General features: G+C 38.8%; 1 protein-coding gene across 3 annotated transcripts; it reads left to right on the top strand.

The window, feature by feature from the left end:
- Positions 1-5409: 5409 nt before the first annotated feature.
- CA5B (carbonic anhydrase 5B) lies at positions 5410-55384 on the top strand. Of its 3 annotated transcripts, none has more exons than XM_081278350.1 (8): positions 5410-5531; positions 19960-20154; positions 31850-32047; positions 40506-40624; positions 42219-42314; positions 43523-43585; positions 44569-44724; positions 50924-55384. In XM_081278350.1, exons 2-8 carry the CDS (start codon positions 20013-20015, stop codon positions 51101-51103), a joined length of 954 nt encoding a protein of 317 aa, XP_081134476.1. In that variant the 5' UTR covers positions 5410-5531; positions 19960-20012; the 3' UTR covers positions 51104-55384. The 3 variants fall into 3 exon arrangements, with proteins under 3 accessions (XP_081134476.1, XP_081134474.1, XP_081134475.1); XM_081278348.1 differs by lacking the exon at positions 5410-5531 and adding an exon at positions 5806-5864; XM_081278349.1 differs by lacking the exon at positions 5410-5531 and adding an exon at positions 5823-5889.
- The last annotated feature ends 1105 nt before the right edge of the window (positions 55385-56489 follow it).

Below are 56489 nucleotides of genomic sequence, written 5' to 3' on the forward strand. Positions count from 1 at the left end.
GAGTCAGGGAGAGGACGAGACGCCTCAATAATGGCCACTGCAAATACAGAAGTGAGGACAAGCTTGAGGAAACCTTCAGGAAGTGAATCCACAGAGGATTCTAGCCATTGACTATAGGGTGTGAAGAAGAGAAAGCGGTATTGGACCATTGAGCTTTGAAGTCCAGGGAAACAGAATAGATGGAAGCAACTCTGCTCAGTTTATGGAACACAGAAGAAGCAGCAGAAGGGAAGGGAATGCAGTAATGTCAACAGATGTAAAGGGTAGAAGACTCCAGAATAGGAAGGTGGGAGGGAGCAGCCCAGAGGCTCAACTCTGCTTTGTGGCCCTTGAGCCTGCTCATCTATTATTCCAACTCAAAATTTGTTCCAAAGATCCCTGTATTAAGATCTAATCTTCTGCTACTTCCACTGCCTCCTTTTCACCCCTATCATATCCTAAGTTTTCCTTCTTTGTGTGCTTTTCTGTCCGTGAGTCCTGAGGTTTTGTTTTGGTTTTTTTTCCTCCCAGTTCTGGCATCTGTTAGTTCAGGAACTCATTTTCAGATGACCTAGCACCCACCTCAAGCCCCTTGCATTCTTTTCTCACATTTGTTCATAATTTGAAACACCACAGAGAGGTGTAGAATTAGCAATCCTGAGAGAAATCTCACATATCCTTTAGTCCAGGGCGTCTGTTTACAATGGAAATGACCAGGGTCCAGAAAGGGTGGCACAAAGTTCATACCAGCTGACTATGATTTCTTAACTCCCCTTCTCTTGCTTTCCCCTTTCATTCATTCCTTTTGTAAATTATCTGTTTCCTTTCCCTTCCTGCTGCCATAGCCACAGTGACCCTCCCCTGGGTGTTTGAAGCAGTATGTCCCACCTGTCCAAGATCCCTTGATTAGAAGGGCTCACTGTCATTGAGTGCTCTCTAACTTCCATTGTCCTTCTCCTTGGCATTTATGCGAAAGCCATTCTCACATTGCTATCTTTCTCTTTTTTAAAAATATTTTTTTAGTTGTTGATAGGCCTTTATTTTATTCATTTACTTATATATGGTGCTGAGAATCAAACCCAGTGCCTCACACATGTGAAGCAAGCACTCTACCACAGAGCCACAACCCCAGCTATCTTTCTTTTCTTTTTTTTAATATCTGTTTTTTAGTTTTAGGTGGACACAATATCTTTATTTTATTTCTATGTGGTGCTGAGGATCAAACCCAGTGTTTCATGCATGCTAGGCGAGCACTCTACCACTGAGCCACAATCCCAGCCCCTACATTGCTATCTTTCTTAGCACCCTAGAGCCAATGTCAGTGAATCCCAAAACTTTGTCCCCTAAATATGGACCCAACTTGGCTTTTTTTTTTTTTTTTTTTTTTTTTTTGGTACTGGGGATTGTACCCAGGGGCACTTAACCACTGAGCCACATATATCCCCAGCCCTTTTTATTTTTCAGGTTTCGGAGAGGTTATCACTAAGTTACTGAAGGCCTTGCTAAATTGCTGAGGCTGGTTTATGAACTGGCGATACTCCTCCTTAGCCTCCCAAGTCACTGGGATTACAGGCTTGTGCCACTTCTGTCCTAACTTGGCTTTTCAGATGCATCTACACTAATGCTGCCTCCCCTATCCTCTTCTGAGCCATTGAATCTGCAAGTTGGTCCCATCTTACCTTTGTCCTTTGTATGTGTTTTTACAGGATTTCTTTAACTTACATCCTGCAAGCTTTTACTTTTTACCTTTAAACATCATGGCTGTTGTTTTAGATCTAACTTGACTATCACCTCCTTTCTTTTTATTTTGTTCAACAGTTTTTATAATTGATTTGTGAACCCACTTTTTATTCTCTCCTCATGTGTTCCCAGTTCCCGGAGGAGACTATATTTGGTTCATTTTTGGTTTTCTCATAGTTGAAGAATATTTGTTGAATATAATTGAATCAACTAATCCTAACCACAAACTGGAGTCCTTTTTTTTAATATTTATTTTTTAGTTCTTGGCGGACACAACATCTTTGTTTGTATGTGATGCTGAGGATCGAACCTGGGCTGCACGCATGCCAGGCGAGCGCGCTACCGCTTGAGCCACATCCCCAGCCCCACAAACTGGAGTCCTACGAAGCCCCAAACTATTGGGAATGAAGTGTCTTGATCTATATTACACTTTTTTTTTTCTCATTCATGGCCAGGCAAAAAAGGAGAACCAACTTCCAGAATTTATTAAACAAAGAAATTTGGATTTTGGAATCTTTTTGTCTCCATTCTTATATTTTATTCCTATTTTGAGGTGAGAGAATCTTATGAAATTAGCATATTCAAAAGGCTCATGAAAATTTAGTAGGTTAATTAATAGCATAGCTAATGTGAACTTTGATTTTTTTCCCCCTGCAGGCTAACATTATTTTTTACTTCATGGAAAGTTAATCACTACTGCTTGGAAATAAAAATTAACTCAGACAAACTGAGTGTGTGTAATTTTGCCACCTTTATATTCCTAATATGAGAACTGACAGGATAGTTTTCTAAACTTTGATGCTTAAGTGCTTGTATGTGTGTCTCTTTATGTGAATGAACACCAAAAAAGTGAGTTACATACAGTAAAAGCAAGACTGGACTGAATCTTCTGATATTTCTTCTTAGATCTTCAATTGTTTTTTTTTTCTTTAGATTCTTGTTTACATTGCTTTTTTTTTTTTTTTTTTTTTTTGTGATGCTAGGGATTGAACCCAGGACCTTGTGCATACGAGGCAAGCACTCTACCCACCAAGATATATCCCCAGCCCTGTTTACACTGCTTTTGTGTGTTATGTTAAAAATTTTCCATGGTCTTGGCACATAATGCCTGTTTTTCTAGGCTAAAATTCTTACAGCCATGCATGGAAATAGGAGTTAGGAGTTCTGATCTTTAATCACTTATTTGGCCACCTGTTAGAATTTGCTCAATATTGTTTAGCCTGCCCATACAAACTTTCTTTGGCCAGCTTTTATAAAGAGGTGTAAGTGGCATTGGGCCATATGCCACTTTTGTTAGATGCTCTCATTTTCATAACAGAAGTTTCTTTCATGGAACATGGGAGCTTGCTTGAAATGCAGAACTCAGGTTGTATGCCAGAACCACTGAGTCAGATCTACTTTAAAATGTGATCTCTAGGTGGTCCCTATGCACAGTACAGATTGAGGGGTTCTGAATAAATCTTCAGATATGGTTGTCAGGAAAGATGTCTCTAAAGAAATACAAGTTAGTTGAGAATAGAATGATGTAAACAATTGAAAATCTAAAGAAAAAAAAAAACAATTGAAGATCTAAGCCTTGTAAAGATCTGGACAAAGAGTGGTCCAAACAATGAGAGTAACTAAGGGAAATGTTCTGGGACCAGTGTGGGTGGCACAACTTGAGAAAGAGGTCTTAAGCCTTCTACTGTCTGATATTTATCCCAGGGAGACATCATCTAATTGCTATCCTGAATTCAGCAGACCACTGAGGGCCTATGTATTCAAGTGAACAGAAAAGTTTTGATGGTTTATAGAATCAATTTAATGCACTTTGCTTTGTCATTGTGCCAGCAGTTTCCATTGAGGGGATCTGGGTACAAGTCTTTATAACACTGAATTTCCAATTAGCTTACTGCATCAATTTTAAGAGGAAACAGGATTTCCCTCAGGACTAAAATTCAAGAAAAACTGTGCATCTATAAAAATAAAACAAAAACAAATAACCCAGTTGATTTTTATCTTATGAACACCGGAAACCCTTAAAATGATTGCTGTCTCTTCTTTTCTGTAGCTAAAAAGCTTAGGTTCAAATTTCTGTCCTGCCTTTGACAACCGTTCTGGATCTGATAGAATACAAGCTTAAATATTAATTTAAAATTTTTTTTAGTTGTAGTTGGACACAATACCTTTATTTTATTTATTTATTTATTTTTATGTGCTGCTGAGGATCAAACCTAGTGCCTCACACGTGCTAGGTGAGCACTCTATCGCTGAGCCACGACCCCAGCCCCTTAAATATTAGTCTTATTAGCCACATTGTTCTCCTTCCACTAAACTCTCCTCTCCCTGGTTCTGTCAAGTATTTCTTTCACCTAGTAATGTCTATATCTTAGTAATGTGCCTCAAGTAATTTATGGAAAAAGATGAGGTAGAATTATGTATATAAAAACCAACTCAGTAATGTATACAGGATTTATTTGTACCAATTTTTTGTGAGTTCATTTTTCAGACAAAAAAATGACTGACAGCTGAAACATTTTATAAATGAGGCAGAGTTCTTAAGGTCAGAGTGAGCTTAATAAAAGTGTTCTCTTGAAACTTGTTCTTTTCCTTGTGGTCCTTCTAGGGCAACACTTCAAATATTCTCATTGTCTTCAAGCCAGAAATGGAATGGAGGGTGAGAAAAGAAAAACGAACTAGTATGTGATCACAAAATCTTTATTGTTGGCATATGAAGAAACATAAGTAGCAAAGCTTACAAAGAGAAAATTCTGATTATGTAAAAAGTAAAGATATTCAATAAAAAATTATTGTATAAAACAGTGTACTAAGTATTATAGAAATTGCTTCCTATGGCCAAGTGGAGTATGCCTGTAATCCCAGCGACTCTGGAAGCTGAGGCAGGAAAATTACAAGTTCAAAACGAGCCTCAGCAACTTAGCGAAGCCCTAGCAACTTAGTGAAGCCCTAGCAACTTAGTGAAGTCCTAAGCAACTTAGTGAGGCCCTAAGCAACTTAGTGAGACCTTGCTCCAAAATAAAAATTTTAAATGGGGGGGCTAGGGATGTGGTTCAGTGGTTAAGTGGCCATCTTCAATCCCCAGTGCTCCCTCCCCCCAATTGCTTCTGTCAAAAATGTTCCTGACAATGGGATCAAGAAGACTTGTCATAACCAAGTCCTTTTTCACCTATCAACCCCTTGCCACAACTTCCCTCCCTTTCCCTTCCTTCCTTCCTTCCTTCCTTCCTTCCTTCCTTCCTTCCTTCCTTCCTTCCTTCCGTCCCATCCAAATTTAAGTTGGGGCAACTTCAGACTGAAAGGTCTTCAGACTGAAGCTTGTCTTGCTTGTCAGGAGAGATTATGCTTCATAAACATGGCTTGAGTGAATGAGTCAGAGATTTAAGAAAGCTGGTTATAACTTCTTCACGGTTTTCTCTTGGACCCAGAGTTGTAAATGGAGGCAGCAAGAAGGTACTGAATGCCTAGGAAAAGTCATCAGAAGGAGACACCGGAAAATACAGCATTTACTCTGCATTTTCCTAGCATTTAAGGTCGACAAAAGTCAAGGGGCTGGAAGGAACACGATTCCACAGTTCTGGTTTAGAGGATATGAAAATTGGTTGGAAGCAACACGGATCCACAGTTCAAGTTCAGAGGATATTAAGAAACTCGAGTAAATAGGACATGAAATCTAAAGGGAAAGTACACGTCCAGTGTTTGTTTCCCTATTGAGTCATCTGTTCCCAGCACATTAAGTCACGGTGTTTGGAGATGGGAGAAACCTGAGGAATGTCAGTTTTTAGATGAGACTCACTCTACAAATGCCGCTAGCGGTAGGCAGAGGGAAAGAGGTGGGGTTGGTCCTGTGGGAAAGGTAGAGGTGGGGTCAGAGCGGAGCTCAGAGGCAAGGCTCTAGGCTCTGAGCGAAGGGGCTTTGGCGAGGTGGGAGGGGTGTGGCCAGGGCGGAGGGCAGGGGCTGGCACAGTCTGGTGGGGCGTGGCCAGAGCGGTACGTAGGGAAGTAGCGGGACGCTAAAGTTTGGAGGGGGTGTGGCCTCGATGACGGGGCGTGGCCCGAGCGTCTGGGGCGTGGCAAGCTACAAGTGGGCGAGGCTATGACAGCCCAGTTTGTGGGTCCCGGGTCCTGAGAGGCAAGCGAGCTAAGAGGTTAGTGCTGTAAGGAACCGTTCAGGTAAGGATGGGCGGCCGAGTCGAGTAGGGGCCAGAGCGGGGACAGGCAGACCCAGAGAAGGCCGTGACGCTCCCCACGACCCTCCGCCCCGCTGCTAGATGTCTCCGGGCAGGGACAGCTGTTGGTCCTGCGAGTATTTTCTGCGATCCCCTGGGGTGCGCCGGACCAGGAGGGCCTAACTGGGCAGTCCTCTCCACCCCAGCCCTCTTCCTTCACCATGGGTCACTAGACGGCCAAACCTCCCTTAGGGTTTTTTTGCACTTGACGAGTGAACACCTATCCCAGAGCATTTGTTGGGGACGGAGGGCAATTCCTTAAGGAGGGCAAGTTGCCAGAGTTGGTTGAATCTGAATAACTTAAGAAAGTACAGCCTATTCTAAAATAGCCGGAGACGAGGATAAAGGCTACAAATCTGAGGTTGCAGTTCCAGAAACCGAGGCGCCGCCGTAAGCTAGAACTCATTTGGCTCTTCATTGTATTTCTTCCCCACCCCCACCCCCATTCTGCCAAGAGCTGTGAACAGAATTGCAGCCGCCCCCAGAGCAGGAGATCAGCATCATAGCTGTGTCAGTGGAGAAATCTGAGCCTTCTACACTCGCAATCCTTTCTTCTGAACTTTTGTGTGTGTGTGTGTGTGTGTGTGTGTGTGTGTGTGTGCGCGCGCGCGCCCTACCCTAGACCTGGAGGAGAGGAATCTCCAAAATGCAAACCTTGTTGGTGGCTGAGATATTGTTTTTTAAACTGCATTTGTTGTTAAATGCTTCTGCACTGAGGCTGGTGGCAACTTGTTAATATTAATGCCAATGCCCTCCCCTCTTGTGAATTTTCTCTGGGAAAGTTTGAGAAATATGGTGAGTTAGTGAATACACCTTAGTTTGGATAAAACTTATTCTTTCTGAGCAACTGAAAACCACATTGCTTTCTGCTTCTTCTTCCTTTCTGATAATCTGGCCATCTCTGCTCTGCTGTTTAAAAAGTTTGCTGGGAAATAGAGAGAAGCTGCCCTGTTTCTCCAGTGAGAGAGGAGGGGTCCAGCCCCCTGAGCTGTCCCAGAACATTCCTCAGAGTGGCCACTATTTGCAGATCTGTTGGAAATGGAAAAACCTTTCAGCTCTTTGTAGAACTTTCCTCCTTTACTCAGATAATTTTTAATAAGTACCTGGACTGGAAAGCACTGGAAGGCCAAAAGCAGCAAGGGTACAGTTCTCTGTGCCAGTACACTTCTGCCCTGTTCTCCCTGAAGCCAGGCAAGAGGCTGTGACCACTCTCAGTTGGAACACAATAAAGTTTGAGTGAATTGTGAGTAAATGAGTGAACATGAGGGTTTTGGAAATCTAACAGAAAAGGAAAACGTATTTCATCTCATTGGCCACAGTTAGTTGTAACATACAGAGCAATTATTAGACATGTATTTTGAAACCTTTGACTATCTCAGATTGGGATCATGCTCCAAGGAAAGAAGTGGGTGAGAGGAGGAAGCTAAGCTATCTCAGTCAAGACATGGCAAATTCATCTCAACTTTAGATTTCAGGGAATTGCAAAAGGCCTGCTTCCTTTTGATATTGGGAGGTGAGAAAACGAAGGGTCAATCTGATGAGGAACAAGTAATTTCTTTCAGTGTTATTGTAACCTTTAGGGAGAGTACATATCTCTTTTTTGCTGCCCATTTTGCATAGATATAAGTAGTTTAATCAGAAAGAGTTCAAAACACTTGTCATATAACAAACACACAATTTATGAATGATTCTTTAAGGACTTTCAGAATCTCTGATTTTTCCATATATTTCTAAGTCTGTAAAACATTATAGAAGGAACACATTGATCAAATCCAAAGATAGAAATAAATAATCAGTGATAGCAAAGGGTACAGAAAGCTTGGCTTCTCTGAGGCCTATTGAGCCCATGTATAAACTTAAGCACAGATTTTTCATGAACTATGGTAATGTATGATAGCAGTTCGTTGTTATGTGCTATGTCTAGTAAACATTATTTATGATTCCACAAGCTTGAACATTATGACTTCAGTGAGTAAGTTTTGAATAATTGACTCTCAATAAATCCTTACTTTTAATTTAACAGAAGGGATTGGTCTTGGACCTGAACATTAAAACACCTTGTGTATTGTCATAGGTGTTGGAACTGAACCTAGCATTAGCTAAACTGAGTTTCTGTTTATTTGGATTTTCCAAGAACCTTATTCACCTCTGACCTCCAATGCCCTGTTCCTTTCTTGGATATCTTTGTTCCTTCTTAGTCTATTGACATCCTTTTTTTATTATTATTTTATTTTTTTATTGGTTGTTCACAACATTACAAAGCTCTTGACATATCATATTTCATACATTAGATTGAAGTGGGTTATGAACCCCCAATTTTACCCCAAATGCAGATTGCAGAATCACGTCGGTTACACATCCACAATTTTACATAATGCCCTATTAGTAACTGTTGTATTCTGCTACCTTTCCTATCCCCTACTATCCCCCCTCCCCTCCCCTCCCATCTTCTCTCTCTACCCCATCTACTGTAATTCATTTCTCTCCTTGTTTATTTTCCCATTCCCCTCACAACCTCTTATATGTAATTTTGTATAGCAATGAGGGTCTCCCTTCATTTCCATGCAATTTCCCTTTTCTCTCCCTTTCCCTCCCATCTCATGTCTCTGTTTAATGTTAATCTTTTCTTCCTGCTCTTCCTCCCTGCTCTGTTCATAGTTGCTCTCATTATATCAAAGAAGACATTTGGTATTTATTTTTTAGGGATTGGCTAGCTTCACTAAGCATAATCTGCTCTAGTGCCATCCATTTCCCTGCAAATTCTATGATTTTGTCATTTTTTATTGCTGCATAGTACTCCATTGTGTATAGATGCCACATTTTTTTTATCCATTCATCTATTGAAGGGCATCTGGGTTGGTTCCACAGTCTAGCTATTGTGAATTGTGCTGCTATGAACATCGATGTGGCAGTATCCCTGTAGCATGCTCTTTTAAGGTCTTCAGGGAATAGTCTGAGAAGGGCAATAGCAGGGTCAAATGGTGGTTCCATTCCCAGCTTTCCCAGGAATCTCCAAACTGCTTTCCAAATTGGCCGCACCAATTTGCAGTCCCACCAGCAATGTACAAGTGTACCCTTTTCTCCACATCCTTGCCAGCACTTGTTGTTGTTTGACTTCGTAGTGGCTGCCAATCTTACTGGAGTGAGATGGTATCTTAGGGTGGTTTTGATTTGCATTTCTCTGATTGCTAGAGATGGTGAGCATTTTTTCATGTACTTGTTGATTGATTGTATATCCTCCTCTGAGAAGTGTCTGTTCAGGTCCTTGGCCCATTTGTTGATTGGGTTATTTGTTATCTTCTTGTCTAATTTTTTGAGTTCTTTGTATACTCTGGATATTAGGGCTCTATCTGAAGTGTGAGGAGTAAAAATTTGTTCCCAGGATGTAGGCTCCCTATTTACCTCTCTTATTGTTTCTCTTGCTGAGAAAAAACTTTTTAGTTTGAGTAAGTCCCATTTGTTGATTCTTGTTATTAACTCTTGTGCTATGGGTGTCCTATTAAGGAATTTGGAGCCCGACCCCACAATATGTAGATCAGAGCCAACTTTTTCTTCTATCAGACGCAGAGTCTCTGATTTGATATCAAGCTCCTTGATCCATTTTGAGTTAACTTTTGTGCATGGCGAGAGAAAGGGATTCAGTTTCATTTTGTTGCATATGGATTTCCAGTTTTCCCAGCACCATTTGTTGAAGATGCTATCCTTCCTCCATTGCATGCTTTTAGCCCCTTTATCAAATATAAGATAGTTGTAACTTTGTGGATTAGTCTCTGTGTCCTCTATTCTATACCATTGGTCCACCCGCCTGTTTTGGTACCAGTACCATGCTGTTTTTGTATTGACATCCTTAATTGCTTCTTTTTGTCTGTCTCTCTCAGAACATCTGTAACTCTGGGAGGAAGGAGTTATTCCTTTTGTTTCTTTCTAGCTATGTAATCATTCCTGAGCACCAGAGTTGCATTCATCAACTCCCAGACCTTTCCTCTTGCCTGGACCATTGGGCATCTCAAATCCAGTATGATAAGTGGTGCAACTACAGGCTTTTCCTTTCCTCTTTCTCATGCTAGGTTCTGTCTCTTTCTTCAGGAATTCATCCTCATTCTATCAGCATTGCTCCAGTCATAAAATCACAAGATTTTCTTCCACTTCTTTGTTGGGTGCCAAGCCCTACTTTTTTTTTAATCAAACTGACTTTTTTCTCTTTTTTTTTTGGTGGGGGGGCAGGGGGCGTACCAGGGATTGAACTCAAGGGCACTCTACCACTGAGCCGCATCCCCAGCCCTATTTTGTATTTTATTTAGAGACAGGGTCTCACTAAGTTGCTTAGTACTTCACTGTTGCTGAGGCTGGCTTTGAACTCAAGATCCTCCTGTCTCAGCTTCCTCAGCAGCTGGGATTACAGGCGTGCACCACTATACAAACTGGCTTTCTCTTGAGCACAATGTATCTTGCCCATCTCTACCATCGCTGCCCAGTTCAGTGCTTCATATTCTGTCACTTGGATTATTGGAATTTCACTTCAAACTCTGGATAACCAAACCTGGTCTCCTGGTTTCTCATTGAAAACCTGTTCCACTCACAGTCTTCCCTATCTCAGTTCATGGAAACTCTATCCTTCCAGTTGCTTAGGCCAAGAATCCCACCATAATCCTTAACTACTTTCTTTCATATCTTATAGACTATATCTATAAGATATATCCAAATTCTAACTACTTCTTACCACCTCCACTTAGTTAAAGTTTCTGAATTATCCTAAACACTCTTCCTGCTTTTTTCCTTTCTGTCGCCACCCCACTACCCAAGGTGATGTTTTTGTTTTGTTTTGTTTTGCATACTCAGGTCAAACCTAGGGCCTCGCACATGCTAGGCAAGTGCTCCACCCCAAGCCCCCCCAAGGCGATTTTTAATAGGTCATACTGAGTTGATCTTTTTAAAAATGTAAATCAGAGTGTTACTCTTCTGTTCAAAAATCTCTAAATTATCCCCATTTCACTTCAAGCAGTAGTTCTCAACCCAGGGCAACCTCTCTCACCAAATTCTCAGGAGACTTTTTTCCCTTCAGCAGTCCTTTTTATTTTTTACTTTGAGATAGGATCTTGCTAAATTGCCAAGGATGCCCTTGAATTTGCGATTCTCCTGCTTCAGCCTCCCTGGTAACTGAGATTACTGGCATGTACCACTGCACCTGGCTGGAGTCATTTTTTGTTGTCACACTCTAGTGTAGAGTGCATCTAGTGGCATCTAACGGATGCTAGTCAGTAGGGATGCTGCTAAATACCCTGTAATGCAGAACAGAACACCTGTCACAACCAAGAATCATCTAGTCAAAAATGTCAACAACATAGCCAGGTGTACCACCATGTCCAGCGCACTTCAGGGTCTTGGCATGAGCATTGTCCCCTGCCTGGAATGGTCCTTCTTCTAGATGGCCATGTAATTCTCTACCTCTTTCAGTCCTTCGATTAAATTTTACTTTTTTTAATATTTATTTTTTTTAGTTGTAGTTGGACACAATACCTTTATTCCATTCATTTATTTTTATGTGATGCTGAGGATCGAACCCAGGGCCCCATGCATGCTAGGTGAGCGCTCTACCCCTGAGCCACAATCCCAGCCCCAAATTTTACTTTTTTGATAGGGCCAAATACAATGCCTCACTCCCCAATGGTACTCCAGATTCTGCTACTTTTCTTTGAATATGTTCTAATTGTCTCTACAAGTGGCTTATTTATTACATTTGTTGTTAATTGTCTGTATCTCCTGACTAGAAGATAAGTTTCATAGAGTTAAGATTTTCTTTTTTTCCCCAAGGAGCCTAGACGAGTGTCCGACATTTAGTCGATGTTCAATTAATATCTTGAAGAAAGAAAGAATAAAAGAGTGATAGCCGGGCTTGGTAGTACACAACTGGCAGCTCAAGAAGCTGAGTCAGGAGGATCTTGAGTTCAAAGCCAGCTTCAGCAACTTAGCAAAGCCTTAAGCAACTTAGTGAGACCCTGTCTCTAGATAAAAAATAAAAAGGGTTGGAGATGTGGCTCACTGGTTGAATGCCCTTGTATATGTATAACAAAAAAAAAGTGATGGATTGATGGAGGATGATTCAAAGAATCCCCTGTTTCTTGACTTGTAGCTCTACTCTTTCCCTCTCCTATCTGTTCAGCGCTCTGCTGTCAGTCATCAGAAATGATCAGTTCTTCCTCCTACACACATGGAATAATATTTGAAAGCCTTCCAGCCTCTTGGAAACTCATATTCCCCAAATTTATCTCAAATCCTCACCCAGACTCACTTTCCAATGCATCCTTTGGGCATCTACTCAGCTAACGCATTGACAAATATTAACAGCAGACTTGGAATGGTGATAGCAGACAGGTTTGGGAATTTGTTTTTCTTTTGTTTGGTCAACAGGGTGTTAAAGCAAGTCGGCAGAAGTAGGGTCCCCTGCAGTGAGGTCAGCGGACAGAGGTCCAGACTTCCAGACCACTACATTCAGGCCACCACTTGGTGATGGGCTTTGTAGAGAATGACTGAGCGAGGGAAAGTGATGTCAAGCACTCAGGAGCCTTTTCCTCCTATCCGTAAAGAGCCAATACACTTCTAGGCTACATGTCATCAGCTACCAGCCTTGGCATTGTTTGCAGACAGCATGAGTGCTGAATGGAGGTCAGTCCCCAAGGCATGAGCACAACCCTAGTGTTCATCCCAGCTTGTGGGGCCAGCTCAGCCTTCCTCAATGCTTTTTTGATGACTGTCTGTCGGGCGGAGCCGAAGGTCATTTACTCACACTTCCTCTGAGAGTCAGGCTAACAGGCCTAAAACCTCCAAACAGCTTCTAGTGGAGCACCCTGTGCTCTGGCCACATGTGTGCCCACTCATCTGTTTGATCAGCTTTGATGGCCAGTTAGCATGCCCTTGGCCTTGCTTATCACAACCTTTCCTCTGAAGGCTGAGCCGGTACCTCCCTTCTGTTGAGTGTACATTGTACCTGCCATTAGCTTCCTGAAAATTACTAGATTATAAAAAAAGAAAAGAGTCTTTTTCACTTGTTTGCCCAGATCCCTCTGACTCTGGAATTGTTCCTTTAATAATCCTAAATTCTGCTTAGTTCGACCTCCATTGTCCTCTTCAGGCTTGATGTCTAATCACCCTACCATGTCCTCCTCATCATTCCTGAAGTATCTCGTCTGTCCCTCTGCCTTTGCCCCTTGAAAGTGTCTCAGATGCCACCCCTACTTCAAGCCTCTACTCTTTTTAAAAATTGTTCTAATAAGTTATACATTACAGTAGAATGCATTTTGACATGTCATACATAAACAAAGTGTAACTTCTCATTCTTCTGGTTGTACATGACATAGAGTTATACCAGTTGTATAATCATATGTGTACATAGGGTAATAACATATTATTCATTCTACTATCCTTCCTACCCACAAAGCCTCTACTCTTTATGTCCTCACTGCACTAAATTGAGACTGTCATCACATCCAGCTTTGATTAAGAAATATCTGTTTAATTTTGCTAACTAAAATAAGCCAGTCATAGACAATATTTATATCATTCCACTTATGTGAGATACCTAGAATCAGCAACACAAAGACATATAATAGAATAGAGAACCCAAGGAAGGAGAGGAGGCATTATTATTTAATGAGGACAGAGTTTATGTTGGGGGTAATGAAAACATTCTAAGTATAGATGGTGGCGACATTAATTAAATACATTGTGAATGTATTTAAGACTGATGAATATGTCTAATTACAATTGATTAAAATGATAAGTATTATGTACATTTTACCACAGTTTTAAAGAAAGTAAAAAAAAGAGCAGTTATTTGCTTAAATAGTTTTTGCATGTAGATTACAAGCTTTGGAGAGAGGGGAAGGGCATGGCTTATTTCATATTTATTTACACCAGTACAGTGCTGTACATAAGATAATCATTGATTATTGCTTTGATTCAGGATTGAACATCAATGGAAGAGAAGCACAAAGCTGAGGCACCTCTTCCCCATATCTCTTGTCAGGTTTTCAATTTTCATTTTAGTGTCAAATCAACTAAATTCTGATTAGTGGCAGTTGTTTGAAGTTATTGGCTTAAAATGATATTCAAAGTCATTCAAAACTGCTTTCTATTTTCTTAGTTTTGGCATTTATAGCATGGTGGCATTTTGGCATTGAGTAATAATAACTTGCATTTATCTAACCCTTCACTGCTTTTTCCAAGAACTTTCTGATAGCTTGCATTATTTGAAGTCACAGAGTCAACTTCTTACCATGTTACTAAATAAATATTTTTCTGTTCTTCTGGTTGTAGATTCTTGCATAAGTTCAAGGGTGTGTATTATGCTTTAATCTTAAACACTTCAGTTCATATGATCCTTTTATTCTGCCATACTGCAGTTATAAATTATGCACTTTCATCTAAACATAGACTTTCAAGTTAGAACCTAAAGTTCATCATTTGAACTCTCATCTGAGATGAAGATAGTAATCCCAAGAAAGAAGTGAAGACTTTACATTAAGGGTCAGGTTGAAGCCAAGAAAGTCTATAGTGTTACTGGGCTTTGACTATTTTTGAATTTTGAAAAAAATTGAAAGTTTTCATATTCTGTAATAAATTAATACCAGAGGCTGTTTTATAAGATAATTTTTATGGAGAAGAAACTGTGCATTAGGGGGATATTTTCCTATGAGAAATATAATCATGGATAAGTTAATACAGATATGCTGAGACTTGCTTCAAAATAACCCAGGGAGGGAAAGCAAAGAGGAAGTAAAATAAAACATGATTGTCTATGAACAGGTAATTGTTGAAAAGGAATAATGGGTGCATGGATGGTTTTAGTATAGTATTCTCACTCTACTGTTGTCTCTCAATGTCCATGGAAGATTGATTCTAGAACCCCTTCAGATACCAAAATCCTCAGAGGCTCAAGATATTCATATAAAATGGCATAGTCACAATGGAACCTCATAAATATGTCCAATTTTTATGTTTTTATGTATCAGTAAAAAATAAATTTAGATGGCCTGTAGATTACTTATAACACCTAATACAATATAAATGCTATGTCAACAGCTATTATACTATATTTTTAGGGAGAAATAATAAGGAAAAAGGTATGTATGTGTTCAATATAAATACAAATTTTTTCAAATATTTTCAATCTGCAGTTGACCAAATCCATAAATATGGAAGGCAAATAGTATTTGTATTAGTTTGAAATTTTCCATAAGAGAAAATTAAGAGAAAGAAAGCAGAATCATATTCTGAATTGAGGTAATCAATAAATTATTGTTCTGTAAGTCTGCTCAGTTAATTCAGTTAAGGGAGGTATTTGAAAACAAGGTGCCATTATTTGTCTCAAGATACTATCAAGACATGGTGGCCCATGCCTGTAATCCCAGCGACTCCGGAGGTGAGGCAGAAGGATCTTGAGTTCAAAGCCAGCCTCAGCAATTTAGTAAGGCCTTAAGCAACTTTGTGAGATCCCATCTCAAAATAAAAAATGGGTTAGGGATGCGGCTCAATGGTTAAGCACCTGTGGGTTCAATCCCTGGTACCAAAAAGCAAGAAGAAAAATGATACTGTCAAGATAATCTCATGAATGTTTATTATGAGATGTGTTTGAAGTCCCAAGTCAAACTTTTGCATATCTTGAATATGGTACATTTTGACATACATACTTCCTCCCAACGTGTATATCCACAAACACACAAATAAAACTATAGGCAAAACTGATCTTAATGGGTAGTGAAGTTCAAACACCTTTTAGGCAATGTACACACACTTTAGATGTCACTGGTCTGCAGACTCCAGGCAGAGTTAGTCCTGGAGGAGAGGAACCTCCAAGAGATTCGCAAATGTCCTTCCAATCTTGTGAAGGCTGCAAATCTCCACCTTGAGTCCAGCGTGTTCGTTGGCAAACTGATGCATACTCAAAGTGCGTAGGACCAGGCCAAAAGATTGGTCCAATTCTGGTCTGGAAAGATGGCTTGATGGGAGCCAGTCTGATTTCTGCCTGGAGCCCTCAATTGTTCCTTGGAGTGTAGAGATAGGAAGTAATTCTCCTTTCTGTTTTCATTGGATGTGGCTTATAGGGTAATTTTCTCCTTTCACTCAGGTGGAGTCTTTTCCTTTCTAGCTCAGAAGGAGCAGGGTCAAACAGCAATACAGAAAAGAGTCAGTCAGGTCACAGGCAATTAAAAATAGGGATGTGCATAAAGAGAGAGGAAGATGGAATCACACTGTTTGACTCCTTGCTCAGCATTGATGGGGATCGTGATGTGGGGTTTTGTTTTGTTTTTTAATTTTACACTCAGAAAGAAAAATTCAAGTCTGTATACCAACTGCATCTTTAGTGTCCCCTGAGTTTCTCTTGTGCCTTGGCTCCCCATCCCCCAAGTCCAGGCCAAACTTCTGGGAGTCCTCCTTTTGACAGGAGAAGGCAGAATCTATGAACTCATTTACTGTGTTTTCCTTATTCATCTTCTTTAAAAATAAGGACATTATTGATGTGAAATTTAATGTAAAATGAACCTCTCTTGCTGGGCGTGGTCGTGCACAACTATAATCCTAGCGGCTCGGGAAACTGAGACAAGAGAATCACGAGTTAAAAGCCAGCTTCAGCAACTTTGCAAGGCCCTAAGCAACTCGGCAATACCCTGTCTCTAAATAAAATTTAAAAAGGGCTGAGGATGTGCTCAGTGGTTAAGTGCCCCTGGGTTCAATCCCTGGTACCAAAAAAAAAAAAAAAAAAAAAAAAAAAAAAAAAAACCACCTCACTTAAGTGAAGAATTCAGTGGCATTTAGTAATCGTAAGTGTTGTGCAACCACCTCTTCTATCTAGTTCCAAAACATTTTCATCACCCCAAAAGAAACCTGGAGCCCGCTCAGCAGTCACTGCCCGTTTCCCCTTTCACTCTCCCCCTAGCAACCTCCAGTCTGTCTTCTGTCTCTGCAGATTTCCCCTAAGCATTTCATGTGCTTTTTTTTTTTTTTCCCAAGACAATGCATTTAACTTTACTACAGATAGGAAACTCCCTGATTGGTCTCAGTTGTGACACACAGATGGTTTTAGATTGTCTTTTGGTGGACACCCATGCTGAGCAAGATTTTTCAATCTTCAAAACACTCAAGACTCAACAGAGGTTCTGCATTTCATATTGGTTTATAGTTCCAAGTGTCTTCCATTTTGGCACAGATTCCCTTTGAGGTACAGGGACACAGACAAAGCCATCTCTTTTAAAAATAAGTTTGTTTGCCTTAATTTCTTTATGTGACAAAAGCAGATGATGATAGCATAGTCTTTAATTCTTATTTAGTCAGTAGCAGTAGTGGTGCCAGAAATTAATAACATCCCTTGTATTTGGCTTCTTTTACTTTGGCATCATGTTTTTTAGATTCATCACATTATAGTGTGTCCTTTTTATGACTTTCATCATCTTAGACTCACAGCATCCAACACAGTGCTAGAACAAATGAAATGATAATAAATGTTGAAGTGAAAATGTGCACTGAGAGAATTCCCATCCTTGAGAGACTAGGATAGGTTTATACACAGGTAGGTTCTTCTTTTAGATCAAACAGGACTTTGTGAGTCCTTCAGATCCTATAAGTAGAAATATGAGACTCTCCTCTTAAAGAAAAGTATTTAAAAGCATATAAAAAAATTCAAGCTGGGCCAGGTGTGGTGGTGCAAACCTATAATCCCAGCAGCTCGGGAGGCTGAAACAGGAGGTCTGGGTTCAAAGCCAGCCTCAGCAACTGTGAGACACTAAGCAACTCAGTGAGACCCTGTCTCTAAATAAAATACAAAACAGGGCTAGGGATGGGGCTCAGTGATTGAGTGTCCCTGAGTGTTCAATCCCAAGTAACTTCCTCAAAAAAAAAAAAAAAAAATACAAGCGGGATGTGGTGGCACACACCTATGATCCCAGAGACTCTGCGGGAGGATCACAAGTTTGAGGCCACCTTCAGCAACTTAGTGAGACTCTGTCTCAAAATAAAAAAATAAAATGTGCTGTGGGTGTCAGTCACTCAGTGGTAGAGTGTCCCTGGGTTCAGTCCCCAGTACCTAATAATAATAATGATGATGATCATAATAATGATGCAAGCAACTCATGTGGGCTGAGCGTATAACTCAGTGGTAGAGCATTTGCCATATTAGAGGCTCTGGGATCCCCAGTATTGCAATAAAGAAAAATACAAGGTAAAGCAAAACAAAATAAAAACAACCCTACAAATGGGTAATGGTACCAATTGAAAAAATGAAAGACCTTTAGTACTGTCCCCAAACATGTGGGTAGTCACATCACAGTTCTCTATTCTTGAAATTAGAATCAACATCTTCCCCATCACCAAAGGAGCCTGCTCAGGTCCCTCATCTTGCACTCCCCGAACACCCATTGTGTATCAGGAACTGTGTCCCTAAGAAATGAAGCTATGATGCTGTGTCTCTAAGAGACACCACCCCTCTCACTATGGAGCTTAGGTGCTGGGGAGGATGGGTCACAGTCTGCCTTCCCAATCAGGTACTTAATTGAACTGCAGTAAGCACTCTGCTGCAGAAGAGTGCCCGTGCCGGGTTAACCTGGGGAGCACATGGTTGGGGGAAAGTTTAAAGCAAGTGGCTCTAGAGTCGGTAATCTGAAGGAATCAACCAGACACAGAGGTAAGGAGAGTGTCCCAGGGAAAGAAGACCATCTTCACCTGCTGCAGAGGGCCTAAGGAGCTGGAGAAACTGAAGTCCACCTGGCTGGTGGGCAAGCAGGAGAACAAATGGACTCAAAGGGGCTAGGAGCTCAATGGGGCCAGGTCTATGCAGTCGTACCAGTCATGGTCACTCAACATCAGTCATGTCCCCAACAGCTGTCTGGAGGCATCTCAAGTAATCATACAAAACACTCGAAAAATCTATAGTGGAATGAATAGGGAACCAAGAGAAGTGTTTGTTTTCAATTTCAGAACTTGTTTATTCAGTTGGGACAGGATTTTGCAGGAAAAGTGGATGAAGCAATAATGGAGCAGGGGTACAGGGCTGGTAGGCGAAAAGTGTTCAAAGTTAATATTACCATAATTTCAGAACCCCATGTTGGATACCTTGCAAAGCATCATCTTCTGAGATTTTTACTGCGAGAGGTGCAGAGAGTGACAGTTCAAGAGTAACATTGTCGGTTTTTCTCATGTTCTGGAGCCATAACATTACAACAAGAATGGGCAAAGAGTCACAGATTATATTTAAGCTTAGATTTCAAAACCACCCATGACTATTTTGGCAGGATATATTATTTTTAAACTTTTTTCCTTCCTTCCTTCCTTCCTTCCTTCCTTCCTTCCTTCCTTCCTTCCTTCCTTCCTTCCTTTCTTTCTTTCTTTCTTTCTTTTCTTTTCTTTTCTTTCTTTCTTTTCTTTGTTGTTGCTGTTTTTAAGCAATCCAAAAGCAGATGATTGTTTTTATTCAGCCTGGAGGGAATTTTAACCATTGAATTCTTCCTCTATGGAAATACCATGCTGGGTAATGAATTGGGATTTCAGGGAGTAATTTTTTGTTTGTTTGTTTAAGAAACCAGCCAGGAACAGTGGTGCATGCCTGTAATCCCTGCATTTTGGGAGGCTGAAGCAGGAGGATCACAAGTTTGAAGGCAGCCTCAGTAACTTAGTGAGACCCTAAGCAACTTATTAAGACCCTATCTCAAAAAATAAAAAGGGCTGGGGATGTTGCTCAGTGGTTAAGCACTCCTGGGTTTAATCCCCAGTACCAACAGTTTTTTTATTCACGTAAATGAGGAGAATGTTTTCTCTGGGCCTCAAGTATTTGCCAGCCCTGAAAGGCAGGGCATATGAGTCAGTCATCTGGACACAGCCTAGTGAGGAACCAATGAGTTTGAAACACAAAAGTGAATAAAACTATTGTCCCTCCCACCCCCCACCTCAGGGTGTGAACTTAGATGTTTCCACATGATTTTCTTTCTCTATGGGTCATAGCTTTTCCTCTTCTGCCCTCCTCCTCTAGGTTTTGAGGTTCCTGCAAACTATTTGGAAACTGACAGAGATTTCCAGCTAGAGATGGTGGTCATGAATAGCTTGAGGGTCATTCTTCAAGCTTCTCCATGCAAATCACCATGGAGAAGTTTCCAGGTTCTGCGGTCCACGCCAGTGAGGCCCTGCAGTCTCTACACCTGCACTTATAAAAGCCGGAACCGAGCCTGTGAGTACATTTTCCTAAAGAGAACAAAATCGCTTGTTTGGTTTTTATAACGATCATTTGTGTTAAGCATTTGTAGGTATGGTGTCATTGGCAGTCTGGTGTGATTATATGTTGTAATTTTGAGACAGGGTCTTGCCAGGTTGCTTAGGGCCTTGCTAAATTGCTGAGGCTGGAGTTGAACTTGTGATCCTCCTGCCTCAGCCTCCAAAGTTGCTGGAATTACAGGTGTGTGGCACTATGCTAACTTTTCTATTGATCCTCTAAAGTAAATGTGGAAAGTTCTTTCTTGGTCAGGTTTAGTATACTAAAATGGTGCAGAAATTGGACAAATAAGACTTCCAGTTTCAAATATCTTGGAATCTGATTATCTTGGGAAGCTGAGGCAAGACGATCACAAGTTCAAGGCCAGCCTCAGCAACTTAATGAAACCCTAAGCAACTTTTTTTTTTTTTTGTAATGGTACTGACAATTGAATTCAGCGGTGCTCTACCACAAGCTACATCCCTAACTCTTTATTTTTATTTCAAAACAGAGTCTTGCTAAGTTACTAGGCTGGCCTCCAATTTGTGATCTTTCTGCCTCTGCCTCCCAAGTCACTGGGCTTAAAGCTGTGTACCACCAGGCCTCAGAACCTGCTGTTTTTATCGTTTCTTGTTAGTAATGATCTTTTTACTAAGGGCAATCCACAGAGTACAAATTATTTCAGTAAATCTTAAGTTTCTGGAAGTTGTTTTAATTTTTGCAAGCAAGTCAGTGGCTTCACACTAAGGGATATTCTAACCGGAGTTACAAATCCTGGAGTTAATTCTAGCTGACTAACTTGATAGTATGTGTTCTGCTGTAAACACAGAAAATCAAGTGAGCCAGAAGGTGGTCTCTCAAACCTCTGATTCTTGCCCTAGGAATACAAATTAATGTCCACATCAGGATGTTGTAGGGATTCTCAACCATGACCTTGACATGGTAGGTGGGTCATTGTTGTTGGGAACTCTCCTGAGAATGGCAGGGTGTTGAGCAGCATCCCTGGCCTCTACCCACTAGATGCCAGTAGGACTCCCACCCAGTTATAAGAACCACAAATTTCTGCAGGGAACTGAGGATGTAGCTCAGTGATAGAGCACTTGCCAAGCATGTTTGAGGCCCTCAGTTCAATCCCTGCCACCAGAAAAAAAAAAAAAAGTCAGCAGACATTGTCAAACAAGCTCTTGGGGACAAAATTGCCCCCATCATTAAGAACAGTCAAGGTGCTGGGAGAGGATGTGGGTATTTGTGGAAAGATGAGTTTGAGTTTATGGAGGGATGAAGTGGCTAAGCATAGCATTCAAGAGAAATTTTTCATGTTTTCCATTATTAAAAGAAATTGACACAAAATTTTCAAATGTGGGCTTGCATCCAGGTTGGTCTGGATTTCTGTTTGTTGTTGTTGTTGTTGTTGATCCTCTTTGACCCCAAATATATACAATACAAAGAATGGGTAAAAATTGAATGCTTATAAATTAGTAATGCTAATCTAGCTAAATTCAAAGGCTTGAAACTGTTTCATAAATATAATTTTATTGTACGTTTATTTTCTTTCCTTCCTCATTGACTGTATTCTCATTAAATTAAACTGGCCTGAGTCATAATAAATTTTTGGTTGTTAGGTGTGGCTTCCTACCAGCATGCCCACATCCTACTCAGACTGGCGCTCTATGACCTACGGCTTAAAATGGAAAAAATTAGTCATATTTAGTGAGTTACCAAAGATTTCCTTTTTTTTTTTTTACAGAAAGATGAAAGTTAAACATCTAAAGTTCTGCATGCTTTTGTCTTTAGGACAGTTGAGGTACTTCTTTTATTTCTGACAAAAAAAAAAAAACTGCAGTGGTTTGGGGAGGTGGGGTTTCACTAGATTAATTCACCACATTATATGACACATTCTTGTTTCCAAGTAGGTAGGACAAATGACATGGTCACCATTTATTTGGCTTTTGGTATACTGCACTGTCCTGACTTGCTTTCACTCAGGAGAATATTATAGTCTTTGCTTTCTCACTGAGCATTTCCTCTTCTGTTATCCTGACCCCTCGCCTACTTACCTGTGTAGACAGCACTCATTGTTTTTGGAAGGCCGAGAATACACTGGACCAAGAACCACCTAAGATTGTTAAGGGTTAGAAACTCAGTGTTAGGACTTGCTTAGTATGGGTGAGGCCCTGATTTCAATTTCTAGCACCAAACAACAACAAAAACTACCACCCCCCCCAAAAAAACCCTTTAGTATTACTAAATTCTACAAGTACTACTACTATGATTACTAATTCGACTAGTACTGCAATTGTTATCATTAACTGTATTATCATTATCTTTATTTTCATCATAGGCTCAGTGCCTGCCTCAGGTGTTTAAATCTGACCATTTTAAGATGAAATGAAACAGAGTAAGGAATAAATCAAGTGGGAGGTTGTGACAAATTCAGAAAACAACATTATAGGTCAGCCTTGAGATCTGCACCTTTACCTTAGCTCCCTGCCCTCCTACCAAGTAATCACTGGCTGTCAACTCAAATTGCTGTTTGCTGTTATCTCAAGAAGCAGGCAGCCCTGTTAAGGACTTACGGATTGTACACCTGTTACCTATGATGGAAATCAAATCAGTTTCACCTAGGGTATCATCTAATGACATTTAGCCTAATCATTACATTAAAAAAAATTAGGCACAAGATCTTGGACCATAGAAAAATGAATTTGATAATTTAGTACATCTTAATTTAATTAGATATATTAAAGAATACAGTCTAGGATGGAAATGGTATATATTTGTTATTATTACAATGATTTTTTTTTTTTTTTTTTTGCCAGAGGGACTGGGGATTAAACCCAGGGCATTTACCACTGAGCTACATCCCTAGCTATATCCCCAGCCTCCCCGACCATTTTTTTTTTTTTTTTTTTTTGGTCCCGGGGATTAAACTCAGGGACACTTGACCACTGAGCCACATCCCTAGCCCTACTTTGTATTTTATTTAGAGATAGGGTCTCACTGAATTACTTAGCACCTCACTTTTGCTGAGGCTGGCTTTGAACTCTCGATCCTCATGCCTCAGCCTCGCGAGCCTCTGGCATTTCAGGTGTGCACCACTGACCCCAGCTTATTTTTAATTCTAAGACAGGGTCTTGCTAATTTGCTGAGGCTGACTTTGAATTTGCCATCCCACTGTCTCAGTCTCCCGAGTTGATAGGATTGTGGGAATGTACCACTGTGCCTGGCTTCCAGTGATTCTTTTTTTTTTTTAATATTTATTTTTTAGTTGTAGTTGAACAAAATACCTTATTTATTTTTATGTGGTGCTGAGGATCAAACCCAGAGTCTTGCGCTCTATCACTGAGCCACAACCCCAGCCCCCCCAGTGATTCTTAATGTTCAAGGTCTCCCTACTTTTAGAATGATGACAAACATTTTAGGATAACTTGAACTAGAACTGCAGTGTACAAAATGTAGCCACTAGCCCCATGTGAATATTTATATGTAAATTTAATTTCATTCATATATTTTAGCCACATACTTTGTTTTCACCACACTGGATATTCCCATCATCAAAGTTCTGACAGCACTGATCTATATTATAACTGAACGGTTACAATGTTGTTCTATTATTTCTCTATTTAATTTTGAAAAATACAAATAAAGCCTGGAAAACAATATTAAAAAGCCTGTCAGTGTTTTCTCAAGGAACTCTGATAATCCCTAGATAATTTACATCCAGGATGTCCCAGACTGTTGTATTAATATTCAAATACCTTGAGAAACAATGGGCCCATTAAGATCACCTTAAAATTGCATAGTGGCCTCAGAGTTACCTTCGGCTCTCTAAGACCAACAATTAACCCTGGAAGTGACCACAGGAAGTTTGGGCTTTATTCTCCTGTGCTGGTCATGACATGGGTATCTTGTGGTTAATGGACTCAGCATCAAAGTGCGTTTTGCAGCCACATGCTGCAACATGGCAATTTATGATTCTCTCATTGTCCTCAACAAAATCATGTGCAGGATCCCTGCCTGCAACTGCACTAAGGCCAAAGATGGTCTTCAATTACATGAGAAAACAGCACACTCCAAGGGGGAAGAAAAGAGTCCAGTGGCAAGGCACAGGCTAAAAAGCCACTGAGGGTATAGAACGATGCTGTCCAGTAAATAAATAATGTAAGCCAGAAATATGACCCATATAGGTAATTCTATATTTTCTAATAATCACATTACTAAGGTGGATACACAGATAAGATTAATTTTACTGGTGAATTTTATTTAACCCAATATATCCAAAATATTATCATTTTAACATGAAGTGATGATAAGAATTATAAATGAATTTTTAAGTCTTTATTTTATGCTATGTTTTCAAAGTCCCTAGTGTCATTCGTTATAGCACATCTCAATTTAGACACATGGTAAGTGGCCACCATATTGATAAACTCAGGTATAGAGAGTGGGGAAGTCCTAAATTTTGATGTTCTAAATTTAATTACAGAGGTCCTATGGGTGGAAGGGAAAAGAGATAGAGAAGGTCAAATGCTTCTCTTGTGGGCTGTCTTCCTATCCCAAAGCTTCCCCTATCACAGGAGAGTGGAGAGCTGAAGTTCTAAACCTCGGTTCTTGTGTCCTGATGAAAGAAAATTTAAAGTTAGACATGAAAAGCCAAATAAGAGATTTTTTTTTTTTTTTTTTTTTTTTGGTATTGGGTATTGAACTCAGGGGCACTCAACCACTGAGCCATATCCGCAGCCCTATTTTGTATTTTATTACAGACAGGATCTCACTGAATTGCTTAGGGCCTCCCTGTTGCTGAGGCTGGCTTTAAACCCGAGATCCTCTGCCTCAGCCTCCCCAGCTGCTGGGATTCCAGGTGTGCGGCACTGCGCCTGGCTAAGACAATTTTATTAAGTGAAAGTAAAGTAAGGGGCTGGGGATGTGGCTCAAGCGGTAGCACGCTCGCCTGGCATGCGTGCGGCCCGGGTTCGATCCTCAGCACCACATACCAACAAAGATGTTGTGTCCACCGAGAACTAAAAAATAAATATTAGAAAAATTCTCTCTCTCTCTCACTCTCTCTCCTCTCTCTCTTAAAAGAAAAAGTAAAGTAAGGCTAAAACAGAGAGAGAGAGAGAGAGAGAGAGAGAGAGAGAGAGAGAGAGAGAGAGAGGCATCTTTGACCAGAGAACAACAAAGCTGCTTCCAAATTTACTTCTGTTTGATGGTTGCCAGGGTTCATCTTCTGTACCCTCCACCAATCAGGAGACTGACTCCTCCTTCACATAAGGTGGGAGAGTTTTTAACCCTTCTTAGCCCTCTCCAGAACTGTCACGGCAACTATCCCATTCAGGGGGCTGTCATCTACAAGTCAATCCTATATTAATTCAGGTGCTGGGGTCAATGACTGGACTGACTTCTGAAACACATTAAGAAACCTGTGGCGATAAATCCTAACTTTACAATGAGTCAATAACCCCATTGAACTTCCTTTCTTGACATATTTATTAATTGTTCTCCCTTGTTTCCACCTGCTTATTCTCAGGGTTAGCATACCTGTTGTTCTACAAGTTACTTGATTGTTCATTAAGGCTATTCATAGAAGCCCCATGACCCTCCTATGTTATTGGTTCACATTTCACGGCTCATCACTAACTACTATCTAACATCCCTGCTTCAGGTAATCCTGCCCCTATAATCTGTAGCCAATGTAGGTTTGATGTAATAATCTATGCCTTCCTTTCTCAAATTTTCATTTTAAAGTACTGTATATGTGTGTGTGTGTTGTGTTATGTTGTTTTGTTGGATCCAGTGACATTTTTCCAAGTGCTTTCTAGTCCTGGTTTTGGGAGCTTCAGAAACTTGTCCAAGGACTGCTACTTTATTTCTGACTAACACCTAACCTGCATTGGTGTGGTGGACCTTTTTGCTTCAGAGATCCTTTGGTCTCTTCCAGGTTTGGTTTAACAAGGGAATGGGTACTGAGAAGTCAGAGCAGCTAAAGGGGTGATTAAATTTAGGATAGGATTGGCAGGGAAGGGGAAAGAATTGACTTTGAGAACCTGCAAGAATTCTTTAATATTTTGAGAAACAGGTAGATCTAATCATGAGATCCCAGGAACTATTGGGGTAAACCAGTTTGCTTGGTAGAGAGATGATGGGTGTGAGGTAAGAGTGGACAACTAGGCATTGACTCTGGTTTTTCTCTATCAGTAAAATAACCATTTAGGGGCTGGGGCTGTAACTCAGTGGTAGAGCACTTGCCTAGCATGTGTGAGGCACTGGGTTTGATCCTTAGTACTGCATATAAATAAATAAATATCCATTGACAACTTAAAATTTTTTTTAAAAAAATATCATTTTTAAAAAGTTGTAAAATATGACTATTTAGTGCCTCCTCTGTGCCTAGTACCAGGTTTAGCCCTGGAAGCTACAGAAAAAGTGCAGGACATGGGCCCCATAGGCTCGGGGTTGACACAGGCCCTTTGAGCAGATAAAGCAAACACACATTACATGAGGGATTCTGGATGCTACATGGTGTGAGTGAATGCAGTGTGAGTTTAAAAAAGCAAAGAATAGAGTGGCTGGAGAAAGTGTCATCCCAAGGAGAAGATATGCAGTGGAAGATCTCCTAAGTGGTAAGGAGAATGAAGGTATCTAAGCACAAGCAAAAAGAGCTCAGTCTGTGCAGGTGGCAGTTGTAATAATTGTGGCACAGTCAAGGGTGGTGGCATGATAAGAAAAGCAGCACGGGAGACAAGAGCTTGGGAAGGAGGAGGAGGAGGAATGGGATAAGTGAGAGAAGCTTGAATAGGAGCACCGGGGCCCTTGGACACAAGTTACAGGTTGATGTACAGTTGTTAGCATGAATGCAACACGGCAAAACTGATGGTTTAGGGAAACTGCTGAGTGTCAGAACACAGGAATCCAGGGGTGTGAGGGAGGAGAGAGATACCCCCAAGAGGCTTCATATGAAGTCTGGGGTTTAGGGGCCTCAACTTGGGTAGTGGTTATGGGCAAGGCAAGGAAGAAATGACCTGAAAGATTCTTCAAGAAGAAATAATATGGTGATCAGTGGGGTAAGAGGAAATAAAGCAAGAAGGAGAATCCAACTGCCTTAGTGTGTTTAAGCTGCTATACAAAAATACCTTAGCCTGGGTGACTGATTGAAACGGTGGATTGAACCTGGGGTGCTTTCCCACTGAGCTACATCCTTAACCCTTTTTATTTTTTATTTTGAGATAGGGTCTTGCTAAGTTGCTGAAGCTGGCCTTCAACTTGTGATCCTCCTGATTCAATCTTCCAAATCACTGGAATTATAGGCATGGGCTACCATGCCATCTCAGCTATGAGATTTTTTTTTTTTTTTTTTGGTACTGAGAATTGAATCCAGGGGTGCTTAATCACTAAGTCACATCCCCAGACCTTTTTTATATTTTATTTAGAGACAGGGTCTCAGAGAGTTGCTTAATACCTCGCTGTTGCTAAGGCTGGCTTTGAACTTGTGATCCTCCCACATCCCTTGGCCTTCTAAACTGCTGGGATTATAGGCATGCACCACTGTGCCTGGCTATGAGATTCTTAATGACAGTGTTATTTTGCTCACTTAAGCCATGGCTGATACAATCACTATCTTTGTTTATTTCACTTTTTTCTACATAAGAAAAACTTGAAAATAAAGCCTGTGTTAGAATACAAAACAGCTTCCTATTTTGAGGGAAAATATGAGCAAGTACCAGGAAATTATTTCAATCTGCTTTTTGTTTAAGTGGAGGAAGAGAAAGGGGAGGGAAGAACAAAAATGTGAGTTTATCTTTAGAAAAACAAACCCTTGGCAATGCTGGCTTCAATAAGGGGACAGTGACTAAGTCCCTCCACTTCCAATGGGGGATGGTCTAGGGTAATAAAAAGAAGAGGTGGTCACAGGAAGGAAATTCTACTGGGAGCTGAACTTGTAAACCAAAAGTCATAAATTGATGGCATTATGTTCATAAAAGGGCAGTAAAGGAATGAACCCAGTTTTCTTGTGTTAGTTAGTTCTCTGGGGTGTGAGAGTTGATGATTTCCATTTCTTGGATGAAGTGGCCTACAATTAAGGATGACCGAGGGCATCATTTTAGGGACCTGATCACTATTCCAGTTCTTCCATAGTCTTCAGAGGAGATCCTCATGAACTGGCTTTAAAGAGTTTGAATTCTCTAATTCTCATATCTGAGCATCTTAGAGGTGAAGATCTGTGGTCTGTTTGTTTCAGGAATCTTTGAAACTGAATCAGGGCTGTTAAGATTTTCCAGGATATTAAAAAGATAGGGCAGAGGGGTGAGAGGGGAAGGGAAGGAGTATGAGGTTATTAATGATGGTGGAATGTGGTGGACATTATTCCAAAGTACATGTATAAAGACACGAATTGGTGTGAATATACTTTGTATACAACCAGAAATATGAAAAATTGTGCCCTATATGTGTAATAAGAGTTGTAATGCATTCTGCTGTCATATATAAATAAAAATATTAATAAAAAATTTATTTGCATGTAAAAAAACATGCAAAGTATTATTATATGTTTTGCATGCTGAAGCATGGTCCTATGGAGATTACTCTTTTAAAAGAGAAGAAAATTTAGCCTAAAGGAATTAAATGATTAGTTCATCAGTAGAAGCGTATTCATCAGTAAAAGTGTATTCATATCAAAGACATCAAATGGACCATAGATGCATGGAGGGTTAATCAGGAAGGACTTGAGTCTGATGTCCTTAAGTGACAACAGAGGTTTGCCTGTGTAAGAACTAGAGTAATAGCAATGACCAATGTACTTTTAAAATTACACAAGCAGACAGGATTGCTTCATTTGAAAATAATAACACAGGACAAATGTGTCTCTCCTGCATAGTTAGAACAGAATAATACCAAACATTTCCAAAGTAATTCAGAAGAGATGTATTAGTGTTATTGTAGCCATTTTTTTCCTTAAAAAAAACTGAAGTTTAAAGTAAGTTCTAGAAGAAAAGATTATTGATAATGATGCTTCAGACACTTAAAATAATAGACCACGATAAAACAACTATCTTAGCTCCTGCCAAAACATTCTCACTTCTTTGTGGTCAAACTTATCTACCCTGACCGCTTCAACCAACAGTTTTAAAACATAATTATGGGTTAAATAAATATTTTTTCAAACAATTAATATGAGAAATTTATCAAATTGAATATTTTTTTTCCTAATAGAACACATTGTATGATAAAAGAGCTAAACCAGAATCTTCTCCATTCTGTGTGGTATGGAGCCATTGCATGCCCATGTCCTTTGCAAAGTTATCTTGGCAGTTAGTAATCATTTATTCTCCATGTGATTTAGCAGACAGCTTGTCAACTTTCATGAAAAATCCTGTTGAGAGTTTCACTAGAATTCCATTTAGTTCATAGCCAATTTTGGAGGAGAATTGCTGTCTTTATAATACTGTCTTATTTTATACAAAAATTATGTTTAATTTTCATTTATTTATGACTTCTTTAATGATCTTTAGTAATATTCAGTAATTTTATAAGGAGTAAGTTTGTTGTAGTCCATATTTTATGCATTTTTTAGAAAAGTATATGATTTCTATTTCAATTTCACTTTTAATCATGTTGTATGGAAATTATTTCATTTTACATATTAATATTTTATGTAGTAACTTTAATGAACTTTTATTTCTAAAAAAGACACAAGTTGGTGTGAATATACTTTGTATACAACAAGAAATATGAAAAATTATGCTCTATATGCGTAATAAGAATTATAATGCATTCTGCTGTCATATATAAATAAAAAATTAATAAAAAAACACAAAAAGAGGGCTGGGGATGTGGCTCAAGCGGTAGCGCGCTCGCCTGGCATGCGTGCGACCCGGGTTCGATCCTCAGCACCACATACAAACAAAGATGTTGTGTCCGCCGAGAACTAAAAAATAAATATTAAAAATTCTCTCTCTCTCTCTCTCTCTCTCTCTCTCTCTCTCTCTCTCCTCTCTCACTCTCTCTTAAAAAAAAACACAAAAAGAATAATTAAATAAAATACATAAAATTAAAAAAAAATCAGCGTGAGCCAGGAACGGTGGTGCACACCTGTAATCTCAGCTGCTCTGGAAGCTGAGGTAGAGGATCACAAGTTCAGCCTCAGCAACTCAGTGAGGCCCTAAGCAAGTTAACAAGATCTTGTCACAAAATAAAAAACAAAAAGGGCTGAAGGAGGGTGGGGTTGTGGCTCAGTGGTAGAGCACTTGCCTAGCATGTGTGAGGCACTGGGTTCGATTCTCAGCACCACATATAAACAAATAAAATAAAGGTCCATTGACAACTAAAAAATATATTTAAAAAATCAGTGTAATTTGAAGCAAATGTAGCTCCCCCCACCCAACAATAGCAGTTGGATAATCAATAATAAAATTAAAGGATATATATTTAATTAGGCAGTATAGGGTGATAATGAAAGGAGGAAGATTTCACTCCTGCCCACAACATTGCAGTTTCATCAGATTAGAAGATGATGCATTGTATCAGTTCATATGCATTTTCTCTTTTACAGTTCTGAAACAGATCTTCTCTAAAGGAAATTCTTGTTCTTCACAAGTTCTTTTAGACTAAGATGGAAAAAAATTCAAAGTTGGGTTTGGACCTCTCCAGAGATAAGAGTACTATATTTTATGGGGAAAAAAAAAAGCAAAGAAAAAAATACTGTGAATCCTTACTCAAATTCGAGTAATCCTTACCCGAATCTTACCCCACCACTCCAATCCTTACTCATTCTTAGTGGTGGGGCAAGATGCAGGGGCCACTGGCAATGACTTCTGTCCATTCACATTTCCAGTTGGTTTTGATTCGACCCATCCACGATGCTTCTACAAGGCTGGGAACTGGACCATCCCAAACCACTAGATGAGGGTTCCATTCATCACATGTGGGTGTCTCAACAGGTCTCTGTTAGCAGGAAGTCCACTGATATTTATTGCTGCAAAGCCCTGGGGCTTGATTCTGTGGGAAAGAGTCAGCATCAGTCACATCGTCAGTGGCTATGGGGGACAAACCATGTGTACACACCATAATAGATGATGTCCACATTTGAGTGACAGGCCGGGAACTTGAGGGACCTGGGCAATGTTGATATTCGCCCTGGCCTTGCAGGGCAGCTGCCTGATGGCTGGCACAGGGGTGAGCTCAGCGTGCACACTGCGCATGTCAGCAGTTTACCCTAGCCACCCAGCTGAAGACGCTGCACTCGATGAAAGTTTGCTTTCCAAAATTCTTCCCCCATTCCCTTGGCTCAAAATGAAGTCTGTCACTGGAAATTAAATTGACTTGACTTTGTGTTTAAAGCCAGTTGGGGGCTTGGGACATTAGCCATGAAACAAAGAAATTCACTTGTGAAAACCCCATTTGCAGCTGGCACTAATCATTTTGCTGTTGTGACAGGACTTGACAGCACTGAGTTCAGGGGACATTAGTAGGCAGACTGGGACATGTTGGCTTTTCAAGATGGCAGACATGAGCCCATGCAAGGTGCTCTCTGGTCTGCCTTTATCCTCTGCTTTAGGCAGTTGAGGCTCTGAGTCGCTAATTCCAAAGACTTCCAGTTGCCATTGGCCTGTGCCGATTCTCCCCAAGTGGGACTGCCTCCTGCTCTTGCTAATGGTCCCACCCTGCTCTCTCCTAGTGCATCCACTCTGGGAGAGTGTGGACCTGCTTCCTGGGGGTGATCGTCAGTCACCCATCAATATCCGGTGGAAGGACAGTGTTTATGATCCTGGCTTAAAACCTCTCACCATCTCTTATGACCCGGCCACCTGCCTCCACGTCTGGAATAATGGGTACTCTTTCCTTGTGGAATTTGAAGATTCTACAGACAAATCAGGTAAGAACAAGATCTGGTGGTTCTATTTGCAGATAAAGGAAGAGTGTGATATCAACATCAGACACATCACACTGTTTCTGTGACAGTGTTGACTTCTTTGTTAGCAAAGGAATTCATTGATATTATTTTTTAAATGTATAAAAAACTTCCTTCTAGTTTTTATTCAAATTTTCTTTGATTAGTATAAGTAACATTTTTATTACTAAATATATATATATATATATAATTGCTATAGAAAAGAGGATGTGAAAATGAAACTCTACCAGAAGTTTATTTGGTTTGTGCATATTGAATATGTACTTTTTTTTCTGCTTGCTGACTTTACATGAACTATTACACGAAATAGTAATATTATTAATAATATTTAAATTGTCAGATTGTGGTGCTGGTGATCAAACCCAGGGCCTTGTGCATGCTAGACAAGAATTCTACCTCTGAGCTACATCCCTAGTCTGTCCTTAAAGGCTTAGGTGTCTCCACATCCCCATTTTCTGCTTTTTCTCCATGGTATTACATGGTACCAAAACTCTGAGTACCTTACTTCCATATCTCAAACTAAGAAGAATTGCTCATTTTTCCCCTAGATTCATGGACTTCTTTCTTAATTTTTCTAAAACACTGGAGTGTGCCCCCATCTTAACTAGAAACCTATAATATTATCCTGTGTATAAGAATTCCAGAAATCCTCAAAGCAGCAAGCTAAATTTCCATGTTCCAGATGACTATTCTGTACTCTAGGAAGCTTGACTTGTTTCTCTTGGAACTCTTAACATTACCCCTGCCAGACCTAAACTAATTGTGTTGTAGTTTGGATGTAAGGTATCCACCAAAAGCCATGTGTGAGGCAATGCAAGAAGGTTCAGAGGAGAAATGATTGGGTTGTGAGAGCCTTATCCCAATCAGTGAATTAATCCCCTGATGGGATTAACTGAGTGGTAATTGAAGGTGGGCAGGGTGTGCTGTGGCTGTAGGAGGTGGGTCATTGGGGGCGTGGCTCTGTATATTTGTATCTGGTGAGTGGAGTCTCTCTCTCTCTCTCTGCATACTGATCATCATGTTAGCTGCTTCCTCTACCACACTCTTCAGCTATGATGTTTTGCCTCACTTCGAGCCCTGAGGAATGGAGCCAGCCTTCTATGGACTAAAAACTGTGGGCCCTCAAATAAACTTTTCCTCCTCTACAATTGTGCTGCTCAGGTCTTTTAGTCACAGCAGCAAAATAGCTGACTAAAATGGATAGACCCAACTATGGAGCACCAACTCTCTCTTTTTTTTTTTTTTTAATTTTTTTGTATTGGTTGTTCACAACATTACAAAGCTCTTGACATATCATATTTCATACATTAGATTGAAGTGGGTTATGAACCCCCAATTTTACCCCAAATGCCCCTACTATCCCCCCTCTCCTCCCCTCCCATCTTCTCTCTCTACCTCATCTACTGTAATTCATTTCTCTCCTTGTTTATTTTCCCATTCCCCTCACAACCTCTTATATGTAATTTTGTATAGCAATGAGGGTCTCCCTTCATTTCCATGCAATTTCCCTTTTCTCTCCCTTTCCCTCCCATCTCATGTCTCTGTTTAATGTTAATCTTTTCTTCCTACTCTTCCTCCCTGCTCTGTTCATAGTTGCTCTCATTATATCAAAGAAGACATTTGGTATTTGTTTTTTAGGGATTGGCTAGCTTCACTAAGCATAATCTGCTCTAGTGCCATCCATTTCCCTGCAAATTCTATGATTTTGTCATTTTTTATTGCTGCATAGTGCTCCATTGTGTATAGATGCCACATTTTTTTTATCCATTCATCTATTGAAGGGCATCTGGGTTGGTTCCACAGTCTAGCTATTGTGAATTGTGCTGCTATGAACATCGATGTGGCAGTATCCCTGTAGCATGTGGAGCACCAACTCTCATACATTCATTCTGTATGCATAGTAGTTCCTTTAAGTCTCAGATCTGTCTAGGTCCGTGATAATCTTCTTTCTTTTCTTCTGAGGATCCTAGATGTTGTTCAGCTTTTAAAGCCCCTGATAGTTTAGGGACCTTGTATTGCCAATACACCATTGCTACACCGAGTTAGAAATCTTAGGAAGTTGTTTAATGGGTTTCTTGAGAGCTTTCTAGGTAAACAGCTGTTTTTTAAATTTTTCAGTCTCTTTTTCTTTTGAATAATAGATTTAAGATTATTTTCTGTGTGTGTGGTATATGGATCAAACCCAGGGCTTCATGCATGCAAGGCAAGCACTCTAGCACTGAACTACAGCACTTTTTATTTTATTTTGAGACAGGATCTCACTAAGTTTCTCAGGCTGGTCTTGAATTTGGGATCCTCCTGACTCAGCCTTCTGAGTAACTGGAATTATAGGTATACTGTATCCAATTGATTTAAGGGTTCTTATCCATCCATTTGCATGAAAAATTTCTAATGGATAACAAATGTTTTCATCATAATAGATCTTTTAAAAACCTTAGTCTTTTCTTGATCCTACCTTCCCTACATGAAATCAATTTCATTAAAAAAATTTTTTTACAAAATGTGTAAGAAAAATTGTAGAGAGTTTGATAATTTTTTACTTGTTTGGTCTGAATGAACTAAAACTGATAGCCCCATTTTATTATGCTTTAATAATTATTTTCTATAGGACACCAGTAAGTGCCTTTCTTCATCTCTTTTTTCCTTTCAGTGACTGCCTCTTATTTCCTGGTTTTTCTTCACTACTATTTCTCCATGCAGTTGCAAAACAATCAATAGTCGGGGGTGGGGAGAACAAGAAAAATATAAAAATTAAAAAAGAAAGCAAAGACATCCTAGAAATGAAGAGAAGGAAGGAACAATTCTAGAAAAGGAAGAATCTAACAAATATCAATGTCTATGAGTTTCAAAAAACCAACAAAAACCAACAAACCAACCCTAAGAAATGTGCTATTACTGCGTGCTTTATAAAGATCTGGAATAAAGTGAAGGAAAAGGAGTCAGGAAAGGTTTGTAACAAAAGCTTTATAACAAACCTTATGGAATGCGGCTAAAGCAGTGCTTCGAGGGAAATTTATAGATGAAAATGCATGTAACAGAGAAGAAGAAATTTCTCAAATCAGTAACCTAGCTTTCCATCTTAAGAAACTATAAAGAGAAGAGCAAACTAAATCCAAAGCAATGAAGAAGGAAATAATAATTAAGAATAGAGCAGAAATCGGTAAAATTGAAAGTTGGTTCTTTGGAAAGATCTACAGAGTTGACAAACCTTTAGTTAGGTGGACCAAAGAAAAAACAGGAGAGAGAGAGAAAGAAAGAAGACTCGAATATCTAAAATCTGGAATGAAAGTGGAAACAACACAATCTCTCTTAGAGATATTAACAGATTTCTAATAAGGTATGTGCATGTCTCATGTCACTCTCTTCTGGTTATTGTTTTGTTTTCTGGTTCCCCAGAATAGGACACAATTACTGATTTTAATAAGTGCATGTGAGAAATAAGAAAATATTATAGGGAAGGGCAATAAACTATCCCTGGGCTAACATGGTTGACCCTGTAAATTATCACTTTTCCTGAAATTCCTTTTATTGACAGTCAAAAGGCATTAAATAGAAGGAGAGGAGAGGAGAGTCCCTTTGTTCTCCTCCTAAGGGTGTTTCCTGTTTCAACCTGCTTCACTCCATGCTTTTATAGGGGATCATAGGCAGGCAGTGAACCTAGTAAGAATGCTTTCATAAAAATTTTAAGTTCTCCTGCCCCATTTTTAGTTCTATATTTACTTAAAAATATAATTTTTTTTTTTTGGTAAATTTACAGAGTTGAGCAAACATCATTACAATCCAATTTTAGAATGTTTTCATCACCCCTAAAGAGTTTTCATGCCCACTTCCTGCACTTACTCATTTTTGTTGTTGTTTGTTTGTCTTTTTTTTTTTTAGTACCAGGGATTGAACTCAAGGGCATTTAACCACTGAGTCACATCCACAATCCTTTTTATTTTATTTTATTTTTTTATTTCGAGACAGAGTCTCACTAGATTGCTTGTAGCTTCACTAATTTCTGAGGCTGACTTTGAACCTGCAATCCTCCTGCCTCAGCCTCCGGAGCTGTTGGGATTCCAAGGGTAAATGCCCAGCCTTTTGCTTTTATTTGTATGGGTTCTGTGTGTTCCCTTTCTCTTGATCATGTCTCTGCTAGCTCCTTGACTTGCACATTGAAATGCAAAAGAAGGGAGTGAATATTATAGAGATTTTTGCTGGGAGCCAGACTCCATGTTATTTTTTTCCCCATACTTTTTATTGATGTATTATAATTTTACATAACATGCTCCATGTTATATATTTTATTTTATTATTTTTTAAAAAATATCTATTTTTTAGTTGTAGTTGGACACAATACCTTTTTATTTTTTTTATTTACATTTTTATGCAGTGCTGAGGATCGAACTCAGGTCCTAAGCGAGCACTCTACCGCTGAGCCACAACCCCAGACCCCAGATGTTTTATTTTTGTTACCTAAAATTCTTTATAAGTTTAATTGTTTCTCATCTTAGAGCACAGAAATAACAAAATACCAATGTCAAATACACATTTGCTACGTTGTTTGACTGTTCTCTTCTTTTTCTTTCTTTCTTTCTTTCTTTTTCTTTTTCTTTTTTTTCTTTCTTTCTTTTTTTTTTTTTTTTTTTTTGGTACTGGGGATCGAACCCAGAGGTGCTCTACCACATGCCCAGCCTTTTCTTTTTAATTCTGAGACAGGGCCTCGATAAGTTTCCTAGACTGGCCTCTAACTTGCAATCCTCCTGCCTCAGCCTCCCAGGTTGCTGGCATTACAGGTATGCACCACCACACCTGTCTTGTTTTCCTCTCTGATTTACTATCTTCTTTCTTCTCTGTCCTATTCCAGGTGACAATACTTTCCCTCTTCCACTCATCTGCTATACCCAACCCCACCCTTTCCCTTCCCATTTGTTGAGGTTACCAGTGATATCCCAGTTACCAGTGACAGCCACTTGACAGTCTATTTCTTTAGTTCCTGGTTTTATTGTGAATCTACTAAGTGCCAGACACTGTACTCAGAATAGAAAGAGGAAGAGGTGATGGACCCTGCCTTTAAGGAGCTTATAAGTGTGATGAGGAGACAGACCCTAGGAGAGATGATGCCATTGCAAAGTGCTAAGTGCTATGGCGGAGGTGTACACATGAGTCTGGGGAGAAAGGTTCTTGATAGAGGTGACATCTGGGTGATCTACATGGAGGTAGAAGTGAGAGGTGATGTGATCCTTGTGTTAGGTGTTACTGTGATTTAATGTGTAAGAAGGAGGTGACAGAGAGCAGGGCCAGAGGCAGGCAAGAGCTGATTCATGGTGAATTTTGTAGACCATGCTCATAGAGTGGGAATCTGGGTGCAATTTATCTGTGTGTTCTGGCTCTGAGTTTCTCATAGGGCTGTGATCAAGTTATCAATTTTGGTTAGGATCTTATCTCAAGGCTTCTCCAGCAAAGGATTCTCTTGCAAACTTACTCAGGTGCCTGTTAGCTTGATTCTGTTTCTTGCAGAACCTTCATTCCTGGATGGCTGATGGCTGAAGGCCACCCTCATTTCCTTACTTTACAGGCTTCTCCATAGGACAAGCAAGCAAATGGGGGAAGGTCAGAGAGGGCAAGCAGAACAGAAGCCAGTCTTTTTTGAAAGCTCATCCCCAAAAGAGACATCCTCTTACTTTTGCCCGTAGGAAGCAAGTCTGAGGTCCAGGTCACATCCAGGGGAGGAGATTATATAAGGTTGTGAATACCAGGGAATGGGGATCACTGGGCATTGAGTTACAAGCTGCTGGCACATGTGGCAAGTGACACATAGCCAATTCACTGAAACAGGGTTTTTTCCTACAAAGTGTGTGCTCTTAACCACATTCCACAGAAGAATACTTCACTGTCTCATCTCTCCCCTAGTAGAATTTATATAGGTATGATACCCAGCACATGGTAGGGACTTAACTTTTCCAGGTAGCAAGTGCCAAAGTCAGATGCTGAACCACTAACCTTTTATCTCCCAGGGATCACAAATGCAGTTGTACCTACAGTCCAGGGAGGGAATGAGAATGAGTGAGACTGGGAATGAGGGAAATGGCAGAGGTGACCATGGTGAACAACTGGTGGCCTACTTAAGGGGGTATCCATTTCCTCTGCCAACCCTGTAGCCCCGGGGGATTGTGTTCCCACCATGGCCATGGCATTTAATTCTCATAAATGAAGTTGGAAACCTAGATTGGCCAGCATTAAATGTTGGCAACTAATTTTAAAATTTGTTTAGTAGCTTGTGCACCACCAACACTATGTAGGTGAATCAAAACTCACCGGAAGACCAATTCTGTCCCTCAGCCACCTGTTGGTGACATCTTCTCTTTGCCCTGTTTATCATCGTTGGAGGAGACACACAGTAAGGATCTAGAAGATGTTGTCAGGATTGTTCTAGGGACAGGAGAGGAGAGCTGGCCCTTAACCTGAGACCAGAACTTCAATTTTGTTCAACAGATTGGATTCAGTATTTGCCAAAATCATTCTATTTGGAGTTTGTGTAGAAAAGTAAGATTTTTTTGAAAGATATTTTATTTTGACTTCATTTGACTTCATTTGACTTCATTTGACTTCATTTCTTCTTCTATTACCTAGTGAATCATGTGGTATTATTCTCTGCATCTCTCCTGCCCCCTAAAAAGAAGAAGTCATTGATGTCTTCATTCACCTCTTACAAAACTGATTTTTAGAGGAAATTATGTAAGAATTTTTCAAAGTCAGTAAGGTACATAGCAGACCATTTCATTTCAGTGTTATTTAGGCCTTGGGATTTCTGTACTTGATCATTTGTGTACATAAAATTCATCTGAGGATCATTAAGATGAATAGGATGGATGATTTTAATGATGCTATATTGGTTTGACTGTGTACAGATATTGCCAGGGTCTGGTCAGAGAGAGGAAATGAGGAACTAATATGCATTAGAAAATTCAAGGGGGAAAAATCAGCACGACTCAAAGTCTAAGGTGACTTTAACAGCTTACTTTTTCTGAATATTTATTTTCTCTATACTGTATTGATTTTACCAGTTCCAGAAAAGTAGTCTTGTTTGGCATATTAATTATTCAACCCCATAAAGGCTGCAGTAAAGTGTATAAATGGTTCACATTGTTCACTCTCTTCAAAGGAAGATGAATGATAATTTTTGTGTTTTTTAATTGACAATAGTTATGTGTATTTATGAGGTACAGTGTGATGCTATTTGTGTGTGTGTGTGTGTGTGTGTGTGTGTGTGTGTGTGGTGCTGGGGATTGAACCCAGAGCCTTGCACATGACATGCTAAGCAAGCTCTCTACCACTGAGCTACATTCCCAGCCTTTTGTTATTTTAAGATAGGGTATAGCTAACTTGCCCAGGCTGATCTCCAACTTGTGATCCTCCTACATCAGCCTCCCATGTACCTAGAATTATAGGCATGTACCACTATAGGCCACATGTGATGTTTTGATATATGTATACATTGTGTGATGTTATATCAAGCTAATTAACATATCCATCACTTCACATACTTACTCCTTTTTTTTTTAGTTGTAGATGGACATAATACCTTTATTTTATTTATTTATTTTTTTAATGTGGTACTGAGGATTGAACCCTGTACTTCACATGTACTGGGCAAGTACTCTACCCCCAGCTCCACTTACTCTTTTTTTTTTTTTTTTTTGTAGTGAGAACATTTTAAAATTTACTTTTAGAAATTTTGAAATACACAATACATTATTATTAACTGTGGTAACCACACTGTGAAATAGATCTTGAGAACTTGTTCCTCCTATTTTACTGAAACTGTGTACTCTTTGGCCAACATCTCCTGGGCAATCACTTTTTAAAATATTTTTTTAGTTGTAGATGGACACAATACCTTTATTTATTTTTATGGGGTGCTGAGGATTGAACCCAGTGCCTCACACATGCTAGGCAAGCACTCCACCACTGAACCATAGCCCTGGCCAGCCCCCTAGGCAATCATTTTTGACTTGTAAATTTCCTATTTCATTTCTGTGAAAGGAAAAGAAATATTAATATCTCCAAAAGTTAAAAAGCAAATTGTTATTGCATAAAAAAGAGAGTATCTTTTGTCACTGTATTTGTTTTATCAGATTGGATTGAATAAATATGCTAAGAGAAACTTGCATTTTATTGTGCATCACAGAAACTATAGTATATAGAAATAAGTCAAAAATTGGCCTTAACAGTTGCGTGTAGCTTTGCTGGTTAAATCTTAATGCCACTTGATCTTGCCCTTATATATGTATTGACTGCATGGAAATCAAGTTATAAATACTTGTATATAATATGTTGTACTCCATTTCAGACAGTTCACAAAGATGGTCCACCTGCAGGTTCAGCCTTTTCCCCACAGTGTAAATAACTATCCCCTGAATTGTTGGATGTTCCATTTCAGTGATTGAAGGAGGACCCCTGGAACACATCTACAGACTGAAGCAGTTCCATTTTCACTGGGGGGCAATTGATGCCTGGGGCTCTGAGCACACTGTGGACAGCAAATGCTACCCAGCAGAGGTATGTTGAGAAGGTCAGGAACTGGGGCAACTGTGGAGAAGTGGGGATAGTTCTAACATTTCTAGTTCTAAGAAGTTAGAGGAAAGAATGAGGTTGTTCCTATAAATGCTACATAACTCAATCAGGGGCATATTTGATTATTTCTAGCCTAGACATGTAAAAATTACATACATCTGAAATAAAATGGTTGAAATGAACCTTAATATTCTGAAACTGTCTGACATGGTATCACACACCTGTAATCCCAGCTACTTGGTAGGCTGAGGCAGGAGGATTGTGAGTTCAAAGCCAGCCTGGGCAATTTAGCAATACCCTCAGCAATTAATTGAGATCCTATTTAAAAATAAACAATAAAAAGATGAGCCGGGCACACTGGTGCATGTCTATAATTCCAGTGAGTTGGGAGTCTGAGGCAGGGGAATCACAAGTATGAGGTCAGCCTCAGCAATTTAGTGAGACCCTGTCTCAAAATAAAAAATAAAAAGGGTTGGGAATGTAGCTCAGTGGTAAAGAGGCACTGGGTTCAATCTCCAGCACCAAAATAAATAAATAAATAGGACTGAGGATTAGCTCAGTGGTAGAGTGCCTCTGGGTTCAATTTCCTGTACCACAAACCAAAATAAACAAACAAATCCTGAAACTGAATTCTTCCAGAATTCTAAACTAGGCTCAAACTATTGCGTAAAGTACTAATCCAGGAAACAATGCGCAGCCACAGGTTAAATTAATCCAAATGAGAAATGTGGGGCCTAAATGAAGTCTATCACAATAGAAATAGAAAGAAAAAAAATTATTGAACATTTCTGAAATAAAAGCACTAGGACCTGGATGTTTATGGGATCCTCTTCAGGAGAAAAGATGACAAAGTTAACTCTGACCTTGAGTTGTCTTATTTGGAGGCTGGGTGATAATGCAGTCATATTCATGAATGATAGATGAGGAATGATTTATAAGAAAATATAAAGAGAGCATAAGGAAATTGAATTTCTTCTTACAACTTTCCCCCTAATTCTGTTTGAAATGTTATGTTAAAAATGAAAACATGGGGGCTGGGGATGTGGCTCAGTTGGTAGAGTGCTTGCCTCGCGTGCACAAGGCCCTGGGTGTTCAATCCTCAGTATTGCCCCCTCATCCCCACCCCAAAGAAAAAAGAAAACACATTGCAAATGGTTATCCTGCCAAGAAGAAATCTGTCTTCAACTCCTGTCTAATTTCCATAGGGAGGATCTCTTTCTGTCAGTATATAAACAGCTTCTCTCCCTTAGATGCAAATAGATTTTAGATATTAGTATTTCATGCAAATCAAGATGGGAATGAACAAATGTTGATTCCTTACAAAAATGGTACTTTGCTATGTGAATCTATTTTTCTCCATTAATAAATCTTTCTCTTCCAAAGTGATATTAATTGTTCTTGCCTAAATTTTCCCTGTTTTCAATATCTCATTTTATACACAATTGTCATATGCTTTTCTCAGTAGCTTTATTTGGGATGAAGAAACATGATTAAATGTGTTTGTTGAAAGAGGCTGTCAGTTTATTTGGGAATGATCCTGTAGGGTTATATGTTAAACTCACTTTTAATGATGTTCCAGCTGCACTTGGTACATTGGAATGCAGTCAAGTTTGAAACCTTCGAGGATGCTGCGCTGGAAGAAAATGGTTTGGCTGTGATAGGAGTATTTTTAAAGGTAATAAACACACCAAAAAAAAAAAAAAACCTTATTAACTTTAAATGATGTCTTCTTGTACCCAAGAAATGCAAAGATAGCCGGGCACTGTAGTGCATGCCTGTAATCCCAATAGCTCTGGAGGCTGAGGAAAGAGGATAACAATTTCAAAGCTAGCCTCAGCAATTTAGCGAGGCCTTAAGCAACTTAGGAATACCCTGTTTCTAAATAAAAAATATTTAAAAAGGGCTGGGAATGTGGCTCAGTGGTTAAGTGGCCAGTACTAAAATAATAATAATAATAATAATAATAATAATGTTTAAAAATAACTGGGCACTGTGGTGCATACCTGTAATCCCCAAAACTCTGGAGGCTGAGGTAAGAGGATCACAAGTTTAAAGCCAGCCTCAGCAAAAAATTGAGGCGCTAAGCAACTCACCGAGACCCTGTCTCTAAATAAAATACAAAATAAGGCTACGGATGTGGCTCAGTGGTTGACTGCTCCTGAGCTCAATCCCTAGTACCCCCCACCAAAAAATAAAATAAAATAAAAGGGCTTTGGTGCGGATCAGTGGTCAAGCACTTCTGGGTTCAATCCCAGTAACCAAAAATAAAAAAGAGGGCTCACCGGTAGAGCTCTTGCCTAGTATGTGTGAGGCACTGGGTTTGAGACTCAGTAACACATAAAAATAAATAAATAACATCTACAACTCAAAATATTTTAAAAATCAAAAAAAAAATTAAAAAGTTAGAACATTACAATATAAGTTATTTATTTTAAGAGTATTAGGGTCAATAGTCTGGTAAAATAAACAATGCTTAAAACACAAGGTTATTATGAATATGTTTCAAATGATATAAAAGTGCACAGTACTAGAATCACAAGCCATCTGTGTCAATTGAACCCTTGAAATGTAGTTAGTGCAAGTGCAGAATAATTTCTAATTTTAATTAATTTAAATTTTAATGTAAGATCTGATACTTAATAGGGCCTGGAGGCACCTTTCCCTGCAGGCACCTGGCCTTTCAGCAAACAGCCTACTCATTTGTTTTGTATCTAATTGAATTCAGTGATGTTTATAACAGTTTCAATTATCAGCTTAAGTCTAGTTTCAGTCCTGTGGTTTATTTATATGTAATCATCAGGTGGTTAATTTTAATTCCCATTCTGTTACAGTTTCTACAGCGAGATGTCTGTTGTTATTAATAATTTTGTCTTTGTTCTTTAGCTAGGCAAACATCATAAAGAGCTACAGAAGTTGGTGGATACTTTGCCATCAATTAAGCATAAGGTAATATTTTTTTCTGGCTCACTTGAAATATACTTTATTTTCCAATCTCAGAGTGGAGACATTAATAGGCCCTTTGTACCAGGAAGTGTAATTAGGTGACCTGTGTTCAGGTTCTCCTTCAACACTGCTGAGGTAGGGAACTTGGCATTTATGATGCTTGTGTTAAGAGCCCCCGGCCCTGGGTCCCACTGCAGGGCACAGACGTGACTGCATTGATGGGCACTGAGCTCTCTAGTCTTGCTGCCATGCTGCTTGGGACTCTGGACTTATGAATATACTACTTTCCCCTCCTTTGTTCTTGACACCAACTCCTTGCAAGTCCTTGTAAAAACACCCAGAGCAGTCTTCTTTTCTATAGTCACATCCACAGGGAAGGAGAAAGAAAAGTCCTTTAGAGACTTGATTTGTCTTGCTGTAAAGAACAATTATCCTTGTCCCTTGTCCAGTCCCCAAGATGAAGTCCTCCACATTCAGCACCCCAAAGATCTGCTCCCTGGAAGTCTGTTTATCATTCCTCTCTTCTCCTCTTTCCCTCCCTCATTTTCCATCTCTCCCCCTTTCCATCCCTCTCTCTCTTTCCCTCTCTCCTCAGTCCAGGATTCTGGCTCCTCCTGATTTAAACTGCATTAGACTGTCTTGAATAGGAGAAGTCTCCTTGTTTATGCAGCAGTCACTACCTAAGATCTCCCAATAACAGAGGGGACCACCTGCTATAGGCTCATCAAAATTGAGGGAGAAAATGGTTTTGACTGTTCTCCCACTAAGAAATATCAGAAATACACAGTTGATTGTGGAAACAAAGCCTGGACATGATTCTGTGTTAAGCAGTGATGATTCTTCAGAAAGCTGCCCAGGGTGCCTGGAGCTCCCTTGGACCACTGCTGGTCCCCAGACCCCCTGAGAATCATTGCCTCAGTGGTTTTCTAATTCCTGAGTGGTTTTTACTACCGAATAATAGCTGGATAACTTCTTCTCATGGCCAGGACACCCTTGTGGAATTTGGGTCATTTGACCCTTCCTGCATGATGCCTGCCTGCCCGGATTACTGGACATACTCCGGGTCTCTGACTACCCCGCCCCTCTCTGAGTCTGTCACCTGGATCATTAAGAAGCAGCCAGTAGAGGTTGATCATGATCAGGTATGTTGTTTTCACATTTTCCATCTGTGGAGACCCTAGTCTGCCTGTCTAAAAAAAAAGGTTGGGTTCAAACTTTGACAGTTTTAATACCGTATCTTAATTTGGATATGATTTAGGAAATGCTTCAGATTAATTTGAAAGAAGAGTTCAAACAAGGAAGAACATAAGCTGCTTGCTTCTGTATTTAACAATTACCTATGTTTTATACATTGTGCATTTTATATAGAGCATGAATCTCTATATAAATTCAAGACCCATTTAAAAGGAAGAATGGAGGCTGGCAATGAGATATATTCAAAGATCTTTAAAATTCTTAAGGGAATTTTGCAATAGAATCGCAAGATAAAAAGAATCTAACAATGACTGTCCAAGAATTTTAATGTAAGTTACTTGTTTTAAACCTGGGATTAATTTTTTTCCCTAGAAAATAAGTTTGAGTGGTAGCTACTATGTCAATAAACAGAATCCTGTTTAATTCATAATATAACTAAAGTAAAATAGTATTTGCTCATAATTGCTTTATGGGATTTTAAAAAATTGACTATAAACCATTTTCACAAAAAACGAAGCCTTCTAAACTCTTTTTTTATGAAGTCAGGATTACTAATATTAACATCCATTGAAAATTGGACCCTTCCTCAAGAGTAAACTCTGAATTGGTATCTCTGAAGAACACACAAGCTAAAAAACAACAAACAAAAAAGCCCTAAAATATTAGAAATAGAATCCAAAATAAAAATCTATCAATACATTAGAAGAACTATATACTTTGTCCAAGTCGTGTATATTGTAGTAATGTAGGAAGAATGATTCATTATGAATGATATTAATATAATTCATTATATCAGTGAATCTAATGTTTAAAAGTCATGTTATTTCCATAGATTCTTTTTTTATTTTTTTGTACTGGGGATTGAACCCAGAGGTACTTTACCACTGAGCTGTATCCCCAGCCGTTTTTATTTAGAAACAGGGTCTCTCTAAGTTGCTTAGGGCCTCACTTAGTTGCTGAGACTGGCCTTGAATTTGCGGTCCTCCTGTCTTAGCCTCTCCAGTTGCTGGGACTACAGGCATGCTCCACCACACCTGGGTTCTATAGATTCTTAATAGACATTTGTAAATTTTTCTATTCAGTATTTATTTATTCTGCATTACTTCGGATTGAACCCAGGGATGCTCTACCACTGAGCTATATCCCTGGCCTTTTATACTTATTTTGAAACAGGGTCTGACTAAGTTGCCCAGGCTGGCCTTGAACGTGCAATCCTCCTGCCTGAGCTTCCCAAATAACTGGGATTATAGGCATATGCCACTGTACTTGGCAGTTTTTTTTTAAAATATCTTTTTAGTTGTTGATGGACCTTTATTTTATTTATTTGTATAAAGTGCTGAGAATCGAACCCAGTGCCTCACATGTGCTAGGCAAGTGTTCTACCACTGAGCCACAACCCTAGCCCACTCCACCTGACAGTTTTAAATAATTTTTAATAAAATAGAAATGAATAGAGACTTACTTAATATGATAAAAGAGATTGATCTCAGTTTAAAAGTAAATTTGAACAGAGCTAGGGATGTGGTTCAGTGGTAGAACATTTACCTAATATGAGTGAGGCCCTGGGTTTCATCTCCAGCACTGAAGGAACAAAAAGAAAACAAAAGAAAGAAAAGTAAATACAGTTGTCACTTGGTATCTGCAGAGGATTAAGACTCCCCACGGATACCAAAATCTACAGATGCTCAAGCCCTTACATGGAATGGCATAATATTTGCATGTGACCTACATACATCATCCTGTATACTTTAATCATCTCTAGATTACTCACACTACAATGTATATCCTATGTACATGGTTGTTATAATGTATTGTTTAGGGAATAATGACAAGAAAAAAGTCTGTACATGATCAGGACAGGTGCAATTTTTTTCCCCCAATACTTTTGATCCACAGTTGGAAGAATCCACAAATGTGGAATCCATGAATTCAGAGGACCAACTATAGTATGTTTAATATAGAGAGGATTATTCCAATATTAAATTTTATATTAAATTATATTCTGGAATTAGCAGGGTTTAGTGGTATGTGTCTGTTGACCCACCTAAGGCTTAGGCAGGGGAATCTCTTGAGCCCAGGAATTTTGGGCCAGCTATGGGAAACAAAGCAAGACCCTGTCTCTTAAAAAAAAATGTTCTAGAAGTAGCTAATACAATTAGATGAGAAAATTTTAAAAAATAGGAGAAACAATAAAATATACTACAAAAATAAGTTAATTTGGTGATTACTGGAGTACAATATTAATTTTTTTTTACATTTTTTAAGTTATAGATGGACACAATACCTTTATTTTATTTTATTTTTATTTATTTTTTTATTATTAGTTGTTCAAAACATTACAAAGCTCTTGACATATCATATTTCATACATTTGATTCAAGCAGATTATGAACTCCCATTTTTACCCTGTGTGGTACTGAGTATTGAACCCAGTGCCTTATGCATAGTAGGTGAATGCTCTACCACTGAGCCACAACCCCAGCCCCTACCATATTAATTTATATAAATAAAAAATATATTTGAAATATGTAAATCACAATCAGTTAAAAGATATAATGGAAGAAAGAACCCTATTTATAACAGAAACATTATAAAATAATGTTTAAATTATTTTAAAATATAAAATACTTTGCAATAAGTTTAAGAAGAGAATTCAATAAGAAAACTTAAAATATTCCTGCAGGACACAAAGAAGATGAGTTAGTAAAATTCACTCTATATTATTGGACAGGAAGATATCATAAAAACACCTTTGCTATCTATTCTCCTGAAGTTGTTATTCTTCGTGAATTGTTTATTCTCCATAAACTTAACATAGTCTCAATAAATATACCAATAAAAATTTTAGTTGTAGATGGACACAATATCTTTGTATTATTTATTTATTTTTATGTGGTGCTGAAGATCAAACCCAGTGCCTCACATGTGCTAGGCAAGTGCTCTACCACTGAGCCACAACCCCAGTCCCTATACCAATAAAATTTTAAATAGGTATGTTACTTCTAAATTCAAGTAAAAACAGATAAGTATAAATAACCAGGGAAAATTCTAAAAGAGAAAATGAGAAATGATTACATTCACAAAATTATAAAGACTCAAAAATTAAATACTATAGTACTGATGCATGAATAAAAAGAACAATTAAGTGAAGTGTGCTAGGAATCTGCAGAGAAACAGAACCAATAGTGGGGAGGATGAATTAGTATTGGGGTCCTCTAGAAGAACAGAATAGAATGTATATATAAGAGGAGATTTATTAGATTGGCTTACATGATCAGAAGCTGGATGCAGGCTGGAAAACTGAGGAAATCAGTAACTACTCAGTATAAGAAATTGGAAGTCTCAGAACCAGAAGGAACAATGATGCAGCCTCAATCTGAGGCTGAAGGCCTGGGAGCTCCCTGGAAAGTCATTAGTATAAGTCCATGTTCAAAACCTGAAAAATCTGGAGCCATATTCACAGCAATGGCAGCATCAAAAACTACATCCACTGTAGGAGAATGGAGCTTGCACAAATGTGAGCTTATGAGCATCCCCTTCTACTGCTTTTTGTTCTGTCCAGGGCCCCCAGTCTATTGAATGGTGCACCCACATTCAAGGTAGGTCTTCCCCCCTCAGTTCTCTGACCCACATGCCAATCATTTCTGAAAACACCCTCATAGATTCACCCAGAGTGTGCTTTAACAATTTCAAGGCATCTCTCAATCCATCAAGTTAACAACCAAGATTAACCATCAGAGAGATGGAGATAGAGATTTATTTATAAGATATTTTCTCATGCGATTATAAAGGCTGAGAGTCCAGGAAAGCTGGTAGGATAGCCCAGAGACCTGAGACCTGAGAAGCCAATGGTGTAGATTCCAGTCCTGGTCTGGAGACTGAGAATCAGGAGCTCCAAAAGGCATAAGATTGATGTCTAAGTTAAAAAAAAAAAATAGTCACAGAGCAAATTCAGCCTTATGCCTTTTTGTTCTATTCAGGTCCTCAGTGGATTAAATGATGTCCATCCACATTGGAAAGGCTATCTGCTTCACTCAGTCCACCAATTCAAATCTTAATTTCTTTGGAAAACACTCCCACAGACATATCCAGAAATAGTGTTTAACTAGCTATCTGGGCATCCCTGACCCAATCAAGTTGGCACATAAAATTAGACATCACAGGAATAAAACAGTAAGTTCAAAATTATATCCAAATGCATATGAGAATTTATTTTAGGATAAAGGTAGCATCTCAGCTCAGTGAGGGGAAATGATATAGCATTCAGTAAGTGCTACTAAGGAACAACTGAGGAGTTAAATGAGTGGGGAAAAAAGTTGGATCCAGCATTCAAACTATTAAATGCAAAATATACCATCATAAAAATCCTAGAATAAGCATAGGAAAATCCTTTCATACCTTCATATGAAAGAAGCTTTATCTAATTATAATACAAAACAAGAAGTCCAAAAGAAAACAGCTAGTAACTGAGACTGCGTATTTTTTAAAAATTCTGTAATATAAAAACCACCATAAATAAATGACAAATAACAGATTTTGGTTGCCCATAAGCCTAGGCTTTGTGGTTTACACATTTTCTTCATATTTATAATTTTCATAATACTAAAAAGTTAAAAAGTAAATAAATCAGAAGGTCAGTAGCCCATGTAAGGAATTTTCTAATAAAATCTCAACACAGGAAATTCAGTTAAAAAACCATTTCCTGTCAACTAATCCTAGTAACCTGGAATCCTACCATTCAGTGTTATTCATTGTTTGGGGGAAATCCTGCAGGTCTTTTATCTATATAAATATATGTAATTTTTGTAACAGAATCATTCTGTGCATACCATTTTACTTGTCTTTTTGCTCAGTGATGTGCAGAACATTTTATAGATAATAACCATTATCTTCTATATAATTTTAATGGATATATACTAGCCCATTTTATTGATCTCATGGGAGACTTTTTATTACCTACTTTATGGTACTTGGGTTGTTTTTAATATTTTTCAATTAGCTGAATAAAAAATTAACATTAATTACTTGTACAGCTTCCTAATTTCCTAAGGCATATGTGTAATTTGCAAGTACAACCACTCTGTTGGTACTTGCTTCTGATCATGTCCTACTTCTTCAGTTTTATTTGGTCTGAAGTCTTTACTTCAACAAACTAAATTCTCTTTTTTCTTTTTCTTTTTGTTGGACCTTGTGCTTGCTTGACAAGTGCTCTACCACTGAGCTACACCCCCAGCCCTCCAAACAAATTTTTACATGCTTACTTACTGTGACCCAGGTTATTCTATGTAGCCACAGTGGGCCAGATTGACTGAACAGATTTTCTGGCTAGCTTGAAGTAGTATGCTATAACATGGTTGCTAAGAAAGACAAGGGGCTATTGCCACATCAAAGAACAACATATTGCCTTAATATTTTGGGTTGCTGCTTCTGTACTGAGCTATACTATCCAACATAATAGCCACTAACCACATATAGCCACTTATATTTAAATATGAATCAACTTAAATAAAAAATTCAGTTTCTCACACTGGTCACCTGGTCACATTTCAAGTGCTCAGTAGCCACATGTGTCTTGTGGTTACCAGGATGGACCATGCAGAGGATATTTCTACCATTAGAAAAAGTTCTATTGGACAGCACCAGTATGAAGCATCTCACAAGACCTCAATGTGTTATTTCTTTGCTCACAATACAAAGTGCAGTGAGCAATCAATTACACAATTTTATGTTAATGATTTGGTAAATTTTTAAAAAACATACTTTTTATGCTGTTACTGTATGTATCAGGCCTTTCTTTATTATTTGGCTGACTGTTTTGCTCAATTAAATATTAAGTTCTTGAGAATCAAAGAGATAAAGTAACTCATCTTTGATAAATGGTTAATATGGACGACAGGGCCTTTGTCCTCAGTCTTCTGATTCAAAGTGTGTGGCTGGTTTCATCACCTTCTCACATAAGGATGGCAAAACATAGTATTTTATTCCTTGTGGAGGGTGAAGGTATCTTACTTAGAAATAACTTCTGTTTCTGTATCCAGTTTGAGACAAAATGTTTTAGAATTAGAAAAATGAAAGTTATTTATTCACGAGACAAAGCTGGCTTTCTACTAAATTTATTTGTCCTTTTTCAAATTTTTTTTTTTTTCAGCTTGAGCAATTTCGGACCTTGCTTTTCACTTCTGAGGGGGAGAAAGAGAAAAGAATGGTGGACAACTTTCGCCCCCTTCAGCCCTTGATGAATCGTACTGTCCGATCATCCTTCCGCCATGATTACGTGCTGAATATACAAAAGAACCCCAAGACAATTGCCAGCCAAATGACTCCCTAAGATGTTTATATCTAGGCAATATTTTGCTTTAATACATATTAGCTTTAAAAAATTGTTAACTAGACTATTTTAAGTACCTTCATTTAATAATATCTTTAAATATATATTTCTTTCTTTTTTTAGCATTTCAAAGTCACTATCCTAGCAAGGCAGGGACAGGGAAACAGAACAATAGAAAAACAACTGATTAGTTAATACGGGGTTACTTTAAGTTACAATTTTTTGTGTGAAAGAATTAAGGCAGAATTACTGCTTGAACAATGCCATGGTTTTAGGTCTACTTTATTTTAAAATGAGAATATTCTTTCATTATGGTTTCTCAATGAGTGTATTTGCCTTTATTTTTATTTGTTATTAGTAGTACATGATATACTTACTTATTATCATTGTATTATACAGAAAATTTGTTTTGTAATTATAAGAAAACAATATCTAGAATCCTTTACATTTCTGAAGACTAGATTACTATACCAATTGAAACTGGCCTGTTTGAGAAATTTGGCTATCATTTTTCTAGTCCTGGTTTCTCAGAAAGTGAGTTTTGTTTCTGCTTAGTCAAGTGGAACTTTAGTATGAGTGATTCCATTTTGATTTTTAGCCTGGTCTGTTGGGGCCTAGTACAGGAACTTAGTCCAAAACAATGGCTTCCTATAATTTTTGTTGAACAATTTCCACCTTTTAGTCAGACTTTTACCACCTTTGGGCATTAGTACTCCTCTTAGTTACCATCATCTTGGGCTTCTGGTCTCAACATGTCATTCAAAGGTTAGATGTGTGTTTATAGGTATGAGAGTACTTAACCAATTTTTGAGAAATATTATTTGGTAAACAAATTATTTATTTGATTGATAACAGTGTTTATCACTGAAGTACCAACAAGAGATACAAGTTTTTCTTAGGCAACCTGTTGGTAATTGTAATTTTTTTTTTTTTTTTTTTTTTTTTTTGGTACTGGGGATTGAACCCAGGGACACTTAAACACTGAGACACATCCCAAACCACAGCCCTCTTTGTTTTTTATTTTGAAACAGGGTATCACCAAGTTACTTAGGTCCTCACTAAGTTGCTGCAGCTGGCCTTGAATTGTGATCCTCCTGTCTCAGCCTCCCAAGATGCTGGGATTACATGTGTGCATCACCATGCTTGGCTATATCTGATGTTTTTGAGCTATCTTTTTATACTTATCAATTAATGGTTCTATAGAGTTATAAGTAGGAATTATAATCAAAGTGATTAATAACTAGTAAAGGCATAGATACTGACATCACAGAACACAGGCTTTTCAGAAACAGCCACAGGGCCCAAACTGGTCCTTACTGCTTGAACAATGCCATGGTTTTAGGTCTACTTTATTTTAAAATGAGAATATTCTTTTATTATGGTTTCTCAATGAGTGTGTTTGCCTTTATTTTTATTTGTTATTAGTAGTACATGATGTACTTACTTATTATCATTGTATTATACAGAAAATTTGTTTTGTAGAAAACAATATCTAGAATCCTTTACATTTCTGAAGACTAGATGTTTTACTTAATTGTTTGATCTCATAGAAAGCACTGCAGAACATTGTAAAGAAAAATGCTTAAAGTGCATATAGCTTAGAATTCTTTCATGGAACACTTACAGAAATAATCTTCAAATGTAAATAGTCTTATTTTGCAATATTTATACACCATTACATAGATTATGATATTTTCCCAATGATAGAGCTATCTTCTTTTAAAACTTCCCTTAAAAGTATTCAAACTTAGGGTTGGCAATATAGCTCAGTTAGTAGAGTACTTGCCTTGCATGCATAAGGCCCTGGGTTCAATCCCCACCACTGTAAAAAAAGTATCTGAACTTAGTCTAGTGATGTAGCTCAGTAGTGGAGTGCCTACCTTGCATTTGTGAGTCCCTTATACTTTAGCATTACAAAAATCAAATAAAAAACTTTATTTACTTATTAGTTAAGGTTTTTTGCAAGACGTGATCAACTTAAATGTCCCAATTTATACAGCTGTTTGGAAGACTTTTGGAAGAGGGCTAAAATATAAAATCTGGATAATTCTCCATAGTCTGAAGAATCCATGCCACTGTTGCTCTTGCTTATAAATATCTTAGAATGTTTCCAGTTGCCACTAAGGTTGTTTTCAGATGCAACGCTGTATCAAAAACTAGAAGTGTTTCATTAGTGTGCTCGTCATCTAGTTTGTAAGACAAGGTTGGATGAATATACACTACCATTATTCAATTGTACACTTAAAGATGGTTAAGATGGAACTGGGATTATACCAAAATTAAAAATGTCTGCTTGTCAAAGAAAGCATTCAACAATATGAAAAGGTAACCGATGGAATTACCATGAGATCCAGCAACCCCACCCCTACGTATATATATCCCAAAGAATTCAAACCAGGATCCCAGAGAAAAAACTGCACTCCCATATTCACAGCAGCATTATTCACAATAACCAAGAGGTGGAAGCAACCTAAATGTCCATCAACAAATGAATCAATAAAGAAAATGAGGTAAATACATAAAATGGGATATTACCTTTAAAAGAAGAAAATCCTGTCACATATGTAATGTGGATAAACCCTGAAGACATTATGCCAAGTGAAATAAGCTAGTCACAGAAAGATACTGCATGATTCCACTCATATGAAGTATCTAAACTCATCAAAATCATAGAAACAGAAAGTAAAAAAGGTGGTTGCCAAGAGCTATGGCGGGTGGCTGGGGTTGTGGCTCAGTGGTAGAGTGCTCACCTAGCATGTGTGAGGTACTGGGTTCGATCCTCAGCACCACATAAAAATAAATAAATAAAGATATTGTGTTCATCTACAACTAAAAAAGTATTTTAAAAAAGTTTAAAAAAAAGAGCTATGGGGAGAGAGGTTAAGAATTTATGTGTAGTGGATATAGAGTTTCAGTGATACAAGATAAAAGAGTTTTTAGAGATATGTTGAATGTGAATATAAGTAATACTACTGTACTGGACAGTTAAAAATGCTCAAGATGATAAATTTTTAAAATGGTTAAGATGGTAAATTTTATGTGTATTTAACCAGTTTGAAGTAAAAAATAAATTCAGTAGGAAAAAATGGATAGAATTGGAATTATATATTCAAGTTGGAAGGGTATCTCTTCTCTAAGCAAAGAGGGGTGGTGAAGGCTTTTGCATGTTGTCTTAGAAAAATGCATAAAATTCTTAAAAAGATAAACATGGAAGGCTGAGGATGTGTCTCGGTGATAGAATGCTTGCCTGGCACATGCCCTGGGTTCAATCCCCAGCACGGCAAGAAGAAGAAAAATAAAGATGAACGTGGTATAAAAAAAAGTTAGTTAGCTTTATGTAGTTCATCTATTTCAAACTATAGTAGTTACCTTTTGTTATGGTTTGGATCTGAAATGCCCCCCCCCCCCCCAGTTGAAGGCTTGGTCCCTAATTCAGCAGTGTTCAGAGGTGGGGCCTTTGAGAGGTGAAGGCTGTGGCCTCATCAATGGATGGATTGAAAGCTTCATGAGCTTGAGGGGAGGAGCTTTGTTATAAGTGAGCTCTCTCTTTGCTCTCTGGCTGCCACGAAGTGAGCAGCTTTGCTCTCCTATGTGTTCCCTGCCATCATGGTCTGCCAGGCCACAGGCCTAAACTCCATGGACCCAGTTGGCCATGGACTAAAACTTCTGAAACTGGGAGCCAGAGTATATCTTTTCTCCTTGAAGTTGATTTTTTTTTTTCAGGTATTTTGTCAGAGTGAAGGAAAACTGCCTTAGACACCTTTCAAAAGGTAAACATAAGCTATGCATCTTCCAGGGTACACAGACTTTCCTCCTAACCTCTTACAAACAGTGCAAAACTCTATTGTGTTAAATCTGCCATTTTGGAGCAGGAATCAAGGTACAGAATGACTGTCTTGCCCTTATATCTCACAGGTAAAAAGAATGCATTTATAAGATGACTGTGTATTCTGGTTTCCAACTCCTGATTTTCTTATACCTGGTGTTCTGGTGTAATTATAATGGCACCCCCTTTCCCTCTCAACCATACTCTGGTTTACATGATAAATTCTCAGTCACCTCCTGTGCAGAAGTTATGGAAATTGCTTTGAGATTATGGTCTCTTCCATCTTATCTTTGTCATATGATTCTCTAAGGGCCATTACAGATCCCCTGGCAAGAAACTTTGTCTTTTATGACTTCAAAAGTGATACCTTCCTAAATATAAAGATGGGAAGTGGGCCTAAGATCTGTCAAAGGTCTTGAGAAAGATTTTTGTATTAAAATTGCTCCTCATCTTCATTAAATAATCTTTTTACAACATTAATGCTTGTTTAATGACTTTTCTTTCATATGTTTTGGCATATAAGATGTTTGTAAAATTAGCAAGACACTCTTTAACGTGTAGATCAGCTAGCAACTGGAAAATTCATAAGGGATGAATTATGAATGCAGTAATGTGAAGAACCAGCTAATTTTGCACAGTTCACCTCTTTTCTGTGCACAGTGCAGTGCACACTTTGCTGACATCACCACACAGGGCAAGCTGCCAGCCCCTTTCTTCTTTCCCAGGGTACATGGTGTGGAGCAGGTTCAATGTGTACTGGGCACCCATTTGTCAGGGTTCAATGAAACAGAACACAGTGGCAGAGAGCAAGTTATATGAAGCAGATGCATTACTTATAGATAGGCATCAAGGGACAAAAGAAGCCTAGGATCATTTATGAGCTGGTCCCCCATGACTTGAGGCTTGAAAAAGCCACCACAGGGTAGATGGAGGCTTGACTACATGGCCCCACTTGCATCACAATGTGAGGGACCCCAAAAAGCAGTCCACCCCAGGTATATAACCCAGGGGCCACAGGACCCACTGGGCAAAGTTTCAAAAGACATTCCATTTCCAGAGGAGAGTGGAACAAAATCTGGCATGTCTAAGACTAGTTCCTCCCTACCTCAAGCTGGTGTATTCCCAAGGAAGGGCATGAACAAGGTCTGGGTTGTTTCTCCATATCCCAGGATATTCATTGTGTTCCCAGAATATTCAACACTTATTCTGGAGATCTACAAGTGAGAAAGTTGGAACTGGGTTAGTTTGAAGTCACCTGGACAACTGTCTTGCATGGGGGTTATGGTAAAGTTGGTTCTTCTAAAACCAGGCATCTGTTCCTCAACAGTAAAGGAAGATGTCTTTACTTATTGAATTCAAACGATGATAATTATAGTTTGGAAATATAATTGGCTTTTAGAGTTCCTTCTGTAATGAAATTAACTTGAGCAATTCAAGCTTGTTCATGAAAATGAATTCAGTGGTTAACTGTTGAAAATAAATGTCAAACTCCTATAAAAGGAAATTTACATTCACTTATAAATCATAATAAAACAGAACCTACATCTGTATCTTTTTTAA

Source organism: Spermophilus citellus (genome assembly GCF_964194105.1).
Source record: "Spermophilus citellus genome assembly, chromosome: X".
In the NCBI taxonomy this organism is placed as follows: Eukaryota; Metazoa; Chordata; class Mammalia; order Rodentia; family Sciuridae; genus Spermophilus; species Spermophilus citellus.

Coding starts and splice junctions, on each gene's coding strand:
- CA5B (XM_081278350.1), top strand. CDS start 20,013: ATGGTGGTCATGAATAGCTTGAGGGTCATTCTTCAAGCTTCTCCATGC. Junction 42,315..43,522: donor TGATAGGAGTATTTTTAAAG/GTAATAAACACA, acceptor TTTGTTCTTTAG/CTAGGCAAACATCATAAAGA. Junction 44,725..50,923: donor TAGAGGTTGATCATGATCAG/GTATGTTGTTTT, acceptor TTTTTTTTTCAG/CTTGAGCAATTTCGGACCTT.